Source organism: Propithecus coquereli, unplaced genomic scaffold (genome assembly GCF_000956105.1).
Source record: "Propithecus coquereli isolate 6110/MARCELLA unplaced genomic scaffold, Pcoq_1.0 Scaffold10, whole genome shotgun sequence".
Taxonomy (NCBI): Eukaryota; Metazoa; Chordata; class Mammalia; order Primates; family Indriidae; genus Propithecus; species Propithecus coquereli.
This window is the reverse complement of record NW_012133858.1, coordinates 20364412-20433018: the sequence shown is the minus strand read 5'-3', so window position 1 is coordinate 20433018 and position 68607 is coordinate 20364412. Positions and strand designations below refer to the sequence as shown.

Genomic DNA, 68607 nt, shown 5'->3' with positions numbered 1-68607 from the left:
TTTTTAGTAGAGACGGAGTCTCGCTCTTGCTCAGGCTGGTCTTGAACTCCTGAGCTCAAACAATCCGCCCTCCTCGGCCTCCCAGAGTGCTAGGATTACAGGCGTGAGCCACAACTGTCCTTTTAAACTAGTGAGTTTTACCAGTCTTATGGCTAAAAATTTTTAAATTAAAGCTATAACGTTTTTATGTCTGTCTCTTTATGTATATGTCTGTGTACTGTCTACATGGGTATGAAATTCACTTATAAATAATAAGGACTTGTAAATTAAGTAAATAAGCCCAAATACTTTTCAAGTTCACACTTTAGTGGATTTTGGTAAATAAAGCTTCTTTTAAAATTGTTAGTAAAATAGTCAGCTCCAGCTAGCCAGACACAAGGTTCTCACAAGATTTGCCTCCTCAATACCAAAGCTGGTGTAAAATGAGACAACCCTTCCCCATTGCCTAGTTAATCAAGAGTTTTGTCCAGACCTTTCAGCACAAACGGAGATAGGCGCCAGATGAAAAGCACAGACTGATGCTGAAATGGATTAATAAGGAACAATATCCTATAGGTCCAGTTGGGGATGATACGTTTCATTGGCAAGCCACAATTATGAGAGCTAATGACAGCCCGTATCAAGGCAATATGCTCTTTTTGACAATTCATTTGCCACCACTTCAAACCACCTAAGGTTGCGTTTACTACAAGAATTTGTCGTTCAAATATTAACAGTAATGGTGGCATTTGTCTTGATATTCTAAGATCACAGTGGTCTCCTGCTTTAACTATTTCTAAAGTTCTTTTACCCATTTGTTCACTGCTATGTGATCCAAGCCCAGATGACCCCCTAGTGCCAGAGATTGCATGGATCTATAAAACAGAGATAAGTACAACAGAATATCTCGGGAATGGACTCAGGAGTATGCAATGTGATGCTACCGTAAAGTCAAAATAAACTGCATTATAGCTGGAATAAACTTTAAATTACTGTTCCTTTTTTGATTTTCTTATCTGGCCACTCCCCTATCAGACCTTATATTTTTTAATTTTATTTTCTGTTTACCTCCCTCCATTCATTCACATATCATATGAGAAGACTTAAGTTCTTCCAACTTTGGACAATAATTGCTTTTAGAAACTGTAAAGTAATTACAAGAGAATAGTTGCCTGAGACTCAGAATTTTTTTAAAAATGGAGCATGTGTATTATGTGGCCAGTGTCTTCATTCTAACTTGGTTAGGAGATACAACCACTCCGCACTGCTCTGACACGCTAAAGGAATCATCCGATGGGGAGGGAGACGGATGCTCAGTTGTCACATCAAAGGCAGCAGCATCATTCTAGGAGAACCCATTCTTGTTTACGCCTTCCAGTGTTAAGAGATTTGAGGTTACATGATATACGTTATGCTCATAACTGATGTGGCTGGAGAATTTGTATTGAATTTATAGCATCAGTGGAACAGAAAATGTGATGTATTTTATGCATGTCAATAAAGGAATGACCTGTTCTTGTTCTACAGAGAATGGAAATTGAAAGTCAAACACCCCTTGTATTCCAAACAGGGTCTCAAACACTTTGTAATTTTCATTTAAATTGTTAGACGGTTTGGAGCTATTAGTAAATCTGTCTTCCAATACACTGTTTAATATAGCACCGAATAAATGATGCAAGTTGTCAATGGATGACTGACCAACTCTCCAAAAACAAAAATTGTTGGTAAAGTAAAATAGGAAAAAAAAAGATATAAAGACTCTTTGTACTAGCAAAGCTACACCTGCGGTACAACATTTCTGCAAAGGCATTTAAAAATATTTGGGCATTTTGGATTATCATGCTAGGGAGGCAGGAATCTACCAGATTCAATGCAGAATTTTCCTTCCCAAAATGCTCAGAGCACCCATATGAGAGATACTCAGATGAGAGTATCTGGCTATACTTTACAGTATTACTTATCTTGGCTTTTTTGTTTTCAGAGAATAAGAAACACTCATGTCTAACCTTAACAGAATTCTTGATTTTTTTCTTCTCAAACCTATTTTCTAACCCAATTGTCCCCCATCACAGTAAATGACACCATCATCCACACAATTGTTCCAGTTAAAAGGTTATGTCTTCCCTCCCTTCTGACATCCCATCCATCATTAAATTTTTTAACTTTGCCTTTAAAAATATACCCCTAATCTTTCCACCTCTCTTCTATCATTGTCACTATAGTTCAAACCATCATCAACCTCCTACCTGCCTGGGAATGTATCTCCACCCAGCAGCCAGTGACCTTTCAAATGAAAAACTCAAGTCATTTTATTTCCTCGCCTTAAAATGTGCAAAAGTGTCTCACTGCACTTAGAATGAAATTCAGACTCCTTATGCTGGCTCACAAAGTCATGTGTGATGTGGTTCCTGCCTATCTGATCTCATCCCATGCCACTCTCTCATTGATCCACTGTTCCTCAAACGTGCCAAGTTCGTTTATAACTCAGGGATTTTGCACTGCTGTTCTCTCCACCACAGATGTTCTTCTCCACTAGGCCTTCATGAGGCTGGCTCCTTTTCTTTTGGAGATCCAACCCAGCTGAACCAATTCAGAGTCTCTTAGAATAGGACCAAGTGGTTACATGAAAAATAAGGTTTTTTGTTTATTTGTTTGTTCATTTTGAGACAGAGTCTTGCTCTGTTGCCCGAGCTACAGTGCGGTGGCATCAGCCTAGCTCACAGCAACCTCAAACTCCTGGACTCAAGCAATCCTTCTGCCTCAGCCTCCCTATTAGCTGAGACTACAGGCGTGTGTCACCACACCTGGCTAACCTTTTCTATTTTTAGTTGTCCAGCTAATTTCTTTCTAATTTTAGTAGAGACAGGGTCTCACTCTTGTTCAGGCTGGTCTCGAACTCCTGACCTCAAGCGATCCTCACACCTCGGCCTCCCCAGAGTGCTAGGATTACAGGTGTGAACCCACGCCCAGCCAAAAATAAGTTTTAAAAAAACTCAAATACACCAAAGTTTGAGAACCAATGAGCTAAACTTTTTTTCCTTATCTCTGTAAGTTACAGATTTGTTAACAAATCTGGAGAAGAAAAGCATCTGAGTATGCAATTGAATTATTTTTCTTGTTTCCCTTAGAAAAATTTATTTCATGTTTGGTGCATGTATTGGTTATAATAAGGCCATATTGACAGAGACACCCAACAACAAGAAGAGGCTTAAAGAGAAAAGATATAATGTTCTATGATGAGCGTTTCAGCCAGCAGCCAGCCATGTTCCATGAAGTCATTCAGGGACTCACTTTTTTTCATCCTGATGCTCTGCCATCTTAGGACATTATCCACACCAGATTTAAGTTGGGTTGCCATAGGTTCTAGTTGATAGCAAGAAGGATAATGTGGAAAAGGCATGCTATTTAAGGCACTGGTCCAGGAATGAAGCACATCAAATCTGCCCACATTCCACTGGCAAGAACTTAGTCACATGGTCATACCTACCTACAGGCAGGAACCAAGCAAAGTTCCCAGACAGGTAACTACATACCAGCTACAATTAACTATGGAAAAAGGAAAGAACAGATTTTGATAGACTCAGCCACAGCATACGTAGGCCAGTTCCATAAAATATGTCTGTTCACCAGAGAGTGATCCAAAAGCTTGGAGATAGTTTGCGAACTGGTTGCACATATCTCATGAGAAGACATTATGGAATCAGAGATCATTGATATGGAAGAAAACCTAGTTTGACAGTGTGAAAACAGACTCAGAGTTGAAATAGCCTTGCTCTCAAGGTCACGATGATCAGTGGTGGAATCAAGGTCATATCCATTTTTCTGATAATTGCCAGAATGTAACCATTGAAAGACAACCACGTTCTCAATTCCAACAGTTGTCAACTCTACTAGGCTATTATTAAGGTAGATGTCCACGTTAAGAAACTGGCCTTTCAACCACCTCTGAGCTGCTTGTAGGACAGAGTTGAAATCATTCCATGTTTTTTTTCTTTTCCATATACTGAAAGCAGCAGTATGTCCTTATTATGTTGAATTTATAAAAAATCTAAATAGCAAAAAGTAAAACACATTTATTCCTTTCTTAGTCTATTTTGTGTTGCTATAACAGAATACCACAGATTGGGTAATTTATAAAGAAAAGAAATGTATTTCTTATAGTTCTGGAGGTTGAAAAGTCCAAGATCAAGGTGCTGGCATCTAGTGAGGACCGTCTTACTGCGTCTGTCCATCCCATGGTGGAGGGCAAGACGGTGAGACAGTGTGTGAGAGAGCAAGAGGGGTTGAACCCACCTTTTATTTTTTCTTTTTTAAATTTTTTTCATTCTCTTTTTTCTTTTTCTTTTTTGTAAGGAGGAAGGGAGAAAAGGAGGGAGACAGGGAGAGAAGAAATAAGGGAAAGAGGAAAGGTCATACTCACTTTAATAATAACTAAGCTACTCCCATGATAATGACATTAATTCATTCCTGAGAGCAGAGGTCTCATGACCTAATCACCTCTTATTAGGGCCCACCTCCCAACACTGTTGCATTGGGAATTAAGTTTCCAACACATGAACTTTGGGGAACATATTCAAACCATAGCATCTTCCAATAATCTTGCTTCAAAAAAAAAATACTGTGTGAGACCTTAATAATTTAAAAAATTGAAAATGATATCAAAATGCAATGCGAAATAGCTATTCTGCAGTAAATAAGAGTTCTAGTTCTAATATTTTTTAAAGACTTCTCATTCATGAGAATTATAGATTGTAGATTTTAAAAGGTCTACAAACTGGAAGATGGCAATTTTAAACCCAGTTCAAATCATGGCTCTGCCATTTATTTGCTAATTTTGAGTTACTCTCTGAGCCTTGCTTTTCTGTTATAAAATGTACCTCATAGTGTTTTTTTTTTTTTTTTTTGAGACAGAGTCTCACTCTGTTGCCTGGGCTAGAGTGCCATGGCGTCAGCCTAGCTCACAGCAACCTCAAACTCCTGGGCTCAAGCGATCCTTCTGTCTCAGCCTCCCAAGTAGCTGGGACTACAGGCATGCACCACCATGCCCAGCTAATTTTTTCTATATTTTAGTTGTCCAGCCAATTTCTTTCTATTTTAAGTTAAGACAGGGTCTCGCTCTTGCTCAGGCTAGTCTTGAACTCCTGAGCTCAAACGATCCTCCTGCCTCGGCCTCACAGAGTGCTAGGATTATAGGCGTGAGCCACCATGCCCGGCCTCATAGTGTTTTCAACATTAAACAATATAGTGTCTATGAAGTGCTTGACATAATATAGAACATAGCAAGTGCTCAATAAATAGAAGCAAAACACAAAAGAGGAGGGACATTTTACAAAATAGTTACATTTTTAATATTCGGATTGCTTTTCAAAATCAACAGTAATACCAATTCTCTTTTTATGAGAATTTAATTACAAAAATCATTCATTTATCAAGCCTTTAATGACTCCAGAATTCTGGAATCTGGAAAGTCAAAGATAAACACAATGTCCAGGAAATTTGTAGTCTTGGAAACACTCTAGGTTTTTTTAAGAGATGAGGTTTTGCTCTATTGTCCAGCATAGAGTGCAGTGGTGCTATTAAAGCTCACTGCAGCCTCGAACTCTTGGGCTCAAAGCAATCCTCCTGCCTCAGTCTCCCAAGTAGCTGGGACTGCAGGCATGTACCACTGTACCTGGCTAATTTTTCCTATTTTTTTGTAGAGATGGGGTCTCACTGTGTTGCCCCAGCTGGCCTAGAACTCCTGGCCTCAACTGATCCTCCCACCTTGGCCTTCCAAAGTGCTGGAATTACAGGCATGAGCCCCTGTGCCCAGCGCATTGGAAACACTCTAGGAACTAATGTCTGACATACTTGTAGGAGAACTTCATGGCTACTCTACCTATCTTTGAGATATTAGATCTCCTCAGATATATATCTCAGATATATATGATGTGTGTATATATATATATATACACACACACACACACATAACTCTGATCTCTTCAGAAATATATCCCTGAGATATTATATCTCCTCCGACTTACTGTACTGTTTTTACCTTCAAATTAAGTGGGGTAGCTCTAGACCAGATTTTTTAGAATACAAAGTTATACAGTCAGAAATCCATTTTGATTACAGCTACTTTACAAGGAACAATCTAAGTCCACCTGCTTCTCATCTATAGGGAGAAGTGAGAAGCATCTGACCAGCAACTTTAGAATGAGGCCAAACTACAGTTGATTCTCATTATTTGTAGTAGTTACGTTCTATAAAGTTGTCCCAAACACTGATTAACAAATATTGAACCATTGCACCCAGAGAAGAAACAGGGGTAGGTTCCTATTAGCCTCTGGTCACAACATTTTCATTAATTCATCAATACATAACCTTGGGTATGGTGGCTCATGCCTATAATCCCAACACTTTGGGAGGCCAAGGCAAGAGGATCGCTTGAGGCCAGGAGTTCAAGACCAGCCTGAGCAACACAGTGAGACCCCATTTCTACAAAAAGTAAAAAAATTAGCCAGGTGTGGTGGCATATGCCTATAGTCCTAGCTACTCAGGAGACTGAGGCAAGAGAATCTCTTGAGCCCAAGAGTTCAAGGCTGCGGTGAGCTATGATCACATTGCTGCATTCCAGCCTAGGCAACAGAGCGAGACCCCGTCTCTTGAAAAAAAAAAGCATAAACTTGTTTTATGTGTGTTTCTGTTTAAAGACACTTTAACTGAATTTATATTGTTGATTTCTTAACATTGAACTCATGGCCAACAACACTACACAACTCATACCTGAACAAAACTTACCTAACATACACATTTTCTCTGTAAGGCACATCACATCCTTCTTTATGCGTGGACGGCCATTTTAGACAGTGAAATCAACGATGAAAAGCACAAAAATGTGAAAAATGTGGCACTACATATAATGCAAAAGGGACCCTTGCTGAAACATGAAGGCAGAGCATCATGTTGTTCAACCTCAGCAAGGGACACATAGCATTGCGCAACCCAGTTTTTCTTGCCACTTTGCACATGGCTGTGTACAACTCAAGGCACTGCAAGTACTGATTTGGGAACTGCAGATAAATTTTAGAGAGTAGCAAATTCACAAGTATGGAATCAGCAAATAATGAGGATCAACTGCACATGTTCCTTAATTGATTAATCAACACCATTTTCAAATCTAAAGTCTATCTTTCATTGCTAGAACTTCTATCATGAGAATTGAGTAAATCTACTTAGAAAGACCTTAGATTTCTTCTTTTAAAGAGTTAGTGTGTATTCACTATGTAAGAAGCACTGTGACATGCACTGGGGATTCAGAATCAAGTAAGGCATGGTCTTTGCTATCACTATTGCCCTGATGGTCTATTGGGAGATACACAAGTATGGAATCATGGTGTATTATGGTAAGCGCTATAAGAAAGGATAGAGAGAGGATACAGGAGTACAGAGGAAGATCATTGAAATTTGGCACCAGAGAAAGTTTCCCAGGGCGGTGGCACTCAAACTGAGGTTTTGTTACTGCTGTTTTAAAAAATTAATATGGATCACTTAGATGAAGGTGTATTGAAAACAGAAACTCTAGATTGAGGAAAGAGGACGTGCAAGACCTCCGCAGTACCAAAACCCAAGTACACAAAGGATGCACATGAACCGGGAGGCAGGCAGAAACAGGGTTACACAGAGGGTGCTGAGTGCTAAGTTAGACAGTGAGAATTTCAGCTTGCTTATTCCAGGACAACTCACCAATGAGTCTCCTCTGTTACTGCATCACTTTTTCTGTCTACTGAAACTTTCTCATCAACATACAAACATAAGTAATTTCTTCCATCTTTAAAAAAACCTTTCCTTGACTACTCTTCCTCTTCTAGTTACCACACTGTTTTTTTGCTCCTCTTTGCAGGAAAACTCCTTCAATTTTCTCCCATCCAAGTAATAACCAGGCCCGACCCTGACTTAGCTTCTGAGATCAGGTGCGTTCAGGGTGGTCTGGCTGTAGATTCCTTAAATTTTCTGTACTCGCCATCCCAGTTCCTCTTCAATTCTCTCTTGAATCTGCTTCAATCTAGATGTCCCCTTCCATTACTCCACTGGAACTGACCTTCATCAAGGTCAACAACAACTTCCATGTTGCTAAATCCTACCTTCGATTCTTATTTTTCTTGAGCTACCTGCAGCCTTTGACATAGTTCATCACTTCAGTCCCTCCTCCTTGGAACAATCTCTTCACTTGGCTTCTATTGTTCAGACTTTCTCCCATCTCGCTGGTTGCTTCTTCTCAGTTTTCTGTGCTAGTTGCTCCACACCAACCTGATCTCATAATATTGGAGTGCTTCACAGATCAGTCCTTGAATCTCTTCTCTTTTCTGTTCATATTCACTCTGTTGGTGCTCTCATCCTACATCATAGCTTTAAACATCATTAATAATGATGACTTCCAAATGTATATCTCTCAGCAATTACCTCTCCCTTTATCACCTGATTCATGTATCTAAATACCTATTCAAAATTTCATTGGATCATATAGGTATCATAAATTTATATTCCAAACTAAGCTCCTGATCTTTTCTTCCAAAACTTGTTTTCTCCTAATTTCTAAATCTTGGTTAGTAAGAATTCCATCCCTCCAGTTGCTCAGTCCATAAACCTTAGAATCAGCCTGAATCATTTCTTGCTACACCATGACAACCACCACCACCCCCTCCCCATTTATATCTAGTTCCTCAGAAAATCTAGTTATATCTACCTATAAAATATATCCAGAGTTCAACTACTTTTGTCAACTCCACTGTTACCACCCTGGTCTAAGTCGCAATCATCTCTCAGGATAACTGCATTAACTTAACAGGTAACATATTAGTTACCTATTGTCGCATAACAAGTTATCCCAAAATTTGGCATCTTAAAACAATAGGCTTTATCCCACAGTTTCTGTGGATCCAGAATATGGGTGCAGGTTTTCTGGGTACCAAAGACTCAAGATCTCTCACAAGGCTACAATCAAGCTTTCAGTCAGAAGTACAGTCTCATCTGAAGGCTCAACTAAGAATCTGCTGCCAAGTTCATTAATGTGATTATTGGTATGACTTAGTTCCTCAAGAATTGTTGGACCGAAGGCCTCAGTTTCAGACTTTCCTCAGTTCCTTGCCTGATGGGCCTTTCCAAATGGCAGCTGGCTTCCAGCAGAGTTAGCAAGAGAGGGTATGCAAGATGGAAGCTACTGTCTCTTTAGAACCTAATTGCAGAAGTGATGTCCCATCACTTTTGCCATATTCTATTCATTAGAAGCAAGTCACTAGGTCCAGACCATACTCAAAGGCAAAGGATTACACAAGGGTGTGAATCCCAGAATGCAGGGACCACTGGAGGCATTTTAGAGGCTGCCTACCACAACTGGTCCCCATTTTCATTTTGTCTCCACTCTACTCCAGACACAACAGTCTTTTCTCAATGTATCAGCTGAAGCAATTTTGTTAAAACTTCAGTCAGGACCTGTTAATCCTCTGCTCAAAATCCTTCAACGACTTCCCTCCTCACTGTGAGTAAAAGTCACAGCACTAATAACAGCCTACAAGGCTGTACACAATTTGCTACCTGTTATCTCTGACCTCACACCCCTCCTCTCTAGCCTGGCAGCCTCCTTGATATTCCTCAAACAGGCCAGGCAAGGTTGCCAACTCAGAACCTTTACAGTTTCTATTTGCTTGGCCTACAAAACCTTCCTTACATACACGCATGGCTTACTACCTCACTTCTTCAAGTATTTATTCAGGTATCTCAGTGAGGCCCTATCTGATCATCCTATTTAAAATCGCATTTTCCCTACCCCATTTACTGCGTTGTTTCCCCTCCACAGCACTTCTCACTATATATCACACTCTGTAGCTTACTGATTTTATTTACTACAACCCCCACACTACAATGTAAGCTCCATGAGGGCAACTATTTTTGTCTACTTGGTTCACTGCCATATTCCCAGAATAATGCCTGACACATTAAGGACTTAGAGACATTTATTTGAATGAATGAGCAAATGAGTGAATAAATTCTGAAAGCTATGGGGAGTTACCCAAAGGATAGTAAACCTTTTAGATAAATCATCCTGACAAACGGTGAGAACAGGTGATTGAAAGAGAAGCAGAATAAAGGCATAGAGAACATATAGGAAGCCACTGCAGGCATCTAGGCAATACATGATGAGAATTTAAATGAAGGCAGTGATACTAGGAATCAAGAACATCATATGGACACATGAAATAGTGAGGCAAAATTTATGAGAGGTCTGACAACTGATAGACAAATTCAACACGATCCCTGTCAAAATCCCAGCTGGCTTTTTTTTTGCAGAAATTGACAAACTGATCTTAACATTCATATGTAAATGCAAGACTCAGAATAGCCAAAACAATCTAAAAAGAACAAAGTTGGAAGACTCACACTTCCTGATTTCAAAACTTTACTACAAATTCACAATAATCAAGATGGTGTGGTTCTGGCATAAGGAAGGACACATAGATCACCAGAATATTCTTGACGATCCAGAAATAAACCCATCCATTTATGGGGCAATTGATTTTCAGCAAGGGTGCCAAGACCATTCAATGAAGAGAGAACAGACTTTTCAATAAATAGCATAGGGACAAATGGATATCCACATGTAAAACAATTTGGACCCCTACCTCACACAGCATACAAAAATTAATCAAAATAGATCAAAGACCTAAAGGTAAGAGCTAAAAATATAAACTCTTAGAAGGAAACATAGCACCTATAATCTCAGCTAACCAGGAGGCTGAGGCAGAAGGATCACTGGAGCCCAGGAGTTTGAGGCTGCAGTGAGCTATGATCATGCCACTGCACTCCCTCCAGCCTGGGCGGCAGAGCAAGACCTTGTCTCTAAAAAAATAAAGAAGAAGAAGAAGAAAGAAGGAAGACTAAAGAAAGAAGAAGAATAAAAGGAAGGAAGAAGAAGAAAACAAAAGTAAATGTTCTGACATTGGATTAGGCAATGGTTTCTTAGATTTGATACCTGAAGTGTAAGCAACGAAAGGAAAAAGAATACATAAATTGGACTTCATCAAAATTAAACTTTTGTGCCATAAAAGACACTATTAAGAAAGTGAAAAAACAATTCACAATCCACAGAACAGGAGAAAATATTTTCGAGTCATATACCTGATAATGGTCTAATATCTAGAAAATACAAAGAACTTTTACAACTCAACAAAAACAACCCAATTAAAAATGGGCATACAAAACCTACCAAAACTGAATCAGGAAGAAACAGAAAATTTGAACAGACCAATAACTAGTAAGAAAATTGAATCAGTAATCAAAAACCTCCCAAGAAAGAAAAACCCAGGACCAGATGGCTTCACTGGAGAATTCTATCAAACATTTAAGCAAGAATTAAAACTATTCTAAAATATTGAGGAGCAGGAACACTTCCAACCTCATTCTATGAAGCCTGCATTACCTTGATACCAAAGCTAAAGAGGCTGCAAGAAAACTACAGACCAATATCCTTGATGAATATTGATTCAAAAATTCTCAATATAATATTAGCAAACTGAATTTGACCAGCACATTAAAAGGATTATATACCACAACCAAGTGGAAGTTATACCTGGAATGACAGGATGGTTCAACATAAAAAACTCAGTCATTATAATATACCGCATTAACAGAATGAAGGACAAAAACCACATGATCACCTCAATTGATGCAGAAAAAACATCTGACAAGATTAAACACCCTTTCATAACAAAAACACTCAATAAACTAGGAATGGAAGGAAAGTACCTCAATACAACAAAGACTGTATATGAAAAACCCATAGCTAACATTAACTCAGTGGTGAAAGACAGAAAGCTTTACTTCCATGATCAGGAGCAAGACAAGAACGCCCACTTTTACCACTCCTATTCAACATAGTATTGAAGTCCTAACCAGAGCAATTAGGCAAGAAAAAAAGACAAAAGCATCCAAATGGTAAAGGAAGAAGTAAAATTGTCTCTTTTCACAGATGACAGGATCTTATATATGTAGAAAACCCTAAATACACACACACACACACACACAAAAAAACTTAGAAATAAACCTAACCGAGGAGAAAAAGATAATTACTGAAAGAAATTAGACACAAATAAATAGAAAGACATCCTATATTCATGGACTGAAAAACATAATATTGTTAAGATGTCAATATTACCTAAAGCAAGCTACAGATTCAATGCAATCCCTATGAAAATTCCAACAGTGTTTATTGCATGCATAGAAAAATCCATCCTAAAATTCAGATGGAATTTCAAGGGATCCTGAAGAGCCAAAATATTTTTTTAAAAGAACAACAAAGTTGGAAGACTCACACTTTCTGATTTTAAAACAAATTACAACAATGTCAGAGTAATCAAAACAGTATGATACTGGCATAAAGACCATACAGACCAATGGAATAGAAAAAGCCCTGAGATAAACCCTTGCATATATGTTCAAATGGTCTTTGACAGGGCTTCCAAGTTCAAGACAGGACAGTGTTTTCAACAAATAATGTCAGGAAAACAGGTTATCCACATGAAAAAAATGAAATTATACCCTTACTTTATACCATATACAAATATTAACTCAAAATGGATCAAAGACCTAAACATAAGACCTAAAACTATAAGGCTCCTAGAACAAAATATAGGGGAAAATCTTCATGACATTGGATCTGGCAATGATTTCTTGGATATGAAACCCAAAGCCCAAGCAACAAAAGCAAAAATAGGTAAATGGCACTACATCAAACTTAAAAACTTTTATGAAACAATAAACATAATAAACAGAGTGAAAAGGCAACCTGTGGAATGGGAGAAAATATTTGTAAATCATGTATCGGATAAGGGGTTAATATCCAGAATATATAAACTCAACAATAACAAATCAAATAAATTGATTTTTTAAATAGGCAAAGGACTTGAATAGACATTTTTCCAAAGATAAATGGCCAACAAGCATATGAAAAAACACTCAACACATCACTAATCATCAGAGAAATGAAAATCAAAACCACAATGAGATATCACCTCAATCCCATTAGAATGGCTACTGTCGAAAACAACAATAACAACAGAAAATAACAAGTATTTGAAAGGATGTAGTGAAATTGAAACCCTTGTCCACTGGTAGTAGGACTGTAAAATGGTGATGCCACTATGGAAAACAGTTTGGCAGCACCATAAAAAATTAAAAATAAAACTACCATATGATCCAGCAATCCCACTTCTGGGTACATATGCAAAAGAATTAAAAGCAGGATCTTGGAGGAATTTGCATAATCAAGTTATAGAAACACTATTCACAACAATCAAGAGGTAGAAGCAACCCAAATATCCATCAACAGATGAGTAAACAAAATGTGGTATATACATGCATGGAATATTATTCAGCCTTAAAAATGAAGGAAGTCCTGTCACATGCTTCAACATGAATGAACCTTGAGGACATTGTGCTACGTGAAATAAGTCAATCAGAAAAAGACAAATACTTTATGATACTACTTATATGACGTATTTAAAGTAGTCAAATTCATAGAAAAAGAAAGTAGATTGGTGATTACCCAGGTCTGGGGAGAGGGAGATATATGCGGATTTGCTTAATGGGGATAGAGTTTCAGTTTTGCAGGATGAAAAAGTTCCGGAGATCTGTTGTACAACAATGTGAATGTACTTGATACTACTGAACTGTATACTTAAAAAAGGTTAAGATGGTAAATTTTATGTTTTTTACCACAATAAAAAAAAAATTAACGGGCAAAGATTTGAAGACATTTCTCCAAAGAAGATATACAAATGGTCAACAAGCACATGAAAAGGTGCTCAGCATTAGTCATTAGGGAAATGTAAATCAAAACCACAATGAGATATCTCTTCACTCCCACTAGGATTGCTTTAATCAAAAAGATGAACAATAACAAGTACTGGTGAAGATGTGGAGAGAAACTGGAATCCTTGTACATTGCTGGTAGGAATGTAAACTGATGTAGCTGCTTTGGAAAACAGTTTGGCTGTTTCTCATTTAAAAGTTAAACATAGAATTACCACATGACTCAGCAATCCCAATCCTAGGCATATACCTAAAAAAAGTAAAAACAGGTACTCAAATACTTGTACATGAATGTTCATAGCACAATTATTCGATATAATAGTTAAAAATAGAAACTCAAATGTCCAACTGATGAATATATTAACAAAATACATGTCCATACAATTAAATATTATTCAGTCATAAAAAGGCACGAAGTACTGATATGTGCTACAACACTGATAAACCTTGAAAACATTATGCTAAGTGAAAGAAGCCAGTCACAAGCAGTCACATATTATATGATTCCATTTATGTGAAATGTCCAGTGTAGGTAAATCTATAGAGACAGAAAGTATATTAGTGGTTGTCAGGGACTAGGGGGAAAGGGTAATAAAAAGTGACAGCTATTAATAGAATTTCTTTTGGGGGTGATAAAAATATTCTAGAATTAAATAGTAGTGAGCATTGTACAATCTGTGAAAATACTATATAGCATTGAATTGTACACTTTAAAGGAGTGAATTTTATGTTATATGAATTATATCTCAATAAAAAATTGGCAAACCATATCCAGCGACATATAAAAAAGATTATATATCATGACCAAATGCAGTTTGCCCAGGAATGCACGGTTGGTTTAACATCCCAAAATCAATTAATGTGATATACTATATTAATAAAGAACAAAACCCACAAGATTTATGGTTAAAAAAAAAAAACAGCATGTGATAAAAATCCAGCATCTACTCATGACAAAAACCTCAACAAACTAGGAATAAAAGGGAATCTACAGTTAATATCGTACTTAATAATGAAAAATGGAATGTTTTCCCTTTAAGATTAGAAAAATGGCAAAAATGACATCTTCACTACTTCTATTCAATATTGTACTAGCCAGTGCAATAGGACAATAAAAATAATTAAAGGCATATAGATTAAAAAGAAAGAATTAAACTGTCTTTATTCACAGATGACATAATCTCATACGTAGCAAACCTTAAGAAATCTATTAAAAAACTATTAGAACTAATAAAGGGGGTTTAGCAAAGTCACAGGATTCAAGATTAATATACAGAACTCTATTTTAGTTCTATACTAGCAACAAAAAGCAAACATGAAATTAAGAAAACAAATTTACAATAGCATCAAAAGAATATTTTAAAAATAAACAAAAATACAATACCTGAAAACTGATAATCATAAAATACTCCTTAGGGAAATTAAAGAAGACCTAAATAAATGACACATGCTATGTTTCTGGATTGGAGCACGCCACATTCTTAAAATGGCAATTCTCCCCAAAATTAACCTGTAGAAATTAATGCAAGGTTTCTAAACTTTGGCATTACTGACACTTGGGACTGGACAATTCTTTGTTGTATGTGCACTGTAGGATGTTTAGCAACATCCCTGGTCTCACTCGATGCCAGTAGCATGACCTAACTCCAATTGTAAACAAAAAATGTCTCCAGACATGTCCCTGTTGAAAACCACTGATTTAATACAATCTCCAGCAAAATCCCAGCAGGATTTTTAGGAAAAGCTGTTTTTTATTTTGTTTTGTTTTGGTTTTGGTTTTGGTTTGTAAGAAAAAGCTGATCCTAAAATTCGTATGCAAATGCCAACAACTTAACGTAGTCAAAAATTTTATAAAAGCACAAAATTAGAAAACTTAAAGCACTGATATCAAAACATAAAGCTGCAGTAGCCGAGGCAGGGTGGCATAGGTGTAAGACTTGACATATAAATCAATGGAATGGAAGAGAGTTCAGAAATAAACCCACATGTACATGGGCAATGATTTTGACAAAAAGTCATCTGTAAAAAAATAAAAAGAACCTAGACTCTTACTTCACACACAATATATATAAATTAATTCAAATTGAATGATAAACCTAAATTGAAGACATAAAACTTGTAGGAAAAAACAGGAGAAAAATTTCAGTGACCCTGGGCTAGGCAAAGATGTTTTAGACTCAACACTAAAAGCATAATCTGTAGAAGAAAAAATATGATAAATTGGACTTTATCCAAGTTAAGTATTTTTGCTCTTCAAAAAGACACCATTAAGAAAATGAAAAGACAAGCCACCAACTAGGAGAAAGTAAATACAAAATATATATTTAATAAAAGATTTTGTCCAGAATATATTTCTTAAAAAAATTCTGTAACTCAGTAGTAATAATAAGACGAATTATATTCTAAGACAGCCCTTGAATTAACATCTCCAAGGCTCTCTAAATATGAAGATGGGTGTTTTTCACTAACAGAACTGAAGCAAATATATCAGGTCCTCTGCTATTTCAAAATACTTTCAATAAAGCTATCTATTAATATAAAGCACTGCTATGTCCTACCTCCCAGGAGGCAGGAGCAACGTTGGCAGATAACAGAAACATAAGATTCTGCTAACCACATGTAAGAGGCATAGAAGTCAACCTGTTCTAGTCATAGGATAACATTTTCAAAGGGATTCATTCAAAGATGGATTGTCATTTTATGGATGACTTCTTCAAACTGAACACAATCAAAGTACTCATCAAAACAGAGATATCGTGCTGAAACAATTAGTACTTAAATATGCCATTAGCAATGGAGAAATGGCAGGTTGTGATCCTGATGTGATAAGGCTTTACTAGAAAGGAAAGAAACAGTCGTTGGAGAAGATTCTGCATACAAAAGCTTAAGAAGCTAAACTGATTATTTGAATTTAGAACTTGTATTCCTCCCCATGTAACTTTGGGAACTTGCCTTCAAAGCCGTATCTTGGCACTGACAGAATGACATTCTGGTACTGGCATCTTTAGACCAATGGATGGACTCCTCCTTGGCCTGGTTAAAGAGGAAGACACTTTCCAAAGCAGTTAAGTTATATAAACTTTCTGAGATCTCTCACTCTGCAGTAAACTTACAAATAAAACAGGCTGTCTGAAAGGCTATGGTATAATGCATAAGTTAACCTTTAGAAAACATTTTAAAGTAACCACTTTTTTAATCACTCTTCCTCTAGAGAGAAATATAAAATCTTTTTTGAAATGAATGTAAAAGTTACTCTTCCCTTCTAGAATATAACACACCTCGAGTTCTGCTGTGTTAAATAAAATTTATAGGAGGCCATTGATTTGGACTGAGCTCCTGCACTAGGCCCCAACAGATCAGACCAAAATGGAGTCATTCACGCTAAAGCTCCAGGTCACCAAAGCGAAACTAAGCTGTTTATCTGACCTTCTGAGAAATCAGGATAGAAAGATAACAGCCAAAACCCCAAATAGGCCAGTTTTAGCCTGCACAGTAAGGAAGTCCCCTCTGTTTCACCCTTACAAGGAAACTAACCTGAAGTAACCTGATGTTAATCAATCCACTTTTTGAATTATGCTGTTTCCTTGTTCCTGCTCAAGCTACCTTATCAAAACCAACTGTTCTGCCATACTCAGAGTAGCTCCTATTTTTAAGATGAGATGCTACCCAATTCATGAATCACAGATAAAAGCCAATTAGATTAATCTAATATTGAATTTGTTGAAATTTTGCTTTTCAATAGTTACAAATATCAAGGGTTCTCTCTCCCTAGAAGAACCCACAGCTCATCAGCTCAAGTGAGTTAGCTGACAAGGAACTGGCCAGAGCCAGAAACCTGATCCAGCTACCTAGACCCAAAGGAAAAGGGAGTTTATCCCAGATTTATCTCAGCTATTAATGTAATAGGGTTGGCCTAAAGAATATATCCTCCCTTGTATAGTCACAGTGCTATTAAAAGTTAAGAGGAGAAAGTAAGTAGTGTTTGAAGTGAAATCAAAAGTGAACAACTCTATTCCATCTGAATACAGACTTCCCAAATGCTTTTGGAAACTAGGTAGAGTATTAATATTTTATGTCATTATTTTTCCCTGTTAAGAGTATTACACAGAAACTATCAACCTCCTCCCCCCTGCTACTTAGTAGAGGTACAATAGGGAGATCCCAAAACTACCTGTCTCCAGCTGAACTGGGCTGGGCAGTAACTCTCTCAGACTCCTTCACGCTCCTGCTAGTAAGAAAACATAGCAAACCTATATGGTCTGCTAGGCTTAAAGCTTTCAAAAACCACTGGAAATGTATTCCCCCATATTCCTTCCAAAAGGAAGTATATTTTTTGGTAAAAGTATACTTTTACCTAAATTTCTCTTAACTGGATTTCCTATTTCAATTATTTACCAAGTTCCTTTCATTAAAGATTACTGGGAGCAGTGCTTCCTGTTTTTAAATGGGGACATTTTGAAAAGGAAAAATTTAGAGCTGCATGTGGATGAAATAGGAATACAACAATCTTATGTGTACTCAGAAGTTGTGTCTCTCCAAAATCAGATGAAATGGAGAACTATGTATTTTCCTGATGCCTTCAAAGAATGCCAGTATTATGGAGTTCCATTGTACTATGGCTTTAGATTTATGTCTATATTTATTTTTTTGATAACTATGGATATATAATTCATATGCCATAAGATTGTCTTAAAACATAAAATTCAGTTTTTAGTATATTCACAAAGTTGTACAAATGTTCTAATTCAAGAACAGTTTCATCATCCACAAAAGAAACCTGTATCCATTAGCTGTCACTCCCCATTCTCCACCTCCCACCCCAGCCCCTGGCATCACTTTCTTTCTCTATAGATTTGCCTGTTCTGGGCATGTCACATAAATGATGCAATTATGTACCCTTTTGTGATTGGTTTCTTTTACTGAGCATAATGTTTTCAAGTTTCATGCAAGCTGCAGCACATACCAATACTTCATTCTTTTGTATTATTGCCAAATAATACTCCATTGTATGGCTACGCATCATGTTTATCCAATCATCAGTTAATGGACATTTGGGTTGTTTATACTTTTTAGCTATGATGAATAATGCTATGAATATTTATGTGCAAATTTTTATACAAACATGTTTCCAAGTATAAACGTATGAGTAGAATTGCTGGGTCATATGCTGACCCTATGTTTAGCTTTTTCAGAACAGCCAAACTGTTCTTCAAAGCAACTGTACCAGTTTACAGTCCCACCATCAACTTACAAGGGTTCCAATTTCTCCACATCCTCATCAACATTTGTGGTCTTTTTGACTAAAACAATCCTAGTGGGGTGTGAAATGGTATCTCATTGTGGTTTTGATTTCCATTTCACTAATGGCTAATGATGTTGAATATCTTTTCACGTGCTTATTGCCCATTTGCATATCTTCCTTGGAGAAATGTCTATCAAAACCCTTTGCTCATTTGTAAACTGGGTTGCCTTTTTATTAAGTTGTAAGAGTTACTTATATATTCTGGATAAAAGTCACATAGTATTTTTAAATTAAAGTCTATTGATACAACAATAGCTTCTTGTACCATATTTCATTAACTTTCAAAATATTTTCAAGTTAGAATATATTTTTATTCTATACATCAAATTTTTACATTTGAAATTGCATATAAAAAAGTTTAAGCAATCACTGTTTTTTCAAATAAATGAATTTGAAGCCAAGGAATTTCGAGTATGGGGACCAACAGCTTAAGGGATTTAAGGAGATATATGCAATGTAGGGACTTTATTTGAATCCTGACTTGAATTGGAAGACAAAAAATGAGACAATCTGAATACTGACTGGATAGTTACTAACATTAACCAACTGTTAACATTTAAGTGTAATAATAGAATTGTGGTTATATTTAAGGGTCCTTATCTTTCAGAGACATATACTGAAATATTTATAAATGAAATTATTTGCTATCTAGGAGCTTCAAAATAAACCAGGGTTCAAAATATAAGTGGTATATAGATAAATCAAGATTGGCCATAAATTGATCATGTTGAAATGAGTTCATTATACTATTCTCCTTTTATATATGTCTGACATTTTCCATTAAAAATAAAAAAGCAATCACTCCAATGTCCACAATGTATAAGAACACAGGTAGCTGGCAGCAACTACCAGCTATAAATTGCAATTTTATAGCAATCCCTCTGGCCATTTGAAACTCACCCAAATTGCCCATCCAACAGACACATGAGTTAGGACAGCAAGGTATAACTTGCACACTTAAAATATATACCCACCAGAATGGCTATAATAAAAAAGACAATAGCAAGTATTGGGAAGATGTGGATAAACTGCAACCCTCATGCATTGTGATACGGCTATTTACAAATGGTACAGCCACTCTGAAAAAGTTTAGCAGTTTTTTAAAAAGTTAAATTTACCACATAACCTAACAATCCCACTGTTAGGAATCTCCAAGAGAGATGAAAACATGTCCAAAGACATATATGCGAACATGCAGAACACTATTATTCATAATTTAAAAATGTAGGCAAGCCAAGTGTCTATCAACTGGTGAACGGATAAACAAAGTGTGGTATATCCAAACAATGGAACACTAAATCAGCAACTAAAGGAACTAAGTACAGATATATGCTACAACATGGATAAACCTCAAAAACATTATGCTAAATGAAAAGTACCAGATGCAAAAGCCTACACATTGTATGATTCTTCTTATGTGAAATTTCTAGAAAGGGACAATGTATACAGAACATACCAGTGTGGCTACCTAGGGCTGGGAGTAGAAGCAGGGATGAACTGCAAAGAAGCATGAAATTTGGGGGGCTGATGGAATTGTTCTAAAACTGGATTGCAATGATGGTTGTACAACTCTATAAATTTACTAAACCTATTAAATTATACATTGACAATGAATTTTATGGTGTGTAAATTATACATTAATAAAGCTATTTTTTTTAAAAGTACCATTACAACAAAGTGATTATTTTAAGGCTCTGGCTCATAGCCCATTCGTTTCATATAATTTCAATACAATGAATTCTAATATACTATTAGTACTAAGAATATTAGCATTTTCTTGAAAACTAAAGGATTCCAAGTACACCCATCTTTAAACCTTCCTGATTAAATATTGCTGTTTCATCTATGAACCATGTAATTTATGTCACAAAATCACAGCTTACTGCTTACATTACCACTGCCTCTTAGCTGTATTATTAATTTGTTTTCCCCTAACCTTAATGCCCTATAGTACTCCTTTTTGTAAAAATCTCTTACTTGGTATTGCTCAAGTTTTCCATTAGATACAAAGTTCTCAGAATATTTCATAACCTGAAATAAAATTTTGATATTTATATGAACATGCATTTAAATAGATACTTTCTAAACACAAAATGAGCATTTTCATATTTTTGTTTGCTCATTAAACCATTTTCATGCTGCCCCTGGTAAGTATCAAACATCCTATTGTTTCAAATCAAGCTTCGTTTTCACTGTTTTCGTTCAAAATTCTTTTCAAAGCAGTGCTGCCTTCCACATTTAGGCTAGCTTTAATTTCGGCCAGTTTGGTCAGATTCCATTTCTTTTTGTGTCACACTAACAGATTTGCCAAAAAGGTAATGTTCCCTCTAAAGCCAGCCATTTAAAAAAAAGTTCTTTAACTGAGAAATTTTCCCCAAGCCAAATCTCATATAAAACACTAATAGTCTGTAACAGATAAAAGTAGAACTCTATAAAGGAAGTGGAAGAGGCACCCTGACTGCTATGACCCAACCTCACGAAAGACAGCAGCCCCAGGTTACAGCGTGAAACCAGTGCTCTAAATTATAAGCTACATTATGATTTCTGCACAGCACAACTGTAAAAAATTAAACTGAAAGTACTTACACAACATTTGTAAGAAGAGAAACTTGGGATATACTTAAATAAAAAATACTTTTAAAATCTCAATTTAAAAAATAGGTAACTATAAAATGATTCCCTTTAAATAATTTCCCTTTAAAAATCTATAAAGACATTATTTTTTAGGAATTCCATTTACTGTAAAGGCTGTGCACCTTTTATCAATCATAACCTCCTTATTTATAACAGATTTAAAGAAAAAAATCAACCAAAGAAAAATCAAAAGCCACATTACCACAAAACATTGAACCTAGTGGAAAGTTGTCAAAGAAATGAATTGGTAAGGAAGAAATGCCACTTACCCAACAGGTAGTAAAGAAAATAAGATGGCAAGAATGTTCTGACAAAACCATTTATATAACTGCATTAGGACTTTGAAAAAATAGCACTATCTGCCTCCAGAATCAGGTACAAATAAAGCAAATATTCAACAAAAACGGCAACAAACAGTAAAAATAAACCTGGAAAAGGGGATTTGTACTAGAAGGAAATTTCAAATTTATCTTAACTACAAAATATATACGCCTTTCCCTCAGAAATCAAAGAAAAAGGTGTCATGATAAATAACTTCACATTTCTATAAGATAAAAATAGAAATTATTGCTATGATTGTAAAAATGGAGGCAATAAAGAGTTCAGAAATATACTCCTTTATAATCAATTAAATTATGAGCCATAATTTGAACCCTAATTATCACATTATGTAGAAATCACAATCAGGTTTTGCGTCCTCAGTTATTAAGATATATGTTAAATAGTTCACATTTAAAAACATTTTATCATTACATTATCAAATTTGATAAAATCTTATCAAAACATCTATGTATTCAATATAAATCATATTATTAAAAGTATAAGGTAACATTTAAAGAAAACTGGTGAGGTGCCAGATAATTATTTTCTATTAAATATACACAATTTAACATTTAGAACTACATAAATTAATTCTTGCTAAAAGTTGATTCAGTTTTACAAAGGCATACTTTGTGAACCATAATAAATTTCCCCAGCACCACTTTCCTTATTTATTCCAAAATTCTTTAAATTACGCTTAACTTTCTTCTGTCATTCATATGTAGAAATTACAGAAGTTTTACAATACGTAGTCTTTATAGTAACATGTTTAAAAATCATCAGCAAAGTGCACATTATACTAGCTACAACTATTCAAACTTTTTGATTATTGTCAAAAAAATAAATGAACACTTCACTCACTTAAATTTTTCTGAGGAAAAAAAAATAGTGTACCTTGCATAAATAAGCTTCTCCAGTAAGGATATTACGTAAAAGATTTCCCAGGTTATTTTGCTGAGTAAATTTACTTTCTCTCATTAAAACTTTTTTTAAAAGTCTAACAATGGATACATACTTAAATGCCACATTACACAACTACAGTATTGTTAAATAAAGCAGCCCAGTATAGTTGTAAACATTTTAAATGTAGTAAACAAAACTTGGCATGTCTTTTCTCCCCAAAACTTGCCATCACAACGCTCTTTCCACAAATAATTATACTTCCTGGAAAAGTTTTCAAGTATATTTTAGTCTATTTAAAAAAATACACTGAAATATGTGAAAAGATTTAGTCGTGGCAATTTCACTGAAGCTTTTATTGCCTCTGTTGGTAATATGACAGGGATTGTAAGAAACACAATTGAACTTACAGAGATATGCAGATGATATTCACTAAAGATAATCTTGATCTCAAGTATTTTTATAGGTGGGCATTTCTAATTTTATACATTTTACTATTTAAAAAGCATTACATTTTAAAATGTGTACCTGTTTTGACATTTGGCAAAAAGGAAACTGTACCTGTGGTTCAGTTCAAAACAAAGAATCAACATGGGGAGTTTACCAGAATGAAGACTGAAACACTTATGAATTAAAGCAATTCAAGTTGTGTGTATGTGTTTCTCTCTGTCAATCTCTATCACACAGACTCTCTCTCTCTCTCTTACACACATACACGTAGACATATGTAAGCATTTTTAGTACAAATATTCCCTGTAACCAGACATTTATCTTCAGAACAATCACACCACATTAAGTCAGTCTTCTCTTTTCAGCCCTAGTAAAAGTTTTGTTTAATTCTACGATGCCATCATAGTGAACAACCTTAACTTTTATGCTACATAATTATATTCAAAGCTTTATGTACTTTTGTTTATAATTACACAGTAATTATAAATGTTTAGTACCAAACTGATGACAAACACTATTTTGTTGAAAAGATTTTGCATTTAAAAGGAAAAATCTGTAAAACCCAAGGCACTAGGCCATGAACGAATATCAGACTTTTACAGGAAACAATTTATATTGGGGGAAAAAAAAAAGCTAATGAGATCTCATTTCAAAACACAGCATACTTGAATTAATTCAATCTGAAAACAATACCATAACTCAAAATCTTCAAGACAGGAAACAAAACAGTACATATATATATATATATATATATATCTTTTAAAATTTTTTTCATAATTGAAGTTCCTCTTTATATTTACAAAAATGAAATCAGGAAATACTGAAAGCAGCAGGATTCTTCTTCTTTTTTCTTTTTCTTTTAATAACCAATTCCAGTAGCCTAAATAGAATATTTTTTCTTTTGGTAGAATTGCATTCTTAAAGTTATGATTGGAATATTAATATAATATCTATGAAAAAAGCTTTCTAGTTAATTTCAAAATCATGTAAATAAAAAGCAGTTTTAATATGTCATTGTTTTGTAAAATCATTTCCACATTTGCATAAAATGTACTGCTATTCTGAAGTACATTCCTCTGTTAATGCCAACCCGAGACCTTAGAGAGTACCTGGACCAGCAAAATCGATTCCTGTTAAGGACCACAGTCATCCAACATATGAAGCATTATATTTTTGACCTGCCTTATGGAAATGTTTAAGAAAGCAATAAACCTTTCTTCACATGTCAGTAAGTGAACAGTGAAATGAGCATTTTCAGCATGAAAGCAGTTCACGGGTCTTGTAATGAAAAAAATACATACAAGATTGCATTCTGCTTTGATGAGAAAACTGAGCTAATTTGAGTGAAACAAAAACAGTAAAGAGACTAAATAATTTACAAAAATAGAAGCCAGATTAGTATTTTGCATCAAGTGTATGCTTGTTTGAAAATCTTTGCTCCTGAAGTAAATATTTGGCAACCACAGTGATTAGCAGTTAAAGCAATTTCAACAAAATAAGAAGTCATCAAAAATGGACTATTTGTCTGAAAGAGCAGTACCTATATTATAAAGATTGAACTTCATGGCTCATCACAACCATTTTCAAAATTTAATTCCTACTATCTTCTTATAAATTAAGAGAATTTCATTGTTTTCCATAGTGCGATGACCAAAAAAAAAAAAAGTAAAAACAAAAATAAACCCTCATGCCTAAATTTAGAATATTGTATTGTGTAGCAATCAAAACATTCAAAACAAATAAAATGGTTTAACTTATTCGACAGGCAAAAGCATTTCAAAACCATAATGAAATCCAATTATGTAGTGCATAATGTAGACAGGAGTGGAATCTAACATTATGCAGATATTTTCTAAATAAAAGCTCCCTGTAGGACAACTATATATAAATATGGGTAGTGCAGACTAGTTCTGTGGAACCTTTTTGAAATTGAGAGTCTGAAACACAATACATTTTTCAGGTAGGCACCAAGTTACCCTAAAATTTTTTCACGTTGGTTATTTTGACTTTTTTTTTCATCAGATACTCTACTCACGTCAACAATACATGTGATTTGCCAAGAAAAAAAAAAAATCCCACCAAACCAAAACACCATTCCAGATCCGGTACACTTAAATAGATCACTCTCATTGGAAGTGCTATCAGCGTAGTCTTTGCAACTAGCCCAAAGCATATATTTAAGAAGTTTTTATAAATTGTTTGTGATGTTCACGTTTAATTCTTATGTCAACTGTTTTCTGATGAAGACAGCATTGTGCTTTATGCAAGAATGGAAACCTCAAAATAATCACCATAAAGCTTCTAAGACTTATGGAAGAATAAACTAGGATGGTCCACAGATATAAGATGAAATCCACAATGTTGGAATTATAAATGTTTAGAGCGGCCCAGACTAGAAGACAAGCCCAAACCACCATTAGAAGAATGAAATACGATATGGTCCAAGATGTATCCTTAAAGTTTTGTCTCAACCCTCAGTCTGAATTGTGAGGATTGATCTTCAGTTCAGTCCAGCCAGCAGAAATTGACTGTGCAATTTTCTGTTGTATTTATTGTACAGACTATGTACATTCTAGAAGGTTCCTTTAGTGCTACACTGTTGTACTTTTTGTCCCAGCAATTTGAGGGCGTGCAAATTCCACAAAGTCATCAATAAGAACAGGCCATGCTCCTAGATAAAAGAAAAAAATACAGAAGAAAGAGAAAAAAGAAAAACAGAAATAAGGCCAACATTTTAATAGAATCCTTTTTTTAATATTGTCTTCATAAGAGTTAAAGTACATCATTCTCAAAGTGCACATATAAGAATAACATCTATTGGATGTTGGGCAGGGGGAGGGGGAGGGGGGAGGAGGGAGGAGGGGACGGGTATTTGCATACACAAAGAGTGCAATGCGCACCACCCGAAAGATGGACATATTTGAAACTCGGACTTGGGGGGGGGGCGCAAGGGCAACATACGTAACCTAAACATCTGTACCCCCATAATATGCTGGGGGGAAAAAAAAAAAGTACATCATTCTCATCTATTCCCACTGATAAGTTTTTGAAAACACAAGCTTTTGAAGTTTCTACCCAAAATATTCCTTGTATTCTCTCAGATCTATTATTCCAGCAATTTCTTGAGCAATAAAAATAACTCTTTTGGTAATCAATATTACTATGGTTTTTTGAAAACAAATGAAGTCAGGCAATGGAAGTAATCTGGTCAAAACTGGCAGCCTAAGGAATGGCTGTGATATGATGGCATACTGCCGGTGCTGAAAGCATAGTAGGAGAAACAAGTTTTCAGGCATTTTGTCCCAATCTTGCAAAGGAAATTAACAGGAAGTGTCAAATTCCATCCTATTTTAATAAATTACTAAAAGATATAAACTTGCATATATGTATGTCTATACACATTCACATGCCAATCTCCAAATAACAAAGGTCTCCAATTTTGTGTAATACCTAACGGAAAGCACAATTATCAGACATATGCAGACATTTCTCACTTTTAAGAGAAGACTGTAAATGACAATTTAAAAAAAGAGAAGAAATAACATCATCCCTGATTAGCTTAGATGGTTCCAGGACACTTTTAAAGAGGCCAAGGTCATAGAAGGTCTTTCAAAGAATACCTACATCTATTCAATAATCTCAAAAATGCATCCTGCTAGTTCTCCAAGGGGACTAAGGAAGTATGTGTGAAGAAATCAGTGTGAATCACTGCCACTTATAGAAAACAAAAGTCCATGTCCTGGTAGTGGATGGTAATACCATCTTTATTTATACATTAAGAAACAGCAGGAAAGTATTCAATCTGAATATTGAATGCTGATAATACTACACTAGGCAGCTGAAGTATATTTCAAATTAGTCACTGAACTTAAGAAGTTTACAATCAAGCTTATACACAAGACTAACAGATAACAATAAAAAATACATACAAGTAAGTATAAAAGTACATCAAGAAGAGAACAGGTTCCTAAAGTAAACTGAAAATCTAAAACATGGATGAAAATTACACATGCCTTTCTAAAGACATGAATACTAAGTTAGAACTGAAAGAAACAGAATAATATAGATGGGTAAACAGGATGAAGGTATTTCATACATTCATGAGAGTATAAATAAAAGCTCAGAAGAGGGGAATCCAACTCCAAGGAAAATGGAAGTGCATAAGAAGTTTAAGAGACTGTGATAAAAAGAGGTAAGAAGGCAGGTTAAAAAAAAAAAACTAATAGGGAAAAAATTTTCATTACCTTCTTCATCATAATTAGACATGTCATCTGCAATCATCGTACTGAAGTCTAAAAGAAGATTCCAAGTATCTTTCGGTATTGATCGTTTATGATGTTCCTATTAAATTAAAATAAAAAAAACAAAAAACATCCAAATCACTAAAAAGAGCTGGAAAAAACCAGTTCAGACAATACAAGAATGCAAAACAAGTATAAAAAATTCTGGTAACCAAAGTTCTTATTCTATGTCCATTACATGCTCTGAGATGAGTTAGTCATGCTCTAAAATATGTTCATTTATCTTTAAACACTGCAGAATTTTACAGAAAACATACAAAACTACAGAAAATGTGAACTTACCAACAAAAATTTATTCCATAAGTCTAAGAATTTAAATCTTCCATTAAGCACTAAATTCCAGTAGGCAATGGCCATTTCTAGATCTGTAATATTAAAAATAATGTATTTCAATGCTATGAATATTTGTCCCTGCAAAAAAAAAGGTAAGATCAAAGACTTAAAAAAAAACAAAAAAAAAGCTTGTATCTTGAATACTTATATAATTTCCTATAGAGATAAGTCCAAGGTTTGTACACTGCCTCCTGTCAATAACCAGGGCCTCATGGCAAAAATGATACCAGTTATTTCACAGGAGTATTCTGTGGTTTAAATTAGACAATGTAGTTAAGCATACTATTTCACAAGTATTCAAATGTTAGTTAACGGACATGAGGGTTTCTTACCCATGGCACTTCTTTACATTGTGGGCCAGATAATTCTTTGTTGTAGGGGGCTGTCTTGTGCACTGTAGGAAATTTAGCAGCATCCCCAGCTTCTACCCACTAGATGCCAAGAGCAGCTTCACTCCACCCCGAGTGGTGACAATCAAAAATATCTCAAGATATTGCCAAAGGTCACATGGGGGGCAAAATGTGCCCCCAGTTGAGAATCCCTGATGGACACCTATAGGTCGGAATGCAAAGGATTGCTACTCACAATCCTACTAATCTTACACTCTAAAGCTGTTGACTGGTCCTACCACAAGGAGAACATTAAGACTATTGATTTTAAAATTAATAATAAACTAAGATTTTTAAGTTTGTCAAAAACAACAAAAATTGCTTTTTAATTAGGAATGGAGCAGAAAAGGGTAAAGATCAATACTGCCACATGACAAAGAACTATACCTATCATATGACAGTGAGGAAGAACTATGTCTATGATCTCTTCAAAGGAATTAAAGTCATTAAGAAAGTATCTAGTTTTCACGAGTGAATTTACATCTCCAGGACAAGAAAAATGATATCCCAAGTAACTTAAAAGTCCTTTTAGTGAGATCTCAAAACTACTCTCATTAATCTGAGGAATCATGAGACCAGAAAAGACAAAGTTGGGCAAGTGCTGCCCCAATTTTTAAAACCAACAAAAAAGAGCAAACTTGATGTTTATTCACTGTCAAAAACAGGATGATTTGTAAGAAATCAATTAAAAGTCACAACGTCTAGGAACCTGCAAAATTGGACCTTAACTTCTTCAAAGATAGGAAGTACATATCCCCAGACTAGCAGACTGAAACACACAGCAGGCATTCAGAAACTGAGTGAACAACTTCCTATGGTTTCACATACAAACATACTTACCTTCCAATCCATCATCACCATCTTCCTTCAAACTCAATGGAAAAGGTGCCTCTCCTTTCTTGTATCCAAAGACAAGCCCCTTATACCTCTATTCTGAATCTAGCATCATCCTGCCTCTTTAAGGAACCTTATCTATCAATTAACTTTCCCCTCTCGACATCTAAAACTTTGCCTTGTCCTCTAGTTTTTAGAACTCCATGAAGAAACATGCTCAGGTTATCATTTTTATTTTGAAAATCTTTCTTGGATCTGTTATCGCCTTTATTAGCTACCCTCTTTCTCCTTTCCTTCACAGATGATCTTGAAATCTAGCACATGCAATCTTCTACTTTTATACGTAATTTGTTCCTGAAAACATGTCTGGAAGTCAAATTCAGATTCCCATGTTTTAAGAGAACTAAAAAATATCTGACACCAATTCCTAATGGCACTTCCTTTTTAGTCTTTGCAGTCTTTAAAGCTCTATACCCAACAGCCCTTCTGGGTTGTTTAATTCTGTTCTTTTCTTTACCAGCTCAACATACAATTGTCTGGGTAAGTGCAGTAAATGTTCAACTGAGACTAAAGATTTGTTATTAGCAAGCCTAATTCACTACACTTCAAATGCATTAAATTTATGAGAACTAAACTTTACTAGCGTTAGCATTTTTCCCCTTTCAACTAATTTTTATAAAATAAGGGTGACAATCAATGAATATTTAAATAACTACAAACCATGAGACACCTATAAATGCCCATTTGTCAGCTGATACACTAAAATAAGAATCTGACAAGAGTGTACATGTATGGTGTTTGAAAGTTCAGGTTGTATAGTAAAAGAAGAGAACTTCTTATATTCTACATTCATTGTCCCTTTTCCTAACCTCTGACATGCTCTAATCCTATTAACCAGTGTCCACCTCTGTCACTTAACTCTACTGAAATTAATCTCTGAAGGGTCGCCAGTCCCTTCTGGTTGCCAAATAATTACTTTTATGTCCTTAATTTATTTCGCTTTCTGCCACATTGGACAGAACTGAGCACACTTCTTGGATGGAACTGTCGTTTCCTTTTGCTTCAATGACAGCACTCTACTGACTGTCCTCTGTCCTGTCTAGGCATCCCATTCTCTTTTACTGGCTCCTCTTTCTCCATTCATCCATTAAATGTTGGTGTTCTGTAAGAGCGTATGTCAACAATAACCATTTCTCCTATTTCCCTCGGATTTTCACACCTATACCATTTTTCATGTTATGTGTTGAACCGCCTCTAACAACTCCTAAAACTGAAACCTATCTCTATATTCCAAATTCAAATATCTAATTGCCTAAGGACATCTTCAACTGGGTAACCATAAATAACTCAGACTCAGCAGGGCTCAAACTGAAATTCATTATCATACCTGTACAGACCTGCTATTTCTTCTCTCTCTCTCTCAATATAGTGTTTCTCAATGAAATGATTTCTCATTGTGAGGAACTGTCCTACACACTAATTATAGGACATTTAGTATCTCCCTAATGCCAGCAGAAACCCTCGGTTATTATGACAAACAAAAAACAACCCCACAGGCTCCTAAAGGTGTTGAGAATCGCTGGGGAAGACTCCTTCTCTTCCTCATCATATAAATCCATCAAAGCACCTTTTGAATCTATCTCTTCTCCATCCTCACTGGTAGGCCTATGTTAGGGTACTCTTCACTTATGGCTAAATCACTGGAACAGTTCCGTAACCAGTCTCTCTTCTTCTAGTCCTGCCTCCACTCCTTTTAAAGGACCACAGTGCTTTGAGATGGACCTTTCAGGCATGAATCTGAATTTTATTTCCATGTTAAAATTCTTCAATGATTTCCTATTGCCTTTAGATAAAATCTATACTTCATCGAATGAATTCACTTGCAGTTCCTCAAAGGTGTGATATTCTCTGACGTCTGAGCAACTGAACATGTTAATCCCTCCACCTGGAATGGCTTCTTTTTATTTTTGGCCTTGAAAATGTACATTCATTCTTCAAGGCTCAAAAACTATAACCTTTTTGAATATATCACAAATTCCCACAGACAGACTTAAGATGCTCCTGACTCCAAGCTCTTAAAGTGGTCAATAAATGTTTTTGAACAAAAAAGGAAGACACAAGAAGATTAATAAGTTAAAACTAAGAGTTGAAATATATAAGATTAAATTATACAAGGATAAAATGTTAATTGCCACAGATATAGAAAAAAATGGCCCTTTAGAAAGAAGTAAGCAATGGAGAGAACAGCATAGCTAGATACAGAGGCAATTTAAAATAGTAGTTTAGAGCATAAATTTTAATCTCTTAAAACCCAACTCTACCATTAGTTAAATGACCTTGGGCAACTGATTCAGTTTAAAATGAAGATAACAACAGTACCTAATCTTACTGGGTTCTTGTAAAGATTAAATGAGTTTATACACATAAAGTATTTACAATAGTAACTGGTAAATTAATGTATGAGTCTTTACTATTACTATTATTCCTTTTTAATAATTTTTAAAATTATTATTTTAGATTTTGAAGTAGTGTTGGAAAAAAGAGCAAATTCAGTGACAAGGTAACAAGAACAGTTAGAATAAAGGGACGGGAAATGCAGAAAAGAGACAAGCAAGTCCTATGAACAGCACTGACTAAAACTGATATTCTTGCAGAATGAATTCTTAAGCCCTTGTAGTAAAATTTAAAATGCAAACAGAGATACTCCCAATGTCATTTTTTCAAACAGAGTCAACAAGGGCAATGTGGGATTTCATAAAAGATAATCAGTTGAATGCAGGATGAACATGAAAATGAGCTGAGTCCCAAACACAGCCTCTAAGGGAAACAAAATGTTACCAACTCACTAGGGAGGATGAAATGGTGATTAAAAATTCTATTCCTAATGTCTTAATTTATTTAGACGTACCTACAGTTAGCACAACATAATATAACAAAAAGAATACAGAATGCGGGGTCATAAGACCTGAGGTTTAGTCCTAGTTCCACTTACTCTAAAGTTATGTAACCTTACTAATAATAAGTCAGTCTCTCTGGCTGAGTTTTCTCATCTACATGATGGAAAAGATAACATGTTTTTTACTTAGCTCAAAGGATTGTTACAAGAACCAAATGAGATTATACAGATAAAAATGCTCTTTAAAATATTATAAAATTATTTCTAAATATTAAAGTAAATGTTTAAAAAACAATGTTAAAATCTTTTAAATCAACTGTACAGGTATAAGATTCTAGGTGAACCACGGTTCATACAAAAATGACCTACAGATTTTAGTCTAACAAAAGTTCAGTATGGTCCTAAAAATGTCATGACTGCTAAAGAACACATATAATCTTTGATCAAATTAATAGAATTAATAGTCTCACAAAAAATAACAGACGCATTGTGCTCTACATTAAACAGTTTCCTTCCAGAATAGTGTTCAAATTTAAGGGCTCTATTTTGAAAGAAACTGAGAAATTGGAAATGTGTTTGTAGGAAAAGTAACAGGAATGACACACGTCTCTTCAAATGAAGAGCAGTTAAAATAATTGGAATACTGGCCTGGAAAAAAAGGACAAAGGTGAGTGCTAGTGATCTTTAAAATGGTTAAGACTGTCTCTGTGTTGCACTGGAAGACAAATAAGAGCAATGGGATAAGTAATAAAGACAGAGACATCATCTTAATGAGGGAGAACTGTGCAATAACAAGAATGTCCTGTGACAAGAATGGACAACTTCCCAAAACAATGTGTGTACAGTCCCTGCATATTCAAAAGTATCACAGAAGCTAAATAAGCATCAGTAAGGATGCTATTTTGGGTAAGTTAGATTTTACACAGGACTTATGAAATCTTCAAATTTAAGATTCAGGTAACTATCAGATGGCAGGTGACTACCAGAAGCAGATAATGGTATAGGAAGCACCCTATCGTGGTATCACAAGAAATAAGGTTATAGAAAGTGAAAAAAAAAATGGAAAACACCAGTTCTCGTTATAACTAGCATAGCAATTTTATAAACAAACCACAGTGTTGTCACTGTCACTCTTTGCCAATTTGTTTTGGGTCTCACCTCTTCTCCAATGATCTTCTAATCCCTCTCTGCCAAATCTTGTAATTTAAGAGCCCTGTGAACCCTTAGAAAGACTGTCAAGAAAACTTTCTTTTTAATTAAGCTCTTCAACTAAGCAAGTCATTAAATTTCCTGATATCTAACACCAATGCAAAACAAAAAGAGAAACTATGGTTTGTCTTTTTTTTTTAAATTAATAAAACTTTTTTAGTTTTAGGTTTATGAAAAAATTGAGCAGAAGGTAGAGAGGTTCCCATATACCCTTTTCTTTCACTCCTCCCCACTAAGTTTCCACTATTTTTAACATCTTGCTTTAGTGTAGTACATTTTTTATCATTGCAGAATTAATATGGATACATTATTATTAACTAAAGTCTACATTCTTTGTTACAGAGTTTACTCTTTGTACTGACATTGAATGGTTTGGGAAGTTTTAAAATAATTTTCTCACTGTGGTTAAATACACATAACATAAAATGTATCATCTTAACCTTTTTAAGTGTGCAGTTCAGCAATGCTACATATCTCACATTGTTGCACAACCAATCTCCAGAATTCTCACTATCTTGCAAAACAAAAACTCTATACCCGTTAAATATTAACATTTTTCTTATGCACAATATTAGATAATAAATGATTTTAAATCTAACGCTTTCACATAACCTTTTTCTCAATTTTTCCCTGTAATCCAAAATTCCAATTTACCATATTAATATATCCAATAGCTACAAAAATTTAATTTTGCTCTATTTTTACTATATATAATAAAAAGTAAGATTCAATATCCAAACTATATATTCACCCAAAACACCATTCATTTTGTGCTCCTGTAAAGGGTAGGGATATAACTAAGAAACAGGTTAAGTCCTTTAAATCAACATTAGACATTCACAACATTATGTTTTATCTTATCGAAATATTGTGCTACATTTCTAAATACCACAAAATAATCCTTCTAATGTATACATGTAAATTCAAAGACTTTTAACAGATTTTTATGTGTGGGAAGGAAAGAAGAAACTAGAAAATACAGCCCAGTTAACTGGTGGCCACAGATAAACTAACTGTAAGTATCCCAGCTTCTTTTCCCTGAAAATACAGTTGGAAAGGAGGCTTCATTATTTAGATTTTTGATTTACAAATATTTTGTAAATCTTTAATCAATTCAGTCACGTTTAGCTTCTCTTTAGGCCAATACTCCATTACAAATGTACATTTATTCCTTCCTCTCTAGCTTTCAATCACTTACTTGTTCTAATCCTTATTCTTATCTGTATATCAATGCTTTTGCTCCCCTCTCTAATCTAAAATATAAAGAAGGATTAGTACAAGAGGTCCCTATTACCCTCTCCAACTACTACATCTTCAAAAAAAAAACAGAAAAACTAACTTTCTATCATTGGGCAAGTTATTTAACCTTCCTGTGCCTAAGCTTCCTCATCTGCAAATTAAGGATAAAAAAGAGCTTGTACTCTATTATAGTGTATTTGGCACACACAGGTAGTAAATTATTGAATGAAAGAATAAATAACTCATAAAATTAGTAAACATTTCAATGGGGTGGTGCTATGGTTTGGACATGGTTTGTTTGTCCCTACCAAGACTCACGTTGAAATTTCATCCCCCGTGTGGCAGTGTTGGGAGGTGGGGCCAGTGGGAGGTGACTGAATCACTGGGCAGATGCCTCATGAACCGCTTGGTGCCACGCTTGTTCTTGCAGCAGTGTGTTCTCACCAGTGGAAATGGATTAGTTCCCGAGAGAGTGCACTGCCATAAAGCAGGGTTTCTCCCCCTATTTGGTCTCTCTCTTCACCTTTGCCCACTTCCCCTTTGACCTTCTCCACTGTGTCATCACGTAGCATAAAAGCCCTCGCCAGAAGCCAGGGCCATGCCTTTGAACTTCCTAGCCTGTGGAACCATGAGTTAAATAAATCTCTTTTCTTGATAAAATTACTCAGTCTCAGGTTACAGTAACACCAACATGCACTAAAAGATAGGCAATGTATGTAAAGCGCAGTACTTAGCACATTGCCAGGCACACTAAAAGCTCACATTAAATGGAAGTTACCACAATCATCAAAATCTTCAGTAGGTCCTCATTTACCACAAATTCCAACTTCAACTTTTCTGTCTCATTTTCAAAAGAAGGCTGTGGTTATTTAGCCTTTTGTGTCTCATCAATTTAACCTCCAAATAAGCATTCTCACTAAAAATCAAATCACTGTCTTCTCTCTTCCACAAAGAAGCTAAGCTTATTCCTGAGGTTTTAGATCTTCATTCCTAACTATCTTCTCACTGAAACACTTTTTATCATCCCTTGCTGAACCAAATACCAAATCCTTTAGTTTATACCCTACCTTGCCGGGGAAGCATTTACCAAACACTCCTGCTTTTACTCATTTCTCCTTTTCTCTAAAACCCCTACACACATTTATTACTTTGTATTATCTACTAGCACTATCAATCTTTTTAGGTAACTTGTAAATTACACTGTATTTTTTATTTCCATATCCCCTACCTGTCCCAAAAGTAAATGGGTGAATATCACATTTAGTATAAATTGATTGAGCTTAAACTGTTAACAGCAGTTAAACTTATGGATAATAAGATTATGAATGATAATCCTTTATTTTTTCATCCTTCTCTAAAGTTTTCAAATAAATCATAACCAAAAAAATTAATTTATCTGGCATTCTATGACTCAGAAATCTTATAATACTATTTTTATAGATCCTAAGATCCTAAAATATCTTCTGGATCATGAATGGATAAATGAATGAATGAATGCATAGATAAATGTCAGTGGAATTTTAACAAGTATTTATTTCCTGTGTTATAGTTTTTATTTAAAGAAAAAAATCAGTAGTTCACATATGATACCCAGGGTAACCCTATTATTCAACGTGCATGGTATTTTCTGATTAAAAGTTCATTGTTTCTTTTTATTTTTCAGTAATTGGTATTTTCGTGATGACCTGTGCTCAAAACACATAATTTTCTATTACAAAAGTGACACTGTCAATGTATGTGAATATATTTGAAACACCAAATATAATTTTTTAAAAATTCTTACCTAATCCTTTTTGTCCTGGATTCTTTGCAAAATTAAAAGTAAACTGGTAAAAATCCTTAAATCGTCCTGGTTCTTTCAATTCTTGTTCCATCTTGGGTATCTGGGCCTTTAGTTTTTCTATGCTGTCACATCTACATTATAAAATTAAGTTTATAAAAGATTAACTTTTTCACTATGAATTAAGAACTTAACTTATTTATTCCTATGAGGGCTTATATTTATTTCCTAGAACTTCTCTTTTAAAAATAAGATAGCTGGAATTCCATCCTATATAACTGTAAATAAGTATTGGGTTAGCTGGGGGAAGAGGAGGTCTGGAGTGATTAAATGATATAAAAAATTACTATTTTTAAAAGAAATGGGCTATTACTTTTAATTACATAATTCACTGGACTATCAACGCACTGACTAGAAGTCAGCTTCAGTGAATGGATAAGTATATATAGTAATCAGCATAACAATCAACAACTTAAACTGTATTAGACAATGCTGACACAGTAATTAATCACGTTCAGTTTCTAAATTAACTGAAAGGATGGTCTCTAGCTTAGGTTAGGAAGCATTTCTTGAAAACTTACTTCTTGTTATACACAAAGTACAATAATAAATATTAGCTGAACACCCTACCACCTCCAACTGAATTATCTCAAATCAATATTAAGCTTTTTCTAAACGTGCAAAACACTCAACCTTCAAAGAGTTGAAAAGGTCCAAGTACTAAGATTTACTTTCCTCATAATAGCCTTAAGGTAGAAATATTCTACTTCTTAAAGATTCCACAAACAAATCAATCCACTTTTTCCCCCTTCTAATCGTTTTTGCTTTGATTTTCCTTCTATATCCTTTGTAACACCTTCCAGATCATTAGTTTATAAACTAAAATTTTGATTTGAAAGTTCATTATATATGAATTCAGTTTCAAATTAAAAAGAAAAAGCAAAATATGTTTCCTTAAATTCTAATGAAACCTTTCCTAGCATAGAAAATTCCAACAAGTTCAGGATGGGGCTGGCTTTGGCTGTAGGACACAGTGTCCAGGCCAATTAATTTATTGCCTCTCAGCTTTAAACCCACCCTTCTTTCTTTGTCCTACTTTGTGATATTGGACTATAAACTGTGAGACTTCATTTTTCTTGCCAGTTGGCTCAACTTTAGACTCTACCAAGAGTGGGCAATAAAAGGCTGGCAGAGAAAGAGGGACTTTTCTTACCCTAGTTTGTCTTCTGCACAGGGCAAGGGTTTCAGCGCGCAGGGAGGTCGCACCACTGTCCACCAGCAGTGGCGACTCTCACAGCCCTGCCGCAAGTGGCCTCCAGCTAGTTCTAATTCCACCAGAGTGGAAGCATCACATCACACCCTCTCCCCCAAGGTCTGAATCTCAGCCTTATGGGGACCTATCAAGTTTCTAAATTTCTTCCTTGTTTGTTCACTTCACTACATCCCAGGGGTGGTGGGGATGCAGAGTGGTGGTGCAGAGCTTCCTGCAACTGCTACCTCTCTTATACCTTAGAGTTTTCTTTTACCCCTTTTACAGAGTAAAGCAAGTCTTTAAATTTTCCCTGTTCAAATTACTGGTGTGGTTTTTATGACTGGACCGTGACTGATTACAATGTCCCTCAGGCTCAAGAATCAGAATGCCTGCATCAAAATCCTGACTCTCATACTACCTAATTCTATAATTTCTCTCTACCTCAGTTTCCTCACCTCTAAAATGGGGATATAAACACCACTACTCTCATAAAGTTGTTGTGAAGAGGTAGGTGGAGTACTCAGCACAGTTAACTGAAATAAAATAATGTTCAATAAATGTTAGCTATTATTATTCAACAGTGGCTCACTAAAAACAGAAAGGGTAGCCTGTTATCCACTAATAGACTGAATACTTCTGCAGCCTCATTAAATACAGATATAGGTAAAACCTCTATCCACAACTTTTCAATCTATTTATCCAAAGACATTGAGCTAATCAGCTATCAAAGCATAAGTGAAATAAAGAGTTACTTCTAAGGTACCTCCTAGTTTTTAAAATAAGATTTTATAAATTCACAGTTCATAGCCTCACATTAGCAAAAAACTTGGTTATTTTACTTTTCCTTATTAAATATTAATGCATAATAATCTTAATACAAGTGAACTTCCTTTAGAAATAAACGATAAAAGTATAATACAAATAGAATAAGCTGCACTACCATACAGATAATTTGATAAACCCAGAAAATTGTATAACATGGAAAACAGCAAGTTAGCCCATTTCTATTTATACCAGTGTCTATGAGCCAGTAAATTTTTATATTTACATTTAAAAATTCATGACATATTTCAGTTCCACAGTAATTCTTGTAGTAATGTACCTAATTTCCTATTGTAATTATATACTTACCCTAATTCTGTCATGCCGTCCATGAACTCCTGTTTGGAGAACTCACACTGTGTTGCCGCTCTGAATTTCCATGCAATGATCAACACACTAATGCTGGCTGGATCGAGTGCCAGGTCATCACAGAATTGTTGTATACCATCTATTCCAATTTTATTTTCATCTTGAGGATCTTTAAAAATAACAATGCGATATTAAATTAGTGCCATACTTTACTATACTACATTCCTAAAACTGAAAAAGGTAATGCTTTATGTTCCATTTTCAATGACTTTTCAATCTATTTATTTAAGTAGGCATTCTAAATTAACAGTATTATATACAGCAATTCTTTTTGTTTGTCTTAAAGTTTATTTTACCACCGGACTCAATTCTTAAGAGTATTATAAAGACTATGAACTATGTAATTCAATCCTACTCTTAACAATATAAACATCTGCTAAAATTAAAGAAAAAAATCAATATTTACTTATCAGGCAAAATTTTAAATAATGACAAATACAAGGAGAAAAAGGCACTCATACACTGCTATCAAATATGATTTGCTAACACTTTTCTACAAGAAATCTGGCAATATCTCCAGCAGTAAAAAAATACGTACATCCTTTGACTTTGGAGCATGAGTTATACATAAAATACGATCCCATGTACATATACTTTTCTGCATAAACATAAAAGACACAGAAGGATCCACATCAGGCTATTAAATATCGGTTACTTAGGAGAATAAATAAGGAAAAGATGGAGAAACAATTAACCTTTTCTTTATTCACCTAGTATGTACTGTTTAACTTTTTTAAAGTATGTATTACTTTAGAATTCTTTAAAAATTTATTATGCAAGTTTTCTTAAAATCTGGTTCAACTGAGTTTTATAAAAATGAGAGAAGAAAAATTAGTTCCCATCCCTCATTCTCAAACTGGATAATGGAGGAGGAAAAAAGGAGGGGAAGAAAATAAAGAGGCCAAGAAGAAAATTTAGTGAAAAGAAAATAATTTCTCCTCTCAGATCTACTGAAATAATTCCAAGATATACAGAGTCCTATTGGACATACCTATCCAGTTTAAGTCCTATGCAGTATTTGATTTCTCATAAACCCATAACTTTGGAAAAACTGGTTCAAAAAATTTAAAGTCACAAGAAACACTCACCTTTGTATCTACTGTATAGTTGTTCTAACTTCTTCCTGTCCAGTGATCCTTTTACACTCTCTCGTATATAAAGTTCAGGATTTTGGAAAAAATTATCTGTTGCAACATCTAACTTCCAGTCATTTTGAGACAGACAACTTACTGCTGTTTTTTCACTAGATTGTGTGAAGATCATAAACTGACGAACTTTATCCTTCTGCGATGATTTCAACTTGTTCTATTAAAACCAGAAAATAAACTGAAACTCTATGTAAAAATCACATAAGACTAAGTAAATATTTCTACATGGCTGACTAAACGTTCTTAGTAATACTTTTTCCTCATAAAACATTAAAACATTTTAGCTTATTTTTGATCTATTATTAACCAGAAAAACAAACTTTTTAAAAAACTGAAACCCAAAATTTGGTATAGTTTTGGAAAAGAAACTAGGACAGAGGCAAAGGTAGCTCAACCACCCTGCATTTCTCGTAAAGCGGATCCTGGGAGCATGTATAAAGGCTCCAGAAAGGAAGTGCGGCTACTCTCGAAACCTTGACCAAGGACAGTCCGATGGTAGTGGGTTATCAGAACTTACTAATATCAGTGTCACTAAAGTTGGTATTCAACCCCCCACTGCTAAATTTGACTGGCTTTTAAAAAAAAAAACAAAAAACCTTGACCAAGCACAAAGCTCCAAGAGATATTATCCAGCCAATCAAATGACCCTGGGGAACAATGAGATTAACAGGTGTTTGTAGCAGCCCTAAAGCCCAATATAAAGTATACAAGGTGCCACTCTCCCCAATATCACCTACCTTGTTTTCTTACTATTTTTACCAAATGGGAGAAAGCAATAGAATATAAGTGTTCTACATTCCCCTGGTAGTGTTCAGGAACCAAGATAATTATCAATAGAATTTCCTCATATTTTCACTCAAATTGAAAGAAGTATCCTTCCTACTGAGGTAATTTTTAATAGGATTCTCCTGAAATCACCTCTTTTCCTTAGCCCCAAACTAACAGAGGCCCTTGTTCTTTCTAAACAGCCTTTGTACTGGAATATCCTCTTCTCACTTGCCCCATCTTGCCAAGGATTCATTTCTCATCTGACTGAACCCAAAGCAAAATAAGGCAGGGCAATTTTGCACTCCACTTTCTGCCAGTATGAAGGATCATACTCTCCCTCCTCTCCTACCCAAGCTGGTCTCCTGTGCAAATTCAGTCTTCCCATAGCTACTCTTTTCCGTCTCAAGCCCAATACCATCTCTCAGCAAAATACCTGGGTTTTTCTTGAGCTACTATTGTAAATGAAGGGGAGAAAAGTACTTGAGTAGGGCATTCATTAATAGATACAGTATTCTGTGGTTTAAGCAACACATCTGAGAACCCAGAATCTGTGTTCTGGCCCAAAGTGATAGATCATAAAACTCAACTCCCTGATTGGACAGATGAGAGAACAGACCAGAAGGTTAAGGCATTTGTTCAAAGATCACTCAGGTTATTAGTAGAAATGAGACAAGAACAGAGGCCTCACAAATCTGAGTCTCAGTAGTATTTTCTTAACCACACTTCTCGTACATATTTATAAAGCTTTTGAGATGTTCAAGAAAAAGACGACCAATGTTTCCACCTATCACAAAGTAAAAATAATACAATGTAGAGTCAAACATGAAAACCAACCCTATCTTTTGCAATATGGAAAATATTTATGCTCTGGAGTCTGATCTGTCAGCGATGCTCTTCACTCTGTAAATATGTTACATATGTTACCGTTAAGGATTACAGATTTACAGATTAAAATCTCAACCTCTGTTCTCCATTAAAATTGAGAAACTGTGAATTCACTAACCTTCTGCTATTTCACTATCCCATATCACTAAGTCATACATATCCCATTATACAACACCTCTCTCAAATGTCTAGGAGTCCTCCCTTTTGAAAATTATGTCCTCCATATTATTCAATGACAACAAAACTCACAATAAAATTAAATGCCAAGAAAGATTACTATTCTAATTTGATTTTCTGTTTAACTGAAAGTTAACAAGGAAACCATTTTGATTTCAACTTTTTTTTTTTGAGACAGAGTCTAGCTCTGTTGCCCTGGCTAGAGTAAGTGCCGTGGCGTTAGCCTAGCTCACAGCAACCTCAAACTCCTGGGCTCAAGTGATCCTTCTGCCTCAGCCTCCCAAGTAGCTAGGACTACAGGCATGCGCCATCATGCCCAGATACTAATTTTTTTCTTTATATATATTTTTAGTTGTCCAGATAATTTCTTTCTATTTTTAGTAGAGATGGGGTCTCGCTCTTGCTCAGGCTGGTCTCAAACTCCTGACCTTGAGTGATCCACCCACCTCAGCCTCCCAGAGTGCTAGGATTACAGGCGTGAGCCTCCGTGCCCGGCCTGATTTCAACTTTTTTACTGCTAATTATTTTAAAACGTACTATACTTTTCTCCCCTCAGCAATACAGTACACTAACATATGTTTTAAGCCTCCTTTAAGGAACAGTGAAGCATCAGATGGTCAATGTGATCATCAGTGACTACTGCACAATGTTGTAGAAAGTGTTGGTGATTAACCTGGAAGTATACCAACCACAGGCCACATCCTGGAAATTTAGGTTGGTGCAAAAGTAATTGCAGTTTTAGCATTGTTGACATTTGCTGTTTGATACTGGAATACATTCTTAAATAAATGTGGTTATGCTATACATCATTTTAATGCACATTTCTCACTTTATGTTTTTTTTGGCTAATGACTTATTACTTGCTGTTTATCTTATATTTATTTTAGACATGGAAATGATGTTAGACAAAAAGCAAATTCCAGCAATTTTCTTATTGGAGTTCAAAATGGGTCATAAAGCAGGGGAGACAACTCATGACATCAACAACGCACTTGGCCCAGGAACAGCTATCGAAGGTACAGTGCAGTGGTGGTTCAAGAAGTTCTGCAAAGGAGACGAGAGCCTTGAAGATGAGGAGTACGGTGGCCAGCCATCACAAGTTGACAACAACCAGTTGAAAGCAATCATCAAAACTGATCTTCTTAAAACTACACGAGAAGTTGCTGAAGAACTCAACATCAACCATTCTATGGTCACTTGCCATTTGAAGCAAATTGGAAAGGTGAAAAAGCTCGGTAAGTGGGTGCCTCATGGGCTGACTGAAAATCAAAAAAATCGTTGTTTTGAAGTGTCACCTTCTCTTATTGTACGCAACAACGAACTATTTGGGATTCTGATGTGCGATGAAAAGTGGATTTTATACAATAACCAGCTCAGTGGTTGGACCGAGAAACAGCTCCAAAGCACTTCCCAAAGCCAAACTTGCACCAAAAAAAGGTCACGGTCACTGTTTGGTGGTCTGCTGCTCATCTGATCCACTACAGTTTTCTGAATCCCGCCAAAACCATTACATCTGAGAAGTATGCTCAGCAAATTGATGCGATGCACTGAAAACTGCAACTCCTGCAGCCGGCAATGGTCAACAGAAAGGGCCCAATTCTCCACGACAACGTCCAATGGCACAACGCACAACTAACCCTTCAAAAGTTGAACAAATTGGGCTACGAAGTTTTGCCTCATCTGCCATGTTCACCTGACCTCTTGCCAACCGACTACCACTTCAAGCATCCTGACAACTTTTTGCAAGGAAAATGCTTCAACAACCAGCAGGATGCAGAAAATGCTTTCCAAAAGTTCATCGAATCCTTAAGCACAGGTTTTTACACTACAGGAATAAACAAACTTACTGCTTGTTGGCAAAAATATGTTGTTTGTAATGGTTTCTATTTTAATTAATAAAGATGTGTTTGAGCCTAGTTATAATGATTTAAAATTCATGGTCCAAAACTGCAATTACTCTTGCACCAACCTAATACTTTTAAAATTAAACCTGATATGGCCGGGCGCTGTGGCTCACGCCTGTAATCCTAGCACTCTGGGAGGCCGAGGCGGGCGGACTGTTTGAGCTCGGGAGTTCGAGACTAGCCTGAGCAAGAGCGAGACCCCGTCTCTACTAAAAATAGAAAGAAATTAATCGAACAACTAAAAATATATAGAAAAAATTAGCCAGGCATGGTGGCACATGCCTGTAGTCCCAGCTACTCGGGAGGCTGAGGCAGAAGGATCGCTTGAGCCAGGAGTTTGAGGTTGCTGTGAGCTAGGCTGACGCCATGGCACTCTAGCCCAGGCAACAGAGTGAAACTCTGTCTCAAAAAAAAAAAAAAATTAAACCTGATATAACTTTTTGGCATGACTTTCCCCCCATTCTCCTCTAAGTTGGAGATGGCAAAACAATCAGGTTTATTTGGGGTATTATCCTACAGTATTAAATCCAGTGCTCCATTCCCTGCAGTTTAATTGCCTTTGTTGAAGAGAGGAAGGAAAAAACACAGGAAAAAGTCACTTCTGTAAGCCAAAAAGAGCTGTTCGTTCTATTAATGACTTCCTGTCAGAAAGCAAGATAATAGAAAACTGGAGGAACAAAGATAAAAACTGTCTTACCCACACGAACTAATACCAAGAGTATATAAATGAATTATTTAATTCCGTGTCATATCTTATTTGAAAAATATGTACATGTAATAAATAATGTATATGTAAATGTAAACTACTTTAACTGGTTTAAGTATAAATTCCTAGCAGATGGGGCAGTACCAAATTATCTGAAGAAAAGGACTGTGGCTACCCATTTCCAACACCACAAAGGCTAATGAGTGATACCAGGCAAAGAACTGATAGTATGGATTCCTGCTAAGCCAAGTGGATACTGGCAACCCCATTCCTGCAAAGTCTGGTAAGCACCCTCCAATTCTTGTACTTATAATGCACTCTTACCATTTCTGTCAGCAGTCTGTGCCTAGCATAAATTTTAACACTTGCTTCCCTCCTAGGAAGGACATATTCAAATTCTGTAGCCTCAAAGGCTGTCCCAGAGTAAAGCTGGAGTGGATTATATATACCTGCCCAATTTAGGAGAGCTATAACCTTTCCTACCACTCCCTTTCCCAGGCCACATGGGTGCACCAGCCAAAGTGTTCTGATTTTGAGAGTATAGCACCAAAGATTTAAATTTTTATCAACTTAAGGAAGAGAAAAAGGATGACTAACCAGAGAAGAATTATTTTATAGGGAATGAGAGGGTGGATAGAAAACTGAGGTGGAAGAAAAAGCAGATGGATTTTTTCTCTATTTCTACTACAAACCCAGTGGGGATCTTCCCAAAAGAAAAAATATGTGACAGCTACAATGATTCAGCACTCAAACGTAATATATGCCATTTACTTTAATACTTATTGAAAAGGAGTGAACTCGAGTGGTCATTACATAAGATTAATGAATAGAATCTTTAGTACTCAAGACAGACGTTAAAACTAGATATTATCAAGTTTTCAAGGAAATTCAATAGTAGTAAGTATGTAAAATGTACACAACAGGGTATGTATAGATTATTTTTAATTCTAGGGGGAAAAAAGGATGATGGAGGGAAAAATATTATCTCTTGTAATAGAAAGCTAATTATATCAAAGATTAAAAGTTAAAAATACTATCATAATCTGAACAGTAACTTATTTGCTCCATTTATTTGCTCATCTTTCCAAAATAGCAAATGTCCAGGTTATCAACACATACTGTTTTATACTTAAATCTAGCACATTTGCATTGTTTCCATTCAAGAAATTTAAGAATCATATTTAAAGGAACAGCTGATCTGGAAAAAAAAAAATTCAAACATTTTAGATGTAGCCAAGCATCATATAGCCAAGTTACCATTGAACCTACATGGTCTACGGGGAATAAAAGAATGGGGCCTCAGAAAGGCTCTATAGTAAAAATTAATAATTATAATAAAGTTAAGAAAGTCTTCCCATTATCAGTGTTTCCCCAAGGAAAAACAATGAACATGGAAATGACTTTCTAGTCAACTAAGTCCTAACAATTTCAAAATAGAAATAATTTTAATGAGTGATACCTTTAAAAGCAAAAATTTAAGATCCATTTTATTATTTTTATTATCCTGAATTTTTACCTTCTCACCCGTAAGTTTCAACTTCAGTCAGAACTCCAGAAAGAAACAGACACTTAGGCCTTTATATTTTTAAAAGAATTTTCTAATTCAATTTTAGTTATCTCAGGATTTGCTGAATCTAGCTCATAAATGTCAATGTTTTAAAAATCAAAACAGGGAGCCAGGCACGGCAGGTCTATCCTGCAATCCCAGCTACTCAAGAGGCTGAGGCAGAAGCATCACTGGAGCCCAGGAGATCAAGGCTGCATGAGCTGTGATCATGCCACTGCATCCCAGCCTGGGCAACAGAGACCCCGTATAAAAAATAAACAAACAAATAAATAAAAATCAAAACACTTTAAGGATCACTCGTAATTCTCACTAAATGCTATGTTGATTGCCACACGATTGCCATATTAACAGTTTAACTTCATATGAAATTTAGAAGCTGGGCATAGTGGCTCATGCCTGTAATCCTAGCACTCTGGAGGCTGAAGCAAGAGGACTGCTTGAGGTAGGACTTTGAGATCAGCCTGGGCAACATGGCAAGACCCCATTTCTTTGAAAAGCAAAGCAAAGCAAATTTAGCTGGGTGTGGTGCAGCACACCTGTAGTCACAGCTACTCAGGAGGCTGAGGCAGGAGGATCACTTGAGCACAGGCATTCCAGGCTTCAGCGAGCTATGATTGTATGATCATGCCATTGTACTCCAGCCTGAGCAACAGAGCTAGACATGGTCTCTTAAAAAAACAAAAAAACAAACCTAGTTTTAGTCTGCAAAATCATACTTTCCATATATGACATACAGTATTCAGCAGATATAGCCAAATGTTACTAATATCCAAAATTACTCATCTACAAAAGGCCTTCCCATAGATTACAGATCCAAAATCAAAAGCGCAGGAAAAATCAATTCAACTAATGACTACCTACTCCTGGAAAAGACTTTCACCTAGGGGCAAAATCCTACCACAGGAAAGTCAGAATAGGAATCTAGGTAGGAATAGCTCTTCTATCTCTTCCTTTTACCTGCCCAGAGATGAAACACAATATGATTAATTAAGAGTGCAGAGTTTCAAACCAGACTGGCGGGATTTTAATCCCACTCGTGCCTCTCAATTGTTGTGTGACTTCCGGAAAATTACTTAATCTCTCTGAGCTTCAATTTCTTTATCTGTAAACAGAGTGTTGAGGTTACATGAATCAATTCAGGTTAAATTCTTAGAACTGTAACTAGCACATGGTAAGGACTCCTTGGAAGTGCATAAAGGAAGGAGAAATACTGCAGAGAAAAGAGTAAATTTATTTAAAAGGTAGTTTCCCCAGAAAATTCAGCAAATAAAAAAAATTTTAAAAAGGTAAAGAAAGAAAGAATAATATCCATAATCAGAAAAGATTTATTTGAGCTCCTTCTGTGTGCCAGGCACTGCACAAGGTATTTAATTATTAACAATTCTGCAAGGTGGTATCACTGATTCCATTTTACCAATGTGGAACCCAAGCTTCCAGCATGATTTATCTACTTATCCAAAAAGTAGCAGAGCCAGGAATGAAACCCTGGTGCCTGGCTTTAGGCACCAGTCTTTCCATTTATTTCATATTGTCCTCAAGTGAAAAGGAAAACAAAAATGGCAAAAGTGCAACCACTGAATATGTGTGTGTAGAGGGAGGAGAGGAAAGGTGAGCAATATTTCTTCACCTATTTTTATGGAAAAGTTTAGTTAAGTGGTTAATTCACCTTTCCCCTTACAAATGTAAACAATCTGCATTCTAGCTAAAAATTCCCCATTAAGCATTCCCTCATAATCTAATTAAAAGGCTAATTTAGGGATGAAACTTTTTAGGGTTTTTTTTTTAGGGGGGTGGTGAAAGAGAAGGAGATAGGTTATTTTTAAGACAAGTAGTACAACAGGAAGAAAAATGTGTTTATAGTCCCATCACAGTCTATTTTAAAAACAGAAGGCTACAATCTATAGCTTTGAACGTACAGAAGCAGAAAAATCACCAGACACTGAAAGTCAGGGTTTCCTTTTCCAATGAGAAGGTTTGAAACCCAGAGAAAATACAAACACATGTACAGGTTATGGGCAGAAAATATAAGGAAGTATGTACAATTTCAACTATTAAGCAAAACAAATAAACAAACCCCTCGAAGTATTTTTTTTTCTTTTTCAAGAAATGTGGTCTCACTCTGTTGCTTAAGGCAGGGGCATGATCACAGCTCACTGCAGCCTGGAACACCTAAGCTCAAGCAATCCTCCTGTCTTAGCCTCCTGAGTAGCTGCTACTACAGGCCTGCAGCACCATGCCTGGTCAATTTGGCTAATTTTTTAATTTTTTGGTAGAGACAGGGTCTATGTTGACCAGGCTGGTCTCAAAACTGCTGCCTCAAACCATCCTTCCACCCCCACCTCCCGAGTAGCTGGGATTACAGGTATAAACCACCACACTTAGCACCTACTCTTTTATAATCTGCAGTTTAAAATAATTACTTATGGATAACACTTACCATTCATTCTTAAATTTGCCACACTTTGAATAACACTTAAAATTAACTCTTCTTTAAGAGGTTGTACTATAGTAGTCACCCCTTATATGCCTGGGGTGGGGGAATCCGTTCCAAGATCCCCAATGGATGCCTGAAACTGCAGATACAATGTTTCTTCGATCTGATAACTGAGATGACTACTAAGTGACTAACAGGTAGATAAGTAAATAAGAGAGACAAAAGGAAGACCAGTGCACAATTTTAAACTTATGAATTGTTTATATCTGGAATTTTCCATGTAATATTTTCAGACTGAAGTTAATTGCAAGTAACTGAAACTGAGGAAAGTGAAACCATAGAAAACAGGGGACTACCATATTACTAAGCCAAAGGTTGAATAATATACATACTACGTAATTACTGTGCACAATGATATACAATGGCAATCTATCTAAAAAAAAAAATTTCAGGAAGTATACCTGTAAGATTCAAACTGATTTTGTAGATTTTTGTATAATTTTCCTCACAGGTTTTTAAAAAGTACTCCATTAATGAAAATTTAATGAATTTTCTCCTTGCCACCCCTCAGAAATATTATTCAAAATATGACTACCACTGTGAAATTTAATACATGTCTTGATTTTGGTTTAGAGATTGTTTTGACTATTAAAGTTATTTTTGCTAATTTCTGATTACCTATCATAATAGTATAGAAACAACCTCCTTAAAATACTTACATGAACCGTCATATTTCAATTGACTCTCCTAAACTTATTGCTTGAACTTCTAACAAGAAATCAAGATAGCTAATTTAAATTTGCTCTCCTCTCTCCATAAACATTTTTTCTAAAGTACTCTCAAAATACAAAAGATTACTAAGTCCAAAAACACACACCAAAGAATTAGTGAATTAAAAGAATTAAATTTTTTAAGTTCCATAGTTAACTTATAATGGCTAGCATTCAACAGCCACACAATATTTATTTCATAAAGAAAATAAATGATCCTTGAAAAATAAAATCTTTTAATTCTAATAGTGGTATTTACCCAAATCCTAAATCAGGAAAAATAAGAATCCTATGAATAATAAGCACTCCAAATGTTTATTAAAATGAAAATACCCTACTATAACAAAGGAATGGACCATGTACTTCAGCAACTTAGCTTTGTGTTCAGTGCTGAAGGACTGAAAAGTATAATTCAATAGAATTCTTTAGAAAAAAACTATTTAAAAGTAAATCTTTTAAAATTTTACAATGCAGGCAAGCAGCCTAATCACTTTCAGTGATTTAGTACTAATTATATAAAACAAATTCAACAAAGTGATCAAAGACTATTTTAACAACTTTTTTTCCTTCTGTTTTTGCTTTTTCTTAGATGGGGGGCATACACCTAAAGTGGCTAGGTAAAGTAGATAGTCAAGAGCTTGTTTCTGTCCACAGAGCAATTAAGCCCTATTTGGAAATTTCTCTTCATCAAATGTCATGGCAAATACTACCACAACCTGAACAGCACATACTGAAATTTAAAAGGGGCTATATTCCAGATTTTCCTTATGCTTGACCCAATCTATAAGATCATAATCAAAACAGCCACTTAAATAAACTCTGCTCTTTTAAAACTTAAAAAAAATCAACGCACTGAGTTTATGTTACTTCTAACTTTTTATTATATGCACCAAGAGTTTTAATTTTTCAATTACTTAATGTTTACTTCAAATCATTTGATTTAATACGGAAACAACTATGTCACTCACTATTCATTATGATAAGGAAGAAACTAGAGTGAAACTAATCAAAGATTCCACACCTGTACTGAAAGGGTGCTTGCTGGGTTTAAAAAAAAAGAAAAAGGGGAGGTGGGGAATAAAATATGGGACCAGGGACCAGGCTTCTAATCCCTGCTCTGCGGCATACTAGTGTCAAATCATTTAGAACTGCTAAGCCTCCATTCCCAGATATGTTAAAAGGAGGTAGTTATAATGCCTATTTCACAAGTAGAGATTAAATGATAGTTGTAAATTGACTGACTAGCACACAGTATGTTCTCAATAAATGTTAATTTCCTTTCTTTTTCCCCAAAGGCCCAGTTTTCTTCACAGTCATTAAACTACATACGAACCACTAGAACATATTCAACGATCTATAAAAGAGGTTTTGTTGTGTTTTTATTTACCCTAGTGTGGCTAGGTAAACTCAATGGTCAACAAGTTTTTATGAAACATTAGACAGTCATCTTAAACAGAATTCAAAACTCTATACACAGCAGCTGCACAGTAAAGAATGAGGGTTTTTATAATGGGGATCTTGTCATAAAAAAATGCTTTTAAAAATAACTATCTGTAAAATTGTGTTAGTACTGTATAATAATATGACACTATGGGGCAGAAGAAACAAGGTATATCATATCACTCAGAATCCCTCAGTGGCTTTCCACTTCTCTTGGAGTAAAAATCCAATGTCCTTACAATGCCCACTCACCCATGCCCAGGTCCACTCCTTACCACTTAGACCTCATCTGCTCCAACAACCCTCTACACGCACGCACACTGCTCCAGCCACACTGGTCTCACTATTCCACACTATTTCTCTTACCATATTTCTGCATGGCTTATTCCTTTATCCCCTAGTCTGTTCAAAATGCACCTCACCAGTGATGCAGACATCATTTTGCAACCCCACTTCCACCACACCCCAGCACTCCCACCATACCCCAACACTCAAAATTCTCTTCCCTCTGTTTTTGTCATAGCACTTGACACCTTCTAACATAGTAACAAGAAAATTATACACTATGTTTATTATTTGTCTCTCCCTACTAAAATGCAACCCTTACTAGAGCAGAGAATTTTGTCTGTTCAGTGATACATGTATCTCCCCAGTGCCAGAACAGTGTCTAACATACAGCGGACATGTAATAACTGTTGAAATCAATTAAAAGACCCCTTCAGTTTACTTGAGGATGTGCAAAAGAATGTGCAAAGAGTTCTGAAGAGACAACCTTGAACAGGCCTACATCCATTTGAATTTACAAATTCTGGTATTTGTTGAAAATATAATCTTAAATTTCAAAGTCTACACATTTTTAAAGCCATTAATTTTAATTTTGTTACTTAACATATTCATTAATAACACTTGGGGTTTCCTCTGTTTGAGTAATATAATTTCAAATATAATTGTCAATTATTTCTCTAGATTTCATATGAGTTAAAAGATTTCCATGTGCCACAAATACCGAGGGAAATGGTAGACCAGCAGAAAATAGTTTCAGTTCTGCAACAATCAATCTTGCAAACCTGAACCTCAAAACCTCCTTGATCCTCAATTTCTTCTGTAAAAGGGGTGAGGAGTAAATGAGATGATCTCTGAGGTCATTTCAGGTCTAAAAATTCTATGATGCTATGAGTCTATAAAAACCTACTGGAGGACAATCTGCACACTTCTCATACATTTAATAAAAGTCATCAGAATCATAAAATTTCTAAGCTGGATAAAACTTTACAAATCATCACATCCAATCCCATCATTTAACAATTAAGAAAATGGCCCAGAACTTTTGAATACGTTTTAAAAAGACTTTCAAAGGTAACAGAATATTGTCTAGTTTTGGATTCATTTTTGGTCTTGGTGTGTGGTAAGTCAATGAAACAATTTTTTTTCTTATACAAAATATTCCAGCTATCCCATCATTTAAGTTTGCCTTAGAATTGACACTTCATGTGCTCTAGAAATGGGCTGTACCACACATACCAAAAAACATTAGCCCAAAATTGTATCAAGAAACAATTATAAGATAAGATTATAATAAAATAACTATAAAATTCTTACAGCTTAACTTCCATTCGGGCCAATAGCTTCTAAACTAACAAGAGCATATCAAGACAATTCCTATGACATGAACTGAGTTCAGCCACAGAAAATGTTTTAAATTAATGATATCTTGTAACCACTGGTACAATTACATGAGTTATGGCTAAGTTCCAAAACTAGCTAATTTAATATTAACCAAAAGGATAGAAGCTTACAAACTCCACACAAGCTGAACTCCCCATGAACTGCTTGAATCCCGAATTCCTGAACAGGTTCTGAGCCTTATCAGGACCCTGGATTCTAGGGGATGCTGCTGATCTGGAGACTATCCTGAACAGCACACATTTCAGGGCTCTAGCTGAGTGTTTACCAGGGAATTACATTTCATTACTTCAAGCTTACTATACTCACCTAAATGCCAAGACTCTGGAAACTTTAGGCGTAGTATCTACTACCGTCTAAATACTTAAGAAATTAGAAACTGTTTAGATTCCCTGGTGGATCTTTGAACACTATAATATCAATCCAAACATTAACCTGTACTTACAGGAAAGTTTTCTTACAAATTCAAATTGTAACTGTCTATGGAACTTACCACAGAACATAAATCTTGAATATGTGGCATACTAAACCACATATCCATCCATGACACCAAAATGCTGCTAAGTTGGAGGCTGGGGCTAGACAAGTGTCATTAAGCAAAAATTAACTATTACTAAAAACAAAGATGCTGAGGCATTCCCCTGACACAAGCGCGTGCGCGCGCACACACACTCACGCCCTCCTCAAAGAGGCCTTTATGTTCCCCATAAGCAAAAGGACAACAATATCATTTCTACTATTCATACAGTAACCTGCATGGAATTCAACTCATGCTCAGGCTGTATAATGCCAAACATCACTTCTGAAAAACAAAGAGCTTCCAACAGAGTCAGGTACTTAATTACCAAAGTAAACAACTTGACTACAAGGGTCTTCAAGATTGGAGGACTTTTTTTCCCAAACAAAAAAGAGGGGAGTAACTTGACAAACTGTTTTTTTTTTTTAATCACAAATGGGCCTTAACTGCTATAATAAAGTAATTACTCCTCCCATCCCAAGCAAACAAAATAGGTGCTTAAAAGGTAGCAAGTCTGTGTTCCCTAATTTTATGAAAAGAGAACAGGTTGCACTTCCGTACCCTCCTCCCCCAAGCTCAGCAGTCTCCCATGTTTTCAGTACAGAGGTAAATATAACCTCCACCAACTGGCCAGTAAAACTCTCATTTTCCAAAAGCATGAGACGCATCGGGAGGTGATGGAGAAAGGGAAAGGGCTGATACCCTGCTCCAAGCAAAACTGCCCGGGAGACTTGAGGGGTGTCGGAGCCGGCAGCGGAGGAGAGAGAGGCGCGCCGGTAAAGTCTTTCCTTCTCCCGGCCGGGCGGAGAGGGAAGCCCCGACTCGAGGGCGGGGGGAGGCTCCTCACCCGGAACCCCGGACCCCCGTCCCCCGCCAGACACAATGGAGCCGGCCAAGGGGCAGGGGCAGGGCCGTTGCCCCCTCCCCTCCCCCCGCCCCAACGCCTCCGCCACCGCGCCGGGCCCTGGCCGGGGGCACCGGGGCCGCTCCCCGCGCCCCGAACTCCCCGGGACTCCCGACTAGGCCCGGCTCCGCTCCGCCTCCTCGGCTCTCGCGTAGCGGCGGCGCCCGGGCGGGAAGGGGCGAAGGAGGAAGGGAGCGGCGGGGAGGAGAGTCCCGCCGGGGAGCGGGCCGGGGCCGAGGGCCGGGGCTCGGGGCGGCGGGGTCGCCGCGGGGCGGAAGGCGGCCGGGGCGGGCGGGCGGCCGCAGTGCCTCACCATGTTGGTGTCCTCCAGGCCTCTCCCCTCCTCCTCCGGCTCCGCAGCGAATGGACGGCGGCGGCGGCGGCGGCTCCTCTCACGGGCTTGCCGGGCTCCCGCTCATGCGCAGTGCGGGGCGGCCCGGCGCGGCCCGAGGAGGCAGCCGCGGGCCTCGGGGAGGCGGAGGGACGGAGGCGGGCGGAGGGCGTCCCGCGCGGGGCTTCCCCCGGGCGCAGGGGTCCCCCGGGCGGGGGTCGGGGGAGGGGCGGGCGGCGCTCGCCCTCCGCGCGCCGACATCCTCCCGCCGCATCTGGCGGCCTCTGGCGCGGCGGGTGGGGGGCACTGCGGGGACACCCCACCTCCGCTTCCTACGCGGCTTCTTCCGCTCTCGGACGGGCACGGCCGTGTCTACACGGTTCGAAGAGGGTACGGCGGTGGCCCAAAAGTTGAGCAGCTCGGGGCGACTGAAAGGGATGATGGAGGCGCTAGGTCCATCCATCCCAAACCACCCCTCCCATCAGTACCGGGAAATTAAAAAAGGAAAAAAAAGTGAAAACACCTCCACCCCCGTGTTTTGTGCTTTTTCCTCCCAGTTCCAGGATCTGGACTACATCAGTTCCCCACGTGGACAGGCCAGAGGAGGCCTTGGTCTCGCCCTCCCGTAGCCTTAACGCCCTTTGGTGTGGCACAGGCTCTTCCCAGACCTAAGTGCCAGCAGGGAGACCCGTGGGATAGCCCTAGAGAGGGCATGGGGCGGGGGAGGACTCCAGGATTCAAGGCCCATGACAGGCGAGTTGAAGTTGCAGTAATTGTTTGCTCTAAATGTCACTTCAGTTCAACCTTCCCATGATAGGTTTTGGGAAGCAACTGCGGAACATTTTTTCGCTGATGATTGATGTCATGCAGGGAGGACAGTCCAAGCTCGACCTACCTTGAGTTCTAAGTCTGCTGAGGCTGAGGAGTACCAAGATTCAGAGTTGGGGATCAAGTGGACAAATATGTGCTGCAAGAAGTACAAAGGACTCATTTGGAGCAGTTTCCATCCCTAAGAAATGTATTATCCAATTGGAGAGATATGACACGTTCATACAGGAAGGAAGGAAATAAGAAAACAGGTATAAAGCAAACCTATTCGGAAAATCACATCTAAGACTAGGCCAAGACCAAGAGCAAGACCAACCTGAGTAGACCTCTTGTCACCATCATCACCAATACTGTCCTCCCCCTAATGCAGGCATAAACTACCAGATCAGTCCAGTAACTTAACAACTTCTAAGTTCTTATCAAAACAACAGAACTTCTTTGGCAACTCCTGAGGTCCTCCTAACACTCCTGGAGCCAGCCATGTATTAGGAGCTCCCAGGGCTGTACCAAGACAGATCTCTGGCCACCACAAATAGCCAGTCTTTCCTCTGACATTGAGTGGATGCATGTTAATGTGCCAAGCTCCTTGTCAGGCTTTGGGAAAACAGCCCTGCAAGGACAGGCCAGATCTGCCTCATGCAGCAATACTGAAACTGGATCTCATCCATGGATGTTCTCCAGGAATTCACCTAGCATGTGACCTAAAATATTAACTAACACCTAGGTTCTTAATGAAGAGTGTTCACTGATCTCTTGCCCTACTCTGTTTTACTTCTTTGAAGTAATAGCTCTTGGTTTCTCTTAAAGTCTTTTCCCTAATTGCCAACTCCAAGGGACAATTCTTAGTTCCCATTCTAATTGACCTCTCTTCTGCATTTGAACACTTCCTCCTTGAATTTCCTGTCCATCACTTTTCATGACTTCACTTTCTTCTAATCTTCTCCTTCCTCTCTGACCACTGTCCTTTGCTGGTCTCACTCTCTTTGGCTCTTAAATGTAGGGCTTTCCAGAACCATCCCTGAATCTCTTCCTGCATGCAACCTGTGTCATGCTCTCACCCATATTCTCACAATGTCAATTACCATCTATATCTGGGGGAGCTCACTAGTTCTGGTCATTCCACAAGCCCATCAAGCTTAACAAATCCAAACCTGCTTTTCTTCCTGTTTTTTCACCAAATCATCCAAACTATAAACCTGAGAATCATCCACAACTCTTTCTACTTCATCCCCCTTAATCTGTCACCAACTCTTATAAATTTTACCTCCTAAATAGCTTTCAAATCTGTACCCTACCTTCTGTCCCTTAGCCACGCCTTTATCATCTGTCTCTCAGTAACCTCTTAACTAATCTTCCAGCCTCTACTCTTTCCCCACTGCTGCATAGTTGTCTTTTTATAATGTAAATCTGAATTTGTTCCTTAAAATTCTCCAAGAGCTGTATAAGCGTGAGTCTCTTTGGCATGACACATAAAGTTTTCTCCCCTAATCTATCCACTTCCCTTGCCATTTCCCAGCACTCTCCACACAAATGCACCTGGTATTTAAGTTTTAATAAGCCAACCCTGCCATACTTCTCTGTGTTTCCTTGTTTTCTCTCATTCTGCTGTCCCTGGAATACTAGCCAATACTGAAGGGATTCCGTGTATTATGTGCTGTTCTAAGCCCAGGACACATACTAACTCACATAATCCTCACCTCAGCTATGCCCTAAGAGCTGTAACCAGTTATTATACCCTGTGGTCCCCAACCCCCAGGCCACAGCCCAGTACCTGTCCATGACCTGTTACGAACCAGGCAGCGTATCACTGCCTGAGCTCTGCCTCCCCCCACTCCCGACGCCCTGGTGGAAAAATTGTCTTCCATAAAACCGGTCCCTAGTGCCAAAGAGGTTGGCGACTGCTGATTATACTCATTCTACAGAGGACAAAACTGAAGCACAGAGAAATAACATGCCTAAGATTCGACAGCTAGCAAGTAGTAAATCTGCGATTTGAACTTAGTCTGGCTACAGAATCTATTCCCTTGACCACCACATGCTATATTTCCTAACAAGACCTCAGTACTCAACTCAAAGACCATCTTATCTTCTCTATGGTTGTTTCCTGACCTCATCCTGGATTCCAGCAGTTAGGCATGTTCCTCCCCCTGCATTTCTCTGACAGCTTGTACATACTTCTGTTACACTTGTGACATCGTACGATAATCATTTGCCCACATGACCACCTCCCCTGCCAGGCTGTGCATGGCCTCCAGGTCACAGAGTGGGTTGCACACATCTTTGAGTTTTCAGTGTCGAAGTGAGTACTAGACATATGTGACATATATCTGTGCTACACAGTAATAGGTGTATCAATAAATTAAAAAGAAAATGTCTGTTGATCTGTCTTAAGACTGTGCCTATATCATGTGTTACTGTAATGGAATGCTTGTCTTCCTTGGCAGATGTATGTTATAACATATGGTCAGATGGTAAATGTAGTAGCAACTGTACCCATTACTGCGCTCCCTAGCTACAGTACTGGATGTGAAATAGAAACTTATTACTCAATTGTCATTATTGAGTGAGAGAAACACATTTGTTTAAATTGTTCTCATTATTTTTGAAATAGAAAAGAGTCCTGAAGATAAAGCATAAATTACAATATATGATTAACAAAATAATATTCATTAACATGTTCATATTACTTTTTTGTCATGAGGTTTCAAATATTTAAGTTAAGGTTTTGAGTTTTTCAATTATAGAAGTTCTAAGAATTATTTTATATAGTAACAATCTCAATACCATAATAAGAAATATGATCGAGCTGAAATCGACTATTTTGTCTCTCTCCACACACACATTCACTGTACACCGATAGCTGCATAGAAAAATTAATATAGAGTGTTTACAGATATGTAATATTTCGAAATAAAACATCCAACTATTTGAAAATAATTGTTGCCGCAAAAGCATAAAAATTCATTTTTAGATAAATAATATTCACTGATAAAATAGTTGCAGTTCTGTTTAAAGAAACATGTGAAAGTAAGAATTTCGTATACTTAGAATCTGTCTTTAGCAGAAAGAACAGAAGTAATCTGAAAAGACAGATTGCTAACATTTCTGGTAGTTCATCTAGCTAAAATTAAGCCTGCAGGGTAACTATGTATACACAGACACAGTTCAAAGGCACTAGTCTGGGACGCACAGCCACCACCCTCCCACACTTAACTGGGGTGGACTCGATTTTGCCCAACATTTACATAAAAGTGCTTATTCGATTCAAGTTTGCCTATTTATAAATATGTAAAGGTAAATGGGATTGACTGATGCAACCTATTTTGGTTTGAATAAAGCGTGGCATTTAAATCTTATCAATTCAAAATTATAACAATTGTTTAAAGGGTGAAGCAGACAGGATTAGGCCTCAGGGTCAGGGATGGGTCCTAGTATAGCCACAGGAAGTCTAATGCGAGGAGCCAGGGTTCCAAGTTCATGCCAAACTCACCGGGATGGGGTTAGAAGCAAAAGCCTTTTGGCTCTCCCCTCCCCAGTAAGTGTTACCAGCAAAGCCCAAGGAATGACTGCCTGGGACCCTTTCCTCCATATTAGGAACCACTTGAAGATGAATCCTTAATCAGGACAAAGGGGTACACCTTGGAGACTGTACGAAGGGGAAATTGGGCACCATTATCCCTTGTACTGTACAAAAGAGCCAACAGAAGCAATATTCCAGTGGGTCACCTTCTAAACATGAAAATGGGAATATTCACCAGAGCCAGTCTGTCACCTCAAGATACATGTGGATCCGTTGATTTTAGCTGCTCCACACTCATGGTAGAGGACTGGACTTGCAGTGACTGCTGGGACTGGAGGTCTAGCAATGGGAAACTATCCAAGACCATCACTGATGATGTCACAATGTCCCACTGTCCCAGAGTGTCCATCCTGGACCTCCCCGCCCAGACCAGCCTGGTCACTCCTAGATGAGACCACAGCTCAGCCAGGACTGTTTGTTCTGGACAGTTCTGGTCAGTTGCAAAGAATGAATTCATTGAGACCATAATGGCTGAAACAGTTCCACAGGTCACAGCGTAGATGATCCTCTAGAATGCTGGGTGTTTGTCCCTGGATACTTTTGGTAATTCTCACCAAGGCATTTCTACTGATTGTGACAGAGGGATGCTAATGTTTAATCACCCCCTAATTCCTGTCTTTATTCAGTGGATAGTACATAAGGCATGAAAATTTATCTGGGATTCAGCATTCTCAATTACAAAATGAGAAGATTGAGTTGAATTATAATAAATTTCCATCAAACCCTAAGTTTATTTGATTCCTTCCTGTAGACTATTGTGAGCTGCCCTCAAAGATAAGGAATGTATAACCAGTTGCATTCATTCACTCATTCATTTATTCTAAGTATATGAAGTGCCTAGGCCAACGCTGTCTGACAAATATAACACAAGGCACAAATTCAGGGCAAATATGAAATTTTAAATTTCTTTGTAGTGATATTATAAAAAGTAGGAGCATCCTGATTGCCAAACATTTGGAGGTGTCTGCAAGGTGGCGCACCCAGAGACGGTATGGAAGCCTTGTGCCCCTTCTCACATACCTTGCCCTATGCATATCTCCATCTGACTGTTAATCTGTATCCTTTATTATATTCTTTATTAATAAATTGGTAAATGTAAAAAAAGTAAGAAGAAACAGGCTTCACCTGTTTCGTTTTTAACATTTTATTTAATGTATTTGAAATACAGGCCGGGCGTGGTGGCTCATGCCTGTAACCCTAGCACTCTGGGAGGCCGAGGCGGGAAGAATCGCTTGAGGTCCTGAGTTCCAGACCAGCCTGAGCAAGAGCAAGACCCTGTCTCTACTAAAAATAGAAAAAAATTAGCTGGGGAACTAAAAACAGAAAAAAAAAAATTAGCCGGGCGTGGCGGTGTGCTTCTGTAGTCCCAGCTACTTGGGAGGCTGAGGCAGGAAAATCATAGAAGCCCAGGAGTCTGAGGTTGCTGTGAGCTAGGCTGATGCCATGGCACTGTAGCCCAGGCAGTGGGCTGTCTCAAAAAAAAAAAAAGAGACTCTGTCTCAAAAAAAAAAAAAACCTTAAAAATCAAAATATGAGCATTTCAACATGTACTGAATATACAATGTTATTGATATTTTACATTTTTTTCATAGTAAGTCTTTGAAATTTGATGTGTATTTTATACCTAAAGTACATCTTAATTCGGACTAGCCCCATTTCAAGTGCTCAGGTGCCACGTATGGTAGCGTCTACTAATATTAACCAGCACAGGCCTAGGCAGTGGCTGGCCCGGAGTAGATGCCCAATAATTGGGAGTAATAAGTACTCTTACCTTCAGGCAATAAATAAAAACCAAGGTAAACCTGAAAGATTTATATATAACCAATAGTAAGCACCGAAATATTTAGCATTTGGGAAGTTAACATACTTCAATTGGAGAAAAACATTTGGTAAGGGGGCAATAAGAATTATTCTTAAATAAATATCTCTGGAATAAATGTTTTCAATGTGTATGGCAAACTAGGAAAATCACCTGTGCAAATTTATAAATGTCTTCCAAGCATCAATAATTTGCCTGACCCTGAACATGTCATCCTGTTAAATGTGATTTCTGCACAAGGACTTTTCAATCAAAATAAGACATCTGAAATACTGAAACACATTTCACTAGCACTTTAGAGTTTTGAGCTATTTTTTTCAGAGCTGTCAGTAAATAAGTAAATGCCATTTTCTCCATTTCCTTCATGATATGTCACCCTTTTCAAAGAAATTATTATTTAGGATTGGTGAGGAGAGAAGAGTTTGAGAAAAAGGAAGGTTTCTGTATAGATATTATAAGACTAAAAATGTTAATATCAGGGTTAGGTTAGCCTATAGCCCTGTGAAAGAGAACAAAACAATAAAATAACAAATGCTAATATTGTGAAATAATCATTTTGAGAATATATGTACAGAAAGAGGAAATTGATGAAGGAACCTAAAGGTGAAGCCCCTGCCCTCACCAAGATAAATAAATTAAATTAAATTAAAGTGAAGCCCAACAGGTTCATCTGTTGTTGGAGATCAGAAAGACTCCTTCCGGGTATCTGGGCAAGGAGATGACTGGGCAAAGTTCTTTAGAGATAAAATGTTACATAGCAGTTCTGGATTGACACAAGGTAAAAGAAAGGAAAATGCTGCAGCCACAGATCACCATGTTGAAACAAAATAATTTTGTTGACAGCCTGACATGGAAGGGAGATGCCAGGGATGGGGACTGAGTAGAGAGGAAGGAAGCCTGAAGGTCCATGGTCAGGCCTGCCCGGTGAGCTCTGGGGAGGTGTTGGTGACAGCACAATTGGCAGATCAGGTCTGGCTGGAAAGAACAGCCAGCAGGAGGGGTTAAGAGAGAGGAAGGGATTATTTTCATTCTTGACCGATAGGCTGCAGCCCTACAGGGTAACAGCATAGCCGTGAAATGTGTAAGAGAATACCTTACTCAGTCTGTGCAACGTGACAGGGCTGCATACCTCGGGTGAGGTCTGTGGCACGGAGCCCAGGTTCTTAGTCCGCCACCATCGAGCCAGATGTTTTGTTGGGTTGGTTGATTTTGTGCCTGAGAAGGGTCTAAGAGTTGATTCCAATCCTTCAAATAGATGATTTTTCAAAAGAAGTAATGAATAGTATTGATCAGTTATGAAGTCATTCTAGTTGGAATTTGTCCTCCTGCAATGTTATCTCTACATTATTTGAAGATCCCTTGGTATTTTCTTTCTACGTTTTTGTTATTTTTATATAACTTAAAAACTGAGGAGTGGCCTCAGCTTTGAAACTTCTGAAACAGGCCTATGGGTCACATGAAAGAGTCATGGACTAAGACAACTGTCTTCTGGTTTGGCTATCACCATGAAACTGGGCAAATCATACCTGTCTTCTTTGAGCCTCAATGTCCCCTACTGGAAGTAAGAAGAGAAGTTTGGTCTTAAAATTTATATGGAAATTCACAGGACCTAGAATAGCAAAACAATTTTGAAAAAGGATAACACAGTTGGAGGACTTACATTTCCTATTTATTTCGAACCTTACTATAAAGCTATAGTCATCAAGGCACCATAGTCCTAGGGTAAGGACAGACATAGATTAATTGGACAGAATTGAGAATCCAGAAATAAACCCTGATATTTATGGTCAATTGATTTTCAACAAAGGCATCAAGGCAATTCAATAGGGGGAAGAATAGTCTATTCAACAAATGGTGCTGGAACAACTGGATAACCTCATTTGAAAGCATGAATTTAGACCTTTACCTTGTATCTTGTACCATTCCAAAAAAAATGAATTAAAAAATGGATCATAGACCAAAATGTAAGAGCTAAAACTATAAAACTTTAGGAGAAAACATATAAGAAAATATTCATGAATTTGAGTTAGTCCAAGAGTACTTAGACATGACCCTACAAGTATAATCCATAAAAGAAAAAACATTGATAAACTGGACTTTATCAAAATTAAAAATTTTGCCTCCAAATGATACCATTAAGAAAATGAAATCATATACTTCATTAAGGACTTATATCCAGAATATATAAAAAAAAACTATTACGACTCAATTATAAGACAAAAAATTAAAATGTACAAAAAGTTCGAATAGACACTTCACAAAGGAAGATCTATTAATGTCTAATGAGCACAGAAAAATGCTCATCATAAGTTATTAGAGAGATGTAAACTAAAACCACAATGAGATACCACTATACACCTACCAGAATAGCTATAAATTAAAAAGATAGACTTTTCTAAGCTTTGGTGAGCACGTAGAAAACTAGAACTCTCATCCTTTGCTGGTGGGAATGTAAAGTAGAAACTGATTTGGAAAAGTTTGGCAGTTTCTTAAAAACTCAAACTTACTACATGACCCAGCAATTCCACTACTAGATATTTATTTAAGAGAAATGAAAGACATGTACAAGAATGTTCATAGCAGCATTATGCATAATAGACAAAATCTGAAAACTGTTCAAATACTTATCAATTGGTGATTAAAAAATGTGGTATATTTATCCAATGGATATAACAATATCAGCAAAAAAAGGTGATTCTGTGTGGCTCCTGCTTCTTCCCATTTGCTTACAGATTGGAGTCTCCCTAGGTTGAAAGCAAGCTAGGAAAGTAAGCTATTGGCTTCTAGCTGGGGTGGCCAGAATTAGTGTGAAGAAGTCCCCAAACACAGAAAGGATTTTCAATTGCTATGATTGGGTGTCACAAAACACGACAAATATCCACTGATAACCTCTCCTTTAGGACCCTTTTTAGAGTCACAAACTTGAGACTTTGACCCAGTTTAAATGTTATGGGCTTAAAAGCTGGCTGGGACAAAGGTACCAATGTCCAGGGCAGAGAACGCTTTGTGTGGAGAGCAGCCCTCTTCCCCAACACACAAGAGCAAGCTTTGCGCACTGACCCCCAGCAACAAAATTTCTTGTCCTGGCTCTGCCACTTCCCTTTCCTCTCCAAGCTCCCAGATGGCCTTGCCACCCCTCACCTGACATTCTCGGCTCCAGAGTCAGGCCCCCCAGTCTGTCCTGCTTTCTACTGCGGTGTCGCCATTCTTAAAGTCAGCTTCATTTGTGTCATGTCTGGCTTGGAAAAGATTCCAGTGGTCACTCATTGTCTATGTCAACCAAATTCTTAGCTTGATTTTTCAGGAGCTCCATAGTCCGAACACGACTTGTAATGGCTTGGAATGTCTGATCTACATTTCCCTGAATTCTTTTTCTTGTATGTTTCCTATTAGGGTGGGCTGCAAGGAAGATTCTTGAGAGATTTGGGAGGCAAAAGGAAAGCAGCACACTTTGGCTGATTTGCTGTTTCACCTTGTTGGGGTGAAGCAGCAGCCAAGACTGACACTTCTTTCCTTTTCCCTGGATCCTCCTTTAGCTTCTCCAGCTCCTAGGACAGGTGTACGTGTTCAGCTCTGTGACAAAGGGCCCTAGCTTCTGCAGAATAGCCTTGATGGCAAGGTCAGAAGCAACAAGAACTGACACAACTTTTAGTTCATCCTTGTGGGGTTCCAGCTCATGCTTGTCGGTTCCGGCCTGCTCTTGGTCTCCCCAAATTTGCATTCATTGTCTCTTCCTGACTGTCCGCATTGTGGACTTCCAGCTCCAACATTAAACCTGGAGACAACAGCCTTATAGAGACTGCTTAATCAGCTCCCACAATTGATTGCATAAGGTCAGTTCTCTGTAGCAAATATATACATACGGTATATATAATCTTCTAGTGGTTCTGCTTCTCTGTCAGGAACACCCTTACTTCCATCTCCCCGCCTCTACCTTCCACAGGCCTCTTTCTCTTTCAACACTCAGCTCCTCCACGAAGTCGCCCCAGCTCCTAGAGCTAGAAGTGACACCCTCCTCCATACCTCCCCCCACAGTAGTGCATCCCCAGCAGGATGTTTGAAATCCCTGGAACATTGAGCTTATTTTGCCTTGAATCTTAGATATTTCTCCCCATGTCATTCTTCCTCTACTAACTACTAGATTGTAGGTTCCCCAGGGGCAGGGACCATGCGTTCTACCTTTTTAGGTCCACTAGTAGTGGTCCCCAACATTTTTGGCACCAGGGACCCGTTTCATGGAAGATGATTTTTCCACAGACCGGGGTTGGGGAAAGCAGAGCTCAGGCAGTGATTTGAGCAATGCGAAGCAGCTGTAAACACAGATCTGCAGCCCAGGGGATGGAGACCACCGTGTTAGAGTATCTTCTGGCCCAGCACGCAGTGTGCAATGAATTGAATTGAACTGAACTGCATACCTGGGGAAAAAGGGAAGGTTGGCAGGGAGATGAGGGGCTTCAAAAAAACCCCCGACCTTACAGAAAAAGATTGGAAGAAAGAATACACCCCAAAATTTATTTACTAGTTCATGCACTTTTATGTGTAATAATCCCTATCAATGAGAAGGGGAGAAAACCATCTACATAATATTTTTTTTTTTTATATATCAAGGCTCTTTTATAGGATCCCTGAATGATATAATTTAATGAATAGAGTTATTACCCCAACCGCCATTTGCAAAGGTAGCAATATGGATCACAGACCATTTTCACTATGTAAAAAAGCCTAGGGGCTGGGCACAGTGGTTCACACCTATAATCCTAGCACTCTGGGAGGCTGAGGTGGGAGGATCGCTTGAGGCCAGGAGTTGGAGATTAGCCTGAGTAAGAGCAAGACCCTGTCTCTACCAAAATTAGAAATAAATTAGCCAGGCATGGTGGTGCATGCCTGTATTCCCAGTGACTCAGAGGCTGAGGCAGGAGTATCACTTGAGCCCTGGAGTTGGAGGTTGCAGTGAGCTATGATAACACCACTGCATTCTAGCCCCGGGAAACAGAGTGAGACTGGTCTCAAAACAAACAAACAAACAAAAAGCCTAACAGAAATAGTTTAGCTATAAGGGGGAACAAAATTTTCTACTAACAGATTGAAATTCGTTCCTAATTTAGCTGGAATTATTTCAGCTCAGGGTGGTAACACACGTTACTCCAAGCTCATTTATTTATGTATTTCTTTTTCTTTTTTTTTTTTTTAAAGACAGGGTCTCACTCTGTCGCCCAAGCTGGAGTGCAGTGAGCTGAACATATGATCATAGCTCACTACAACCTTAAACTCCCGGCCTCAAAGTGATCCTCCTGCCTCAGCCTCCTGAGTAGCTGGGACTGTAGGAGCATACAATGACACTCAGATAATTTTTTATTTTTACTTTTTTAGAGACAGCGTCTCATTATGTTGCTCAGGCTGGTCTCTAACTCCTGGCTTCAAGCAATCCTCCCTCCTTGGCCTCCAAAAGTGCTGGGATTACAGACCTGAGCCACTGCACCCAGCCCTAAACTCATTTTAAACTGCATGTGTTCTTTTACTACTAAAAAACAAAACGAAACAAAGGAGGAGAAAAGAGTTGATGACTTCTTAATAAGTACATGGTGTTTGTTAGGGAAAAAGAATTATCTTACCACCAAAGTCCTGGGTGATAGAAATAATTAAAGAGAACCCAAAGGGTTGAAGAGGTTGAAACCTTTAAACTAGATATATGTATATATAGATTAGTATATATTAGAAACTAAAACTTCAAAGTATTAAAAATTTACTTCTTTCTCATCACATATAGTGTGAAACTAAAATCAAATAATGGTGGCATCTGATTTTCTATTTAGTAACAGTGGCTTGAGTGATTACAGTGATGTAATGAGATGAATTGAGGGGAAAAATTTCAACAAAGAAGGAATAGAACAAAAGAAATGTATTCCAATTGAAATTGATCAATTTTAATTTTTTCGAAAGTTTCGAAATTCAAGCCAATTTAAGTAAAAACAAAGATGAAACACTTTTACCTTACTTGAAAAACTGCAGAAAATTAAGCTTTTATCACATATTTTTCCATTTGTTTTGCTGGTAGAGTCTTGATTTAGATTTTGTTGCCGTTGTTGTGCTAGTTATATAGTCTATTGATTAATTAAACCTAATGCCAAGGAAGGCAGGAATTGGGATGTTGGTGGATGCTGCTGTTTCTAACAGAATACAGTATACAAGACAAGAGCCAACCAGTTTCCATCTTGTGGTTTCAATTAGAGCTTTGAATGAATAAACTCATCCAGGAGAATTCAGGATTTCACTGGCCATGAGGAAACTCCTAAGATGAACCATTTCTATTTATTCCCAAATAAGCATAGATTTTCAAGTTCAGGCAAGAGTCAAGCAATCACAGTTTCTAACTAACTAAATCTCATTGTCAACATTTCCCTTCCAGGTACATGCTTCTAAGAAATGCAGGGTAGATACTGAGACCCGCGTAGAGGCCCGGGGGCAGGTGGGGGGCGCGGAACAGCAGGCAGGCTCACTGGGGATTCTTACTGTTGAGAGAGCTTCAGGGGTGTTGGATCATTGAGGCTCCTGTAATATTTAGTGTTTTGATTTCACAGTTCAAGAAAGGCTAAATAAAATGTAATAATTTTTATGCTGAAAGTTTTCAAATATATACAAGAGTAGATCAAATAGTGTAAGTATCTCCTTATCCAAGTACTCATCACCCAACTTCTACAACTACCAACTGAAAGCCAGTCTCATCTCCCCTATACCGCACTCATTCCCATGATCTGCATAATTTAGATGCAAATCTCAGATATCATAACATTTTATTTTTAAGTATTGCAGGATATATCTCTACAAGAAGGAGGCTTTAGGGAAAATAATCATCAAAGTACCATCAATTTACCTAAAAAATTAACAATAATTCCTTAAAATCTTCAAATATCTTAGTTTATGTTTACATTTCCCTGAGTGTCTTATACATTTTTTAAGAACATAAACTTACTTAGAAAGTTAATTGATTTGGGTTTATGTTCTTGATTTCCTAATCAATTATAAACTGCTTGAGCAGAGGGACTGTGTTTTGTTTATGCCTGCTTCTGAGTGCTTTGCTCATACATAAACCCAAATTTTACAGTAAAGGTAATTCATTAAATGTATAATAAAATAGCTTTTTCATGACTTTTTAGGTAACTACAAATTCACAAATCAGAAAAAAAATTATCATATTACCTGTTAGATTTTTTGGTACAGAAAATAGATCATTAATTTCTTGAATGAAATTGGAATGAAAATGGCACATGCAACATAATTAGGGAATTTCAAAAATGTAAAGTCTGGCTATTAAAAATCTCTCTTGATAACTATCATAATTTCTGACTACTTGAGAAATGGATTTTCTAAAGAGTGACCTGACCTGTCAGTATTGGCACAATATCCATGGTCACCAAATAAAAGTAAGAGAACATTTCTGATAAGAGAAAGATGCATTCTATGAATTTTAATACAAAAATTGATGGTTTGCCTTAGATTAAATCAAGATAAGTAAGTTTATGGTGGCAGACAGCTGTAGTCCCCACTACTCAGGAGGCTGAGGCAGGAAGATCACTTGAGCCCAGGAATTTGAGGTTGCTGTGAGCTATGACAATGCCACTGCACTCTAGCCTGTGCAACAGAGAAAGACTCTGTCTTAAAAACAAAACAAAACAAAAAGATAAATAATTTAAAATGTCTACACATGAGGGATGTTCCCTTTGTACCATTTCCCTACTTGTTTCTCTCTCCTATTTCTACCCCAATTCTAGTTCTTTTTCAGAGTGGACAAATATGAGCTCGAGGGGGAAAAAATTGAGGAATATGTATCCTCAGGCATATGACCCCAATATGAAAAAGAAAGCTATACACACCAATGCTGTATTATTTTATAATAGCAAAAATTTGAAATAATCTGAATGTCTAAGAATAGGAGAATGATTATATAAATTGTATTATATTTACCTACTGGAAATAGCTTTTAAAAGTGAAAATTATGAAGACCATGTTTGTATCAACATGGAAAATTTATGATATTATAGGTAAAAACAATCAGGATATAAAATTATGAATGCTATCATTTTAACTGTGTAAAAAATGTGTCTATAAATAGAAAGCTAAAAGGAAATACAATAAAATAATCATAGTGGTTATGTCAGTGTAGTGGAATTTTGCATGTTTTCAAAAATATCATAATATATGCCTGGCCTTTAGTAGATAGTAAATAAATATTGATTTCTTTTGTTCTCCTGTTTCCTCTACCTTTCTTTTTTTTTTTTTTTTTTTTTTTT

The 68607-nt window shown here is 36.9% G+C and overlaps 1 protein-coding gene and 1 pseudogene across 2 annotated transcripts; one reads left to right on the top strand and one right to left on the bottom strand.

Annotated features, from left to right (window-relative positions):
• Positions 1 to 518: 518 nt before the first annotated feature.
• Positions 519 to 917, top strand: LOC105806867 (annotated as a pseudogene).
• A 22394-nt stretch (positions 918 to 23311) lies between these two features.
• Positions 23312 to 54518, bottom strand: DCUN1D1 (DCN1, defective in cullin neddylation 1, domain containing 1). 2 transcript variants are annotated; one of them, XM_012642039.1, is made up of 7 exons: positions 54075 to 54189; positions 39947 to 40163; positions 38799 to 38967; positions 36419 to 36549; positions 28018 to 28100; positions 27679 to 27775; positions 23312 to 26105 (listed from the first exon to the last, which is right to left on the bottom strand). In XM_012642039.1, the coding sequence occupies exons 1-7, from the start codon at positions 54075 to 54077 to the stop codon at positions 26026 to 26028; spliced, it is 780 nt and encodes a 259-aa protein (XP_012497493.1). In that variant the 5' UTR covers positions 54078 to 54189; the 3' UTR covers positions 23312 to 26025. The 2 variants fall into 2 exon arrangements, with proteins under 2 accessions (XP_012497493.1, XP_012497501.1); XM_012642047.1 differs by lacking the exon at positions 54075 to 54189 and adding an exon at positions 54416 to 54518 and having other exon boundaries at positions 25127 to 26105.
• Between the last annotated feature and the right edge of the window lie 14089 nt (positions 54519 to 68607).

Coding starts and splice junctions, on each gene's coding strand:
- DCUN1D1 (XM_012642039.1), bottom strand. Junction 36,550..38,798: donor GACGGCATGACAGAATTAGG/GTAAGTATATAA, acceptor TTTATAATGTAG/ATGTGACAGCATAGAAAAAC. Junction 27,776..28,017: donor TATGGAATAAATTTTTGTTG/GTAAGTTCACAT, acceptor TTAATTTAATAG/GAACATCATAAACGATCAAT.